Source organism: Sorex araneus, chromosome 5 (assembly GCF_027595985.1).
Source record: "Sorex araneus isolate mSorAra2 chromosome 5, mSorAra2.pri, whole genome shotgun sequence".
In the NCBI taxonomy this organism is placed as follows: domain Eukaryota; kingdom Metazoa; phylum Chordata; class Mammalia; order Eulipotyphla; family Soricidae; genus Sorex; species Sorex araneus.
In genome coordinates, this window is record NC_073306.1 from 27,922,056 (window position 1) to 27,994,144 (window position 72,089).

The following is a 72,089-nucleotide window of genomic DNA, read 5'->3' on the forward strand; positions in this document are numbered from 1 at the left end:
CAAGCGGAGTGTCCTTTGGGAGCTCCATTCCTACTTTCTGGAGGAATCTCTGTATTGTTTTCCATAGACATTAAACCAGATGACATTCCCATCACCAGTGGACTTGGGTTCCTTTCTCCCTACATTCCCACCTACACAGGTTGTTTATCATTTTTTGTTTTGTTTTGTTTTGGCCACACCCAGCAGTGCTTCAGGGCTTACTGGTACACAAGAATTACTTCTGGAGAGGCTCAGGGGACCATAAATAATGTTGGCATTGAACCCAGGTTGGTCACGTGCAATGCAAACACCTTAACTGTCTCTGGCCCATTTCCAGTGTTTATATATAATGTGTACATATATGTCATTTTCACTGTGTGCAAGATATATCATTGTGATTTGATTGCTATTTCCCTGATGATAAATGATAAGCACTTTTTTTTCTGCCTACTGACCACCCAAACATATTCTTCTAGGAAATGTCTGCTCCTGTCCTCTCCCCATTTTTTTGATGGAGTTGTTGTTTTTTTTCATTGCTATTGAGCTGTGTATTGAGTATTATCCCTTTATCTGATGAATTGTGTGGAAATATTTTCTCCCATTCAGAAGTGTGTCTTTTAAATTTTATTTTGCTGTGTACTTTTAAATTTGATGTGGGCCCATCTGTTTATTTTTATTTCTATTATTTTCCCTACTGGAATCAAATCACCGAAGAATCCCCTGAGGTCCGTATATTGGAGACTTCTGCCTATGTCCTCAATGTATTTGATGTATTCTGGTGTCATGGGTTTGAGATGGTTTTTAGAATGCCCTCCCCCCCACCCCAGTTACAGAAGCAGAAATACTGCTTGGCTGTCAGTCTTCAAGGAGATCAAGCTTACTGCTGGGGAGTCTCCCCTCTCTGCCCAGGTTAGAGGTGGGGCTGATGCACCCAGAAGGTCAACTCACTCCCCAGAAAGCCTCACAGATGAGTCTGTTGGCTCGACCCATCAGAGCTTGCTCTGGGTGCAGAGAGGCAACTGTCTCCTTTCTAGAGCTGGTGACTCCCTCCTTAGCTTGACTCTCCTCCAGTTTTTTAAAATTTTTTCTTTGTGTTTTTGGGTCACACCCAGCTGTGTTCAGGGATTGCTCCTGGTTCTTTGGTTAGGGATCCTTGAGGTGTTCAAGGAAACATGGAGCACATGGGGTATGCGAGATTGAACCCAGGTTAGCCACATGCAAGGGAAGTGCCCCTCCTGCTATACTGTTGCCCCAGCCCCCTCTCCTCCAGTTTTTCATCCCCATGGTACACACAGTGCCTAAGGCCTAGAGTCTGAGGATCTGCAACCTCTGGGGCCACTTCCAGCACAAAGACTTGTAGCTGCTCCATTCCTTGGCCAAGAAAATGGGCTCTGTCTCGTCTTCCCTGCATGACGGTGGGGGCAAGATGGGAATGTTAGTGGGGCACAAGGCACTTTGGGCGGGGCTCAGCCTAGATGTCACCATCTCCCAGCTGCCCTGAGGTAGGGGCTTTCTTTAGGTACCTGAGCCTACTCTGCCCTCATCCATGTCCAGGTCACTATATTCCGTCCCCATCCTCCTCCTCTTCCCACACTTGTCACATGCCCTCCAATCCCATCGGTGTTGCTTTAACATTGATTTCTTTATTCCAGCTTCAGGCCAACAGCTCCACAAAGGCCTGAAGGGGTCACTTCCTTTTCGGGGTTCTCGGCTCCCAGCACAGGGCTGTGCTCAGGGCGGCAAAGAGGCAAGAAGTGAGGGACTGAGCCTCAGTCTCTGTCCACCTGTCTGTTCCCACTCTACAACCACACACTGGCTCAGACACAGACACCTCCTCACACAGTCTCGTTCTGTGATTGATCTTAGATTCCTGGCAGGGAGCCTCCGTAGCTGTCCCTACAGCCAGCTGGCCTTCACTTAGGGAGGCCATTCCGTGCCCTCTGCCTGCTGGTGGCCTTGGCTGCCCTCTGGTGGCTGCGCTAGTTAGCAACAAGCTTTTCAACCTGGTCTCAGAGCAGGTAGGCTGTGCTAGCCCCTCAGGGTCCTTCCTGTGGGCCTCCGTAGCTCTCCCGTGACACCAGGGGCCAAACATCTTCACTTTCTCTCTGGGAGCACAAGGCCTTCTTCCCGGAGACAATGTTTCAGAGGACAAGGACAGCAGTGTTTCCAGACCCATGTTCCCTGGAGAGTGTGTGATTATGTATGTTTGTGTGTGTGTGTGTGTGTGTGTGTGTGTGTGTGTGTGTGTGTGTAGGGGGCATCACCCTGAGCAAGACAGGAAGGAGTGTGGACAGTGCCTCCACCTTCTGACTTCGGGGGCCTGGGACCCCGGTTTGAACCTGTATTTCCCTCCAGCCCCGGGCCCTTTGCTGACCCTCCTAAGGGACAGAGGAGCTAGCAAATGGCACAGAGAGTGGAATGGCAGGTGCCAGCAGTCCAGCAGGAGAGTATAGGTGGCATATCCAGGGTTGGACATATGGACCTCAGGAGCCTGGGGGACATTTGCAGGGATGGGCTTTGGGGCACATAGGGAGGAAGCGCCACTGAGCACTGGCTCATTACATCAGACTGTGCGTTGAATGCCCGTTGGGAGGCTGAGAGCAAATAATCATTTTGCTCGATTTGCTAATATTGCACTGTGGACTGTGAACCCTTGGGGAGACTACATCTATCCCAGACTCTGTTAGAACATATTGACCCTGGTGCTCTCTGGCCCTGTCTGGCTGGTTATGCTGGGCCCGTGTGTCACTGGGTCTGTATTGTTCTGCTTTGTCTGATTTTGCGAGTGGACTCCTGAGCAGTTTCAACTGCAGGGTAGGGGTGGTGAGCACAGAGGCGGGTAAAGGAGAAGGAGAGATGGAAGAAGCCAAGAGAAGAATTTTCTAGGCTTCTGGATCTAAGGGGCTAGAACAGAAGGGAAGGAGTATCACCAGGGAAGTGCAGAGATGGAGGAGGTTGGGACAGCAGGGCACGGGCTTCTGGACAGTGCCTGATGGTCCCTGAGGGTGACCTTCAATTTCTCAAGGAGAAAATGCAGACTCAGATAGGAAGGTGAGCTGTCAAAGCCACAGGTCAGTGCGTGGCCCAGGGGCCTGGTCTGTGGACTTTTCAGTCGTTGTTAGTTCTGCCTCTGGTGAGTGTGTGTATGTATGCATGTGCCATGAAAATGGGCCTGGAGGAATAGGACAATACTTCTGCCTACATGGGGAGATGCCTCCGGGAAGGGGGATGCCCCAGAGCAGACCCAGGAGGAACAGCCGCGCTGCTTTGTTCCCTATCCATCCCTTGCCCTACCAAGACCACCCCTTTAAGTGAAAGAATGAGCCTCTTAGTATTACTTCTTTTGTTACTCTTTATATTTTTAGGGAGAGGTTTCTCCCTAGTAATGTCCTGGGGTCCAAGGGATCACTTTTAGTGATGTTTGCTCAATCAGACCACATAGTTCAATACTCAGACTCTGCAGTACTGGGGACCAAAAGTGCTCAGGGGACCAGTAGGGCCATAGCCAGTGGTTCTGGGTTGCTGTATGGTACCAAAGGTTGAGTTTGGTGTATTCACCTTAATCCATAGCTTCCCAGCTCAATTCTCTCTCTTTGGGATTTTTGATCTACACCTGGTGGTGCTCAGGGCTTACTTTGGCTTTGAATTCTGGGGTCATTCCTGCTGGGCTCAGGTGATCAAATATGGTGTTAGGAATCAAATCCAGGTCAGGTGTGTGCAAGGCAAATGCCTTACCCCATTCCCAACTCCCCATCCCCCACACCACCTTTAAAAACACACACACAACACAGCTCTGGTGATCCAGATGCTCCTACCTGCTTCTATATAGGAGCAGAGAAGTTCCCTTTTCTGGGAATTTCTCCTTATCCCTCAGGTTCCCAGACAGCTGCCCAGTGAGTTCTCAGTTCACTTTGGTCCTGGCGCTTCTTTCTGAATTCTGGCCACATGAGCAGGTGCATCACGGTGCCTGGGAGTCAGGCATGAGGCCAGAGCACAGCAGGGACCAATAAAATATTTGGGCCTGGTTGACTCTGGATGTCTCCACTCTGCACAGACATTCCTATGAAGCACCCACTTCCCTCTCGGCACCTTCAGCGCCCTACCCCCAGCACCCAAAGGCCTCTTACCTGGCCCACCTGCACGGCAGGCTCCAATGGAAGTCTGGGCCTTAACCCACCTGAGGACCCTGCTCAGTGGGTGGTACTGCCCTCAGCACCCTGCCAGCAGCCCAGCTCACCCGAATCCTCTCGCATATCACCTTAGTGTTGACCTCCTATCTGTGGTGGGGTGAGGGGCACACCCTGCACTCTCCTGGTTTCACTCTTGCTCTGTGCAAACCATCCACCACATGCCCCCCAAGACCCTTCCCAAGCACAGAGGCGCCCAGGACCCGGCCACACTCACCTGCCCCATGGCCTGCCCTGCGCAGCTGGGTGCAACTGTGAGAAGGGGCTGGAGGTTTCCGGGACAGAATCCTACCTTGCACAATTTAGATATAATGCTGGGCTTGTTAGTTCCCAAGGAACTCCTTGGGGAAATAATATAGAAAACATAGCTTTGAGCAAAATAGCTTCGAACTGAAAAACTAGGGGTAAAATGCAGCCCATTTTAGAGGTTGTTGAAGAGGAAGGAGTACCAGGGCCGATGACGCAACCTCTGAAGACTGACTGTCCAGTCTCCTTGGCCTTTCAGCTTAGCCTGCAATGTAATAAATAGCCACTAGATGACAACACCTGAGCCCCTTGGCATTGCGGCTACCCCTACCTCTCCAATCTTAGTCTCCAGTCCTTTGCACACTTTCCTCCCAGTTAAAATTTTTTTTAATTTAAAATTAAAAACATTTGTTGAAGTTCTGTAGGTTGCATTACTATTAATAACAGTATATAATGCACGTAATTCCAATACTACACCCATCACCAGTGTATCCCCTCCTCCACCTCTCAAGGACCCCAGCATCCCTCCCTCCTAATCCTCCAGCCCCCCAAACTCAACTGTGTGGATCAGTTCTCCTATTATGTTGCCTTTGACCTTTTGTTTCTACCTCGCTGAATCTCATAAGTCCCCCACTTGAGAGAGATCATTTTGTATAGATCCCTTCCCTTCTGACTCACCAATCTCTATTCCCATCCATGTTACTGCACATTGCACACTTCTGTTCTTTCTTAGGTTTGCATAATATTTCATGGTGTGTATAAACCACAGCTTCTTGATCTGTTTCTTTGTCTCTGGACATTTGGGTTGTTTTCTGGCTATTGTACTATATGGCTGTTTGTATAATCCTGACACAACTTTTTTGTTACTCTTCTCTCCTCAGCCCTCTCTTGCCTCCCCCACTGTTTCATGCTTCAGAGTCTATGGTATTAATGTTTAGCGCTTATGTTTTCCACTTCTGTAAGCTTTATCCTCCATGAGGCCTCTCTGACCCTATTTTTCATTCTTCCCCACCAGCTGGCTGTGCTCTACAGAGCATGTAACACCCCAGGCACCTGGCCAACTGCCTGCATGGAGCAAGGGTTAAGTGTTGAAAGAGTGCATATGTCAGCAGACCCAGCTCAGACACGTCAATCAGCTGGGTCACCTTAGATAAGACACGTAAACTCTCTTCCTCCTAAATGGGTATTGAACAATGGATCGACCCGGTATCTGCGGTGAGTTTAGTCTGACGCCCTGCTTGGCTGCAAACTCAGGACCACTGTGCTCAGCCACTCTCATCACTCACCTGCTCCAGCTGAGGGCCTTAGACAAGGTTTTGCTTTCACTTTTTTTCTTTATCAGGCAGCATCCGGGATTAATCTGTGAGCTGGCTGAGATGTGCCCTACTGGAGAGAGAGTTTCAGCTCCCCATCTCTGATGCCCCACCATGCCCCACCATGCCTCCTGGTTTCAGTTCCTGATGTACCAGGCAGGAATACAGCAGAAGGTCTGTCCCCATGGACCTCTGCTCTTTGGCACAGTCGCTGGATGATCCAGGTCACTGTGCCTCCCTGGGACCAGCACTCAGGAGAGGATGACCTCTCCAGAATCTAGGAACATTACTAGGGTTCTGGTAAGGTGCTTGCTCATTCCCTGATGGTTTCTCTCTGGTTCGAGTCTGTTTATGTGTAATTGGTAATACCATAGTGTCAACAGCGAGGGAAGGAGGATTCCAATTTTCTGAGGCCAAACACTTTGTAAAAGTTCACTGACAAAGTATCATCATCATCAGCATCATCATCATCATCATCAACATCATCATCATCATCATCATCCCGTTGATTGTCAAATTTCTCTAGTGGTCTCAGTAATGTCTCCATTCATCCTAGCCTGAGATTTTAAAAGCCTCTCTTTACTCGTCCTTCCCAACGATGCTGCATTGGAGGCTCTTTCAGGGTCAGGGGGAATGAGACCCAGCATTGTTACTGGTTTTGGAATATGAATACACTATGGGGAGTTTTCGAGGCTCTCCTATGGGGGCAGGAAGCTCTCGGTAGCTAGCCAGCTTCTCCCAGAGGGAGAACTAGGCTATAAGATGTCTTCCGGGAGCTTGGTTTTAAGTCTCTGGATGTGGGCCATTGGTGGGATTACACGGCACTGAGGGCAGTCCCTGGATGTGACTGTCTAACTACTGGAAGATGGGATATCTGGGAGGAAGAGGCCCAATCCTGATCCGAGCAGGCTTGGAGGTCTCAGCCCTGGGTCCCACACGCCTGGGTTCCTCTGCCAGTACCTTCATGCATGAGGCTTGTCTGAACATGTGGAGAGGGGCCTTGAACATGGCTGTGGCTAGGCTCCAGAGGTCTTCGGCATCAGCAGCGCTGCTCAGGGCGGGGAGGGAAGCTGGAGTCCATCCCCTCTGAGGGGCCCCAGGGAAGACAACCAGGCGCAAGGGCAAGAGACTCACTGACAAAGCATAGGGCTTTATTTTTGCTCCATGCCTGCTCCTGTTCTTGATCCTTTCTCTCTATTGCACATTGTAACTTGAATCATATGGCAGAGCTCACACAGTTCCTGAGATCATCTCTTTCCCTATGCTGTGACAGGCGAGGCCACGAGAGGACCTTTATGGGAGATGCAGTGGTGTGACTGTGTTGAGAGACCTGGTTGGAAGGGAGGTGTTTTGTTTTTCAATTTAATTTAATTTTTAAAAATTGTGTCACAGGGCCGGAGGATAGCACAGCGGGTAGGGCGTTTGCCTTGCACACGGCTGACCTGGGTTCGATCCCCGGCATCCCATATGGTCCCCCAAGCACTGCCAGGAGCAATTCCTGAGTGCAAAGCCAGGAGTAACCCCTGAGCATTGCTGGGTGTGACCCAAAAAGCAAAAAAAAAAAAATTGTGTCACAGTGAGATACAGTTACAAAATTGTTCATGATTGGGTTTCATTCATATAATGTTCCAACACCAGTCTCTTCACCAGTGTACATATCCCACCACCAGTGTCCCTAGTTTCCCTCTTCGCGCTTTTCTTTTCTCTCCCTCCTCGCTCCTTTCTCTCTCTTTCCTTTTGGGCATTATGGTTTGCAATACAATTACTGAAAGATTATCATGTATATCCCTTTACTTTCTTTCAACACTCAGTTCTTGTCCAGATCATTTCTAACCATTATTGTCATACTGGTCCTTCTCTATTCCAATTTTGGAATTGAGAACCCCTAGTTTGGAACCCCTAGTTCCCCTCCACCTGCCACACTAGTGGCAAGAAAAGCAAGGTATTTGGATTCTAGGACTGGCCTGCCCTCCCTCACATTTTGCGCATATATATGTGTGTGTGTGTGTGTGTGTGTGTGTGTGTATGTGTGTGTGTGTGTTCATGTGTGTATTTGTGGGGGTCAAATGCAGTGCTGAAATTTGAACCAGTGTTGCAGCCACAACTTCATGCTAAACAAATGCATGCATTTGCACTATCTCTCCAGCACTAATATTTGTTTCTTAAAGACAACAACCTCCATGGCAGAAAGCTCCATCTTCAGGATTTGTGTCTTAGCTAGATGGTTAATTTATGGAGTCTTAGGCAGGAGAAACCCAAGACAACAGGCAGTATTGACAGGCAGCTCTGATGGTTGGATCTGCAAAGGACAAATATTCTGGCCATCGGAGATGGCTTAGTTGGTATTGTCAAAAGCTGCTTTCAGGCAAGAGTTGGGGGACCAGAAAAGAGGGTATGGAGCAGCACTGCATGGGTTACAGGAGTTTATGTGTGTGTATGTGTGTTGTGTGCCTGTGTGTGTCTGTGTGTTTGTGTTTGGTCTGTGTGTGTAATAAAGCCCTCAGGCCAGGGAGATAACTCAAGGGACTGAGTGAATGTTTAGCCTGTGGGAACCCTAGGTTTCATCCCTGGCATCACATGGTCTCTGAGAACTTCCAGGAATACTTGCTGAGCACAGAATAATCTATGGGTACCACCAGGTGTAGTCTGAAAATTAACCAACAAACCAACCAACCAACAAACCAACCAACCAACCAGAACCCCAAGTCCTCATGCATGGCAGTTTGTGTTCTACCACTGCATTATATCACCTGTCCTGTGTGTTCACCATAACGTGTCACCTGGACCTGCTCTGGTGTGGGAAGTCGTGCTTTGTCATATGTTAATTCAGTTTCCAGTATGTGGTAGACCTTTATAGTCATTGATTTTTATCTATTGTTTCTCTCATCTTTCATTTTCTCTAGCCATTTTTTTCCCTACTAAATTTGGATTTTGTTTGCATTTTCTTTTCTGATTTCTTACATTATATAGTAAGGGTATTAACTAATCTTTCCCTCCCTCCTTCTCTTCTTCCCTCCTTCCCTCCTTTTCTTCTTCCCTCCTTCCCTTCTTCCCCTCCTTCCCTCCTTCTTTTCTTCTTCTTCTTCTTCTTCTTCTTCTTCTTCTTCTTCTTCTTCTTCTTCTTCTTCTTCTTCTTCTTCTTCTTCTTCTTCCTCTTCCTCTTCCTCTTCCTCTTCCTCTTCTTCTTCTTCTTCCTCTTCCTCTTCCTCTTCTTCTTCTTCTTCTTCTTCTTCTTCTTCTTCTTCTTCTTCTTCTTCTTCTTCTTCTTCTTCTTCTTCTTCTTCTTCTTCTTCTTCTTCTTCCTCCACCTCCTCCTCCTCCTCCTCCACCTTTTTTTTTGTTTTTTTTTTACATGCATAAATGGAAATTCTGGGCTATATGGTGGTCCTATATGTTTTCGTAGGGCTTCACCAGTTAAAATTTCACTAATAGTGATAAGGATTTCATTTTGTTTACATGCTCACCAATGCTTACTATCTTTGCTTTGCTTGTTTAAAATTTAGGTTGTGGGCTAGAGTGCTAGTACAGCAGGTAGGGTGTTGCCTCATATGCAACAGACCTGGCTTTGATCCCTGGCACCCCACATAGTTCTCTGATCCCCACCAGGAGTAATTTCTGGGTGCAGAGGAGGAGTTATCCCTGAACATTGCCAGGTGTGGTCCAACAACAACAACAACAACAACAAAAACAACAAAACATAAGATTGCTTTTTTGCAATTGAACTGTAAGAATACTTTATGTAATTTGTATATTTAACCTTTATCTGATAGTTTGTAAGTGTTTTCTCCCACTTTATAGGTTGAGTTTTCACTTTTTTGTTGCTTCCTGTGCTGTACAAAAGCTGGAAATCATTGAGACATTCTTGTTCAGGCTTCACAAGAGGATTTAGCACTCAGGAAACATATCAATTATCTTATAATGTCCTAAATAAGTGTTTTAAAAATCCACGACAAAAAAGTAAGAAATGATAACAAGGTTCACACATTTCTAAAAATGGAAAGGTGACATGATAACAGACACCATACAGTTTTTAAAAAACAGAACAGTGGGAGAAATTACAAATGAAAGTTGCAATCAGGTAACCAAAAAACCTCATATGAGTCAAAAAGAAAAAGACAGGGTAGGAGTGATATTACAGCTGGTAGAGCATTTGCCTTGCATGTGGTCCACCTGGGTCTGATCCCTGGCACTCCATAAGGCTCACCCTGAGTACAGAGCCGGGAGTAAGCCCTGAGAACTGCCAGGTGGGCTGTCCCCACACCCCCTGCAACAAAATAGACAATGAACTCCATAGGGAAAAAATGATATACAGGGGCTGGAGCGATAGCACAGTGGTTAGGGTGTTTGCCTTGCAAGCGGCCGACATGGGTTCGATTCCCAGCATCCCATATGGTCCCCTGAGCATCACCAGGGGTGATTCCTGAGTGCAGAGCCAGGAGTGACCCCTGTGCATTGCTGGGTGTGACCCAAAAAAGCAAAAATATGATATACAGATCACAGATGACAAAACAAAAATAAAGTAAGTACTTTGTATAGAACAACTTAGATGACAAATACTAGAAAAGTAATAAATAAATTATATTACATAACATATTAGAGAATGGTAAAGCCATGGTTAGTAATGAGATGTATCTTTATTAAGTGATGAGGCAAGAACAATATGAAGTGACATGTCTATAAGAATACATACCTATAAGAATATGTACATTTGAGAAAGTCTGAAAGAATACACACCAAACTTCCGTTTTTAGGAAAAACAGCTAGATCAATCAGGGGAGGAAGCTATGGGTTATGTGAAGTGAGACTTTTACTTTTTTATTTCATATACTTTAAATTTTAATTAGTTTATAAAAAAATTGGGGGAGTTTTTGGCCACATTAGGCAGTTGCTCAGAGTTTACGCTTGGTTCTGTGCTCAGGGATCACTCCTGGTGATGTTTAGAAGAACATATGTAGTGCTGGGGATTGAACCAGGTGAACCACATGTAAGGCAAGTGCCCTATTCACTGGACTATCTCTCTGGCTCTGTATATTTATCTTCCTGTTCTGGGTCACACCCTGAAGTGCTCGGGATCTACTTGCTGTTTTTTGTTGTTATTTTGGGGCTACACCCAGTGATGCTCAGGGGTTACTCATGGCTATATACTCAAGGGTGCTGGGGGGACCATATGGGATGCTGAGGATTGAACCTGATTCAGCCACATGGGAGGCAAGTGCCTTACCCACTGTATTATCTCTCTGGCCCAAAGTACTCCCTGCTTTGTGCTCCAGTGTTGCTCTCAGTGCTAAAGAAGCCGTGTGGTGCCGTATTGAACCCAGACCTGCATGTACAGCTTGTGCTCCAACATGTTGGCCCTCTACATGCATTTTTTTTGTATTCTTTGATAGTAAGCATATTTTACCTGTTACTTATATAAAATGAAAACTACCATAGAAAAAAGGTCAGGAATGTAACTTAGAGGTATAGCATATGTCTTGCATGTCCAAGGCTTAATATATATGGTAATATATGCATATACACACTATACACACATATATAGATGTATATATATATGTGTCCTAAAAGAAAATATATGGCCTACAAAAACTTCTTGGTAGGAGTAATAGCAACCAGGATCTTCTCAGACAGAACTTTTCAGAGATCTGGAATCTCTCTTAACCTTTTCCAGAACAGATTTAGGTGAGCTTGGATCTTATCTGGGATAGCGTTTGCTCCATTGAGAATCCACCCATCTGCTCATCCCACCGTACCTTGATTCTTCTCATTAGACGTAATTTCACTTTGAAGCAACAACAAAAAGATTCAATCATTAGAGTATCCTGGCCTCTAACAGTTGGGAAGCTTCTGCAGATGCAAGTGGACCCCATTTTGAGGCTTGAGGATGATCTGGGGCAAAACGACAAGCGGTCTGGTGAGGTCTGGAGTCAATCTGAAGCGGAGCAGAATCAAGGCAACAGCCACCTTCAATGTCATCATGGCAAGGTGCTGCCCGATGCAGCTCCTGCAGATGTGGGGCGAGGGGAGGGGAGAAAGGCTTGAGAACTGGGAAGACTTTCCTTTCTTGAGATAATAGAGTAACACAGTGGATGGTAGAGCAGTATTTTCTTTTCTTTTCTTTTTTTGGCCAGGCCCAGCAGTGCTCAGGGCTTACTCCTGGCTCTGTGCTCAGGGACCACTCCTAATGGGCTTGGGGGACAATATATGGGATGCTAGGAATTGAACCCAGGTTGTCGGAATGTAGGGTAAGTGCTCTCTCTGCTATACCATTGCTCTGGCCCCTAAAGCAGTATTTTCACACTAAATGCCATAAAATTGTTGAACTGTAGAGTTATTTTGTGTCTGTAGTTGTGTCCTGCAATACATGAGCAGGAGGCTGCAAGTTCACATCCTCCCTAAATAGGGGGGCAGTTGTAGTTTCTTTTAGAATTGCGTTGCCTAATGAACCTAATGTAAAACATGCTGACCACGATTGGCAAGACTGCAGTGGTGCATGCATAACTGTTAAGAAAATAGAACTTAAAATTTCTCTTGTAAAAAGAAAATAAAAGAAGGTAAACACCAGTATTAATTAATTATATGGAGAATCATTTCATAGTGTGTGTACATCACTGTATCTCAAATCACCACAATTTTTCTTTAAGCATATTAAAATTTTAAATGTAAATTATACCTCACTAAAGTTGAAATTTGGGGGAAAAACTGTCTTTACTGTGTTGGGGGGCTGCATTGATCTTCAGTTTGCATGGGGGAGTGGCTCTGAGATTTGGGTACATTAGAAGTGATTAGTTTTGGTGAGACTAGTGGGACCTTCCAGTGTTTAAAGAGGCACCAAGACCTACGCTTGGGTGGATTCGAAAGAATACAGGAAACGCGACTGCCGCGTTTCCCCGGGCAACGGCGGAGGTGGCATGGAGGGGACCTGCGAGCCTCCAGCAACGCCGGATCTGGAGGACAGGGTTTGGAGCTGAGGCCAGGACGGGCATCGCCATCAAGGACGGACGCGACCAGGTCCCGCCGCAGGTACACTTGCCGGAGTGCAAACCCCACTGACCTTCACCGGTGCGCGTGTGCTCGCCCTCATTCATTATTATTATTATTTTTTTTTTGAGGAGGAGCACACCCAGGGATGCTCAAGAGTCAGTGCAGAGCCAGGAGTAAACCCTGAGCACCGTTGGGTGTGGCTCCCAAATAATAAAAATATATTTTAGAAACAGTGATTTCATGCTTAACACCTGGAGCACCACCACCAGTGACCAGTTTCCTAAAAAATACCAGTTCTAGGTTAAAAAAAATAAAAGGAAGACAGGGTGTCCAGGGAGAATCTATAGAACAAAGGGGCTAGTGGGAACAACTGTTTGGTATATTCAACAGTTTCAGTTTTCAATTTGTCCTTACCTAGGTCCCCCTGAGAAAGGTAAGAAGGAGTGGGAATGTCTCTGATCAGAATTCTCTGGAGAGAACCTCAAGGGGTTAAAGACCTGAAACGAGAGAAACCCCATGCCCATTAACACATTTCTGAAGTTCCTGCTTAGGAACTTGATCCACAGAAATCTACTGTGAGCCACATAAGTACTTTCAAGTGTTCTGTAGCAACAATTTGAAGAGGTAAAATTAATTTTAATAGAACTTACTTAATAGAAAACTATTATCAGTTCTAATGCACTCAATACAAACAATTATAAGAGAAATATTTTGTTTCTTCAAATGTTTCTTTCAAAATGTTTCTTCAAAATCCAATATGTATTTTGCATTTCCAGCATATCTTCATTCAGACAAGCCACATTTCAAGTGTTCAATAACCAGATGTGGGAAATAACTAGCATACCGGCCTGTGTCACTCCCAATAGGCAGATCCTGTCTGGCATCTAATTGATGAATCTATCTCCAGACTAAGTAAGGGAAAAGTAAGTGTGTGTGTGTGTTTGTGTGTACATGCACACATACACACACACTCACACACAGAGTAACACCATAATAGCAGTAACATTTTCAGTTTGGAGGTAAGAATACACCCAGACACGCTGCCCAACCTCTTGTTACATGTCACAGATTTTAAATCCTAGCAGCTTACGTAAAGGGAAGTATTCAGATAGTTTTGCATGCCCAGAGTTTCAAGAAAATTGAATCAGGAGTTCACACATCTTGGCCTCTCAGATCCTCTGTCCCTTCCCTTCTCTTGGGGCAGAAGCTGACTTCTGTAGTTTCCTATTTGGCTTGGCCAATAAAAGGCATGGACTGCAGATCTGGAGAGAGGGAGAGGGCATTGGGGAATTTATTTCCTGAACCCTTTCATCCCAGGCTGTGCCAGATTGGTTGCATGGTCCACTGAGGATCACAGTCCTCTTGGGTGACCTTTCCAGCAGTAATCTCCCTGTTTTGTGAGTCTTTCTCTGTGTCCCATAAGGCCTAAGAATGGTAAACACAAGCGGTTATTTGCACTATTTTGCTTTATTCTAAACCCTACATAGACCTCCATACATAGTTCCTTTAGGAAGCCTCCATCTTGCCAAAATCTTTATCAAAATCATCCATATGCCTATATTTTTCTATTACCTCCTTTAGATGTCTTTGAAAAAAAGTCCCTTCCGCCTCTTCCTTTCAGTATTGTTGTTGCTTTCCCACATACCTGGTGATGGTGTTTGCACAGTTTTAGCTCGCTGTGGGTGGCACATTAGGTTGCTATGCTTTGCACACTTGGCCATGATGCTCCTTGAGTTTGCACTCCTTGGGCTGCAGATCTTGCAACATGCTTTCTGGGGTATACCCTCAGTTGAGGTATATAAGTTACATGGTGCTCACAGACATACTTACCAGAGGTTTCCTGGAGCTAGCTCTCATACAACCTTTTTTCCCCTTTTAATTGCAGTAACTCATTGGGGGTTGTAACTCTTTTTTTTTGTAGTGCTCACACATACCTGATTTTGTGCAGCCAGAATTGCTTGCAGCACTGAGAGTAGAGGGCTGCCAGGCTCAAAAAGCAAATCAAGGATTGTGCATTACATATGTAAGACACAGGGGATATGAACTTGTGACCATACGCTTGCAAAGGAGGTGTTCTAAGCCACTGCACTATTCCCCTCGGTCTCCTGCCAGAATGGATTGTTATATCTGGCAAAAGAGAGTTTGAGTTGCTTCAATGCCTACATTGACAGCCCACTCCTGGCTAAGTAAATGCTAGATAAAACTTGCAAGATATATGACTGAAGTATAGACAGTGACAATTTAGAACAGACTGCGTGGCATTGTGCTACTCTGGTCAATCAAGGCAAAGGTGAGGTAGAAGTAAAGGGAAAAGAAAATTTTTGCTCCATGAACAGTTTCACACTTTTGGTCACAGGATTTAGTTTTGCTGGCTTTGTGTAATTTGCTGAACTGTTTAGACTCTTTCACACAGATGTAACAAGAGAGAATTGCACAACACTAATTCTCTGATGGGCTTACATCTAAGACAGTTGTACCTTTGGATCATCCCAGATGGCAGGATTGTGGTGAAGACCCCAAATACTGAGAACCACAGTTATTCCTGAAAAAGGAAAAAAAATGAGACTGGATGAAAAAGAGAAAATTTTGTGCTACTTCTACATGGCTCTTCAGTATTTTCTTTTTTAAAAAAAAATTTCAAGTTTTTAAATTAGGCACTGTCTTTTAAAAAGCTGTCCTTAATAGAGTTTCAGGTAGATAAGTGCAATCCTACTACTAGCATCATCATCCCTTTTTCACTGAACCCAGTTTCCCTCCCACCCCTTTGCCTACTTCTTAATAGGAACAATTTAAGTTTTATTATTCTAATTTGGGTTGCATGGTTACAGTACTGTTGGCTCTGGTGGTTTTGGTGTTTTGGGTATTTAAAATTTAAAATTTATTTTTAAATTTTGGGTCATACTATACTTGGTGGTGTTTAGGGCAACTCATGGTATATTGCTTAGCAAACCAGGTAGTGCTGGGGATCAAACTCAGATTGCCGGCATGCAAAGCATGCAAAGATAGCCCTTTGGTTATCTCCCTGAGGGAAATAAGCTGGCAAAGCTCAGTGTGCTGTAGCTGACAGAAGATGAGGTGTAGAGGCATCTTAGTTTTCAAAGCAATGATTTTGGTAACACATGGGATTTTATTAGGGAGCTATCGGCACTATGCTTGCATTTTTTTCTACCTTCTTCCTTAGATGTCTCTTAATTCAACACAATACACCCACTATATACAGCTAGTTTTCATAAGATGAGAACTGAGAATTATTGTGTTTAAGATAGAATTATCATGTAGCTCTAGGTGGGGAGTAGCTGCAAATATTTGTGTGGTTCGGGAATTAAAAAAAAGGATAGGAAAATTCAAGGATTTTTGGTTGGCAGGGATAATTCTGGTAAACTAATTTTTGATCTGTTAAAAAAAGTCAAAGGAAGTGGCAGACTATTGATATTTGCTACTAGCGGTCTTATTGGCTAGTTTCCAGGGGCAAGAATTACTGGAAATCAGAGTCAGAAGATGAAGAGGGTCTCAGGTGACTACTCCGCCATCCACTTACTCTTCTCTAAACCCAGGGTTTCTCTGAAGAGCCTTGGACTCCAGGTGCAGACTTCATGGGAGTTCTAGCTCTACACTTTGGGGGTCCCAAGTGGGGTTTTGGCTGCACCAAAAAATATTTGAAATTGCTTTAAAACTGTATAAGTTTTGTATAAGTTTTGAAGTACTAAGTTTCCACTAAGAGAAAATCTCAAAGGGATGGGTAGAATTCAAGAATGTATTGGGAAGTCCTCTCTACACTGCAAAGTGCCGTCCATGCTTAAGGGTGATATTTAGGTGATCAAGTCAACATCTATGTTGTGTCCTTCTAAAAGAAGACCCTAATTCTGACTTGCTATAAAGTCTCACCTGGGTGTTAAAATCAGCTCATCTTAGAAACTATATCCCACAGGGAAAGAAACCCAGGAGTTGGATTCTGGAGATTGGGGCTTTGGGAATTGTCTATGCCTGCAAGAAAGTCTCTCAACTTTGATCAGAGCATGGCCACTGACATGTTTGCAGGTTCCTGCCTTAGGGAGTGGACCTTCAGATGATCTTTTGCCTTCTTCAAGAATGGAGAACCCTACTGGTGTTGGATATGGTGGCCCCAAGACTCCCAAGTCTCTAGGAAATGCTTAAGAAGAGAAAGCAGTGACCTGCAGGCAAGGAGCGTCCATCAGGGAAGGTAATGGGCTTGCTGAGTTCTCTGGAAACAGACGGGACTGGAGGGGCCAGTCGGAGACTCTCCTGGATACACATTGTGGTGTACGACAGCTCACTCAACTGGTCCCTGTGAGGATAAGGGAGGGCCAGAGGGAACTCAGTTTCCAAAGCCAGTTCAGAAGGATGATGTTTATCTTTTCTTATTTGATGTTTATTCTTGGTACATCTTATCCTCAGGTTAAGCTCTTTTGCCAGTTGATTTCCATTTGAGAATGTTAATGAGACTCTTTGCCTCTAGATCACCTGAGGTCCAGAGGAAGAAGAACCAAAGAGTTTACAATGTCCTCATTATAAAGTGAGGGGCTAAACTGGGAAGCACCTTTGGCTAAGGATTCACTGAGGGGGGTTCTGAAAACCACTTTTGAAATCTTGAGTCCATGATATAAATCAAGAATATGTAAAGAAAGGATAGGAATGGAAGAGGAGAGGCTTAAGACTTTGGTGAGGAGAAAAATAATCCTCTAAAGAGATTTGTTGGAATGCCAGAGTGCCATGGAGAATGGGGCATTTGCCTTCATCTTAAGCTAAGAAGGGCTTCAAGATCACCTGACATGCACCCTATAGATTTTATGGAGCACAAGACTATGAGGAAGACTCATGTCTTTCAGAAATCAGAGGAGAAGAGCAGGGCTGAGCCAAGAATGTGCAGCATGTCCTCAGGGCCAGGGGGCAGTGGAAGACAAGCTCCTGAGTCTGTTTGAATGACCCTGACCCAGGCATGACCACTGCAAAGCTCCTAGAGGGAATCACCAAGCAACCCAAGATACACCCAAGGACACTAAAAGGCTGCACTGACTGGCCAGGCAGTTTCCACAGCCAGATCACGAACCTCTTTCTTTTCATCTTCTCTTCCTCCCAGGATCTTTTCTGGAAGGGCCAGACACTGCAGCTATTGAGTGAGGAGGAGCCGGTGAGTAAGAAGACACCAGCACTTGCCTCTTCTCTGTCTCCTCTGCTTGTTTCCAACCCAGAGAAATATTGTGCCCAAAGGAAAGGACATACTACAAATGATTAAGAAGTGTGTGTGTATGTGTGTGTGTGTGTGCATGCGTGCGTGCTTGCTTGCTCAAGAGTGCTACTCCCTGGAAGTGTTTGGGGTGGGGGTGCTATAAGGGGTTCTGGGGATTGAATCAGGGTCACTAGATGCAAGGCAAATGTCATATCCTCTATACTATCTTTGGTGCTGGAAACTGATTTTTTTTTTTTTGCTTTTTGGGTCACACCTGGCGATGCACAGGGGTTATTCCTGGCTCTGCACTCAGGAATCACCCCTGGCCGTGCTCAGGGGACCATATGGGATGCTGGGATTTGAACCCGGGTCGGCCGTGTGCAAGGCAAATGCCCTACCCGCTGTGCTATCTCTCCAGCCCCTGGAAACTGATGTTTTTAATACTATGCTGAATTAGTTTTATTACTGAACTGAGACACTTCTTGTGTTAAAATATATGGAAACTCATGAGAGTCACTCAAGATTTCACCGGAGAGCTGAAAAGAATTTGTCCCCTATGGCATATGTGAAGCAGCTGCAGGAGTAAGGGGGAGAATTAGGAGGTATGTATTTGTATTTTTGCTAGTCAGTTTGGATCAATAAAATGGTTGCATATATTTCATCTTGATTATGTTTGCTCCTTCAGTTAATTAGTTTTGAATGCAGGTTTTGGCCTTTTGATGGTGTGAAATTTTGATTCTGAATTCTTTCTTCTTGGAGCCAGAAAATAGAGAGCAATTTGGTGTATCCTGCCCCTTTGCATATTTAAGAAAAAGAAGAGAGGGGTTTTTATCCCATGGCAAAAATAGACTTCGAGAAACTAATGAAGAAGGCATACATGTAATTAGATGGAAATGTAAGGCCATATGACAATATATGTATATATTTTCATATATATTAATATAAAAACTGGTTTTACTTTCTGTGACATTGTTGCCGTTTCACTCATTCAACCCCCCACCTCCAGCAATTAATGGATCCTTAGGACTTTGTTCTCTCTCTCTCTCTCTCAGTCTCTTTTCGAAGAAGAAACTTAGTGGTGCTCACTGCTTATTCCAGGCTCTACACTCAGAAATTAATCCTGGAAGTGCTGTGGGGACCATATGGGGTTTCTGGGAGATCAAACAGAAATTGATTGTGTACAGGGAAAACATCCTACCCATTGTACTAGTACTCTGGTTCTAGAATTTTGTTCTCTTGCCTGATATTTTACTTAACATTTTCATATTTCACATTTGCCAAATAAAGAAAGGAGGAACCAAAGTTTGAGTTGCATGTTTATCTCCCCCAATTAAGGTTAAAATATCAGTTAATCCAGGAGGTAGTAAGCAGTATTTTCAAATTAAATGAATACAAAATGATTAATCAACTCTGAGTTTTGTACTAGATATTAGATCTTTAATTTTTTGGGGGGTCCTTCTAAGTGGTGCTTAGAAGATCCTGGGGCCTCACTGTCAATTCTCAGCCAACTGGGTTGGTTGGTGGTTCAGTGCAAGGTGCTGCCTATCCCATGGTGTTGCAAATACCAAGGACACACTAGAGATTGTCTGACCAATGCTTGGGGAGCTATGCGGTGCTGGGGAGGAACCCTATCATGTGCCTTCACTGCTATATTACTTCCAGTGCTTAGACCTTTAATTTATCAGAGAAAATGTCACATTTTCTTATAAAAAGTGAGGTTACATTTGTAAAGGAGGTTACAAATGTTCCTTTACAAATGTTCCGAGATAACCTTTCTATTTGAAAAATTGTCTTTTCTCCTATGGGACTGGGTTACCTTCTATCTTTCAGTCCCTTGGACCTGCAAATTAATGATATATGAAATACCCTGATAAGGTAAAGTGTGGCTTATGTCACAGATGTTTGCAAAATGCATATCCAAGGGACAACTCCATAATCTGGGCTTCATAAAACAGTAAGAGATACCCAGTGCTAATAAACGGAGTTGGAACTTTCCACTTGGAAAACTCCTACTCGCTTTATATGAGGTGGTTAAAGTGTCAAAGGAGGGCCTTGTGAGTCCCCCTATGAGGCTGGGAGTCTGCCACCCAAGTCTACATTGGCCACGTCTCACCACCCTTACTGTTACTGCCAAAGGGTCTATCTCTTGTACTAGAGCTAACACACGTAAGGCACACATGGTCACATCCAATCTTGATGTGTTTAACTGCCTCAGTATTAAAATTATCCTCAGTCTGCATTTGCTTAACTCAGCAACAGACTCTCATTTAGTGTTATGTTCAAAGTACAAAGTCAATTCTCAAAAATGAAATTAATAGCTATTCACAAAAGTTTTTGAGGTTTAAATGATTTAGATACTCATTCAAAGGAGATTCTCAAAGGATAGTCCCACTTATGCCTACCATTCAAGCCCTGCAAGCAAGTCTAAGGGTCTAGCTCCCACCTCCCAGACACTAGAACCTGATTAAAAGAAACAACTAGGGGCTGGAGCAATAGCACAGCGGGTAGGGCATTTGCCTTGCACGCGGCCGACCCGGGTTCGATTCCCAGCATCCCATATGGTCCCCTGAGCACCGCCAGGAGTGATTCCTGAGTGCAGAGCCAGGAGTAACCCCTGTGCATCACCAGGTGTGACCCAAAAAGCAAATAAATAAATAAATAAATAAAAGAAACAACTAGGAGATGAATCACTGGTTAGAAACTAGATGGAGCAAGGAAATAATGGATGAATAAGGTTCATTTGCAAAATAAAGGAGATAATTTTAGGCTTGCCAGAAAAGAACAGAATGTTGCCTCTCCCACATACATATATCCTGAAGCACTATGGTCCAGATACCAGGAGAGAGAAAAAAAATCACAGGAGACCCATAATGAAATATTTAGGGATGCAGGTCTCACCAGGTGATGGAAGACCCATTCCCCAGGATGATCCTGATTTCTTCTCGGCATCTCTCCTGATGCTCAGGATTCAGAGCCAGGTGGTAGAGGAGCAAAGAGATGCCCCCTGCTGTGGTGTCATGCCCTGACAGCAGGAATGTGTTCACTTCAGACAGCAGGTCAGCATCTGGACAGCACTCGACGTTCTCAGCCTAGGATGTACAGCAGATATATTTAATGCACTGTCAGTTTGCAGATGATTGGAGGCCCCAATCAAAATGGTTGTAGGAAAAATATTTAAGGAAAAATGATCTTTAAGACAATCGCCATTATTAGATTAGCAGAAAATTTAGTTTTACCTGACTCTATTTGATGAGTTTACAGAATTGTTTACCTCAAGTTATGTGAATACAACCCATCAATCGAAATATTATTGAATTGAGTTGACCAATTTTGCTTTAGTCTCCCCTCTTATCCACCACACACCCACACTTAAACTTATACATGTCGAGACTCACAAGTTAGTGTGATTTACCTGAATGGAAAGGAGAATATCTAAGAAATCCTGGCATTTCCTCTTCTGAGTGTTATCCTGATTCTTCTCATCCTTAAGGGATTTCTTTCTATCCTGGAATACCTTTTCTGAGGTAGAATAATTATCCATTATTAGAATGATAGCAAAGTCAAAGCAAACTATAGATCAAGCCAGGGCTTCAAATTTTGTCTAATTTCCTGAAGTTTGAGTGGATAAAATATAGTTAAATAAATTTAATTTTTGTTTGTTTGGTTTTGGACCACATCTGTCTGTGTTCAGGGTTTACTAGTGGCTCTGCACTCAGGGATCACTTGGGGAACCATATAGGGTTTTGCGGATAAAACCTGGGTTGGCTGTGTGCAAGGCAAGTGCCCTACTCATTGTTTCTCCCCTAATTAAATTTAATTTTTGCAGAAATTTTAAATTTCCCATCACTTGACAATCTTTGCTTAAATCATTAGACTAACACAACAGACTAAAATATACAAAATATTACTAGAGAGGCAGCACAATTAAGGTGTTTCAGAGCTAGTTAGAACTATCAATCATGCTTTTTTTCCTCAGTCTCTCATTTTCATGGAAAAGTTATCAAATGAGAAAGAGAGAACTTGAAAACAGATTAAGAAAGGTCACTGCCAATGAAACAGAGTTGAATATTCTGTCACAGACTCCCAAATATATGATCACTTAATCTTTGATAAAGGAGCACGAAACGTGAAGTGGAACAAGGAAAACCTCTTCAACAAGTGGTGCTGGGAAAACTGGACAGCTACCTGCAAAAATAAACTATGACCTCTGTCATAGACCTCTGTCTATGGCACAAAAGTCATATTAAAGTGGATTAAAGACCTTAATATCAGACCTAAATCCATAAGGTACATGGAGGAAAATGTAGGCAGAACCCTCCATGACATTGAAGCTAAAAGCATCTTTAAGAATGAAACACCACTGACCAAGCAGGTGGAAACAAACATAAACAAATGGAACTACACTAAACTAAGAAGCTTCTCTACCTCAAAAGAAACAGTGACCCAAACACAGAGAGATCCCACAGAATGGGAAAGAATATTTACCCAATACCCATCTGATAAGGGGTTAATATCCAAGATATACAAGACACTAGTAGAATTGTACAAGACAAAACCTCCAACCCCATCAAAAAATGAGGAAAAGAAATGAAAAGAAGCTTCTTCAAGAAAGAAATACAAATGGCCAAAAGGCACATGAAAAAATGATCTACATCACTAATCACCAGGGAGATGCAAATCAAAACAGCAATGAAACATCATCTCACACCACAGAGACTAGGCACACATCAAAAAGATCAAGAACAACCAAGATGTGGGGAGAAAAGGACTCTCACTCATTGTTGGTGGGAATGCTGACTGGTCCAGCCTTTTTGGAAAACAATATGGGCATTCCTTAAAAAACTAGAAAATGAGGCCCAGAGATGAACCAAGAGCCGCGGCACGAGAAGCAGAGCCTCCGCGCCTACTGACTGTGATCCTGAGGTCTCCTAACCCATTTTGGCACCAGAGCAGATACTTGCAGCCATCCATTTTGACTGTGAACTGAGCTAAAATATTAGAAACCCAAAACCGCGTGGCCGCTATTGCGGCCGCGCAGACTCAAAGTCTTCACTTTTACCAAGGAAGAGAAATTATTAGATGATGCTTATTCAGCAGGCCTGATTGTTGGGGAAAATTTCCAATCAACAATAGTGAGTTCTGTATGGAAATATGAAATGTACTCAATATATAGAGAGAATAATGGGAATATCATCAGCTACTTAGATGGGGGGTGGGGTGGGAGGGGGGTGTATTGGGGTTCTTGGTGGTGGAACGGGTGCACTGGTGAAGGGATGGTGGTTTAATCAGTATTTGACTGTGACTTAAACCTGAAAGCTTTGTATTTTTTTTTCTTGTTTTCACGGTGGTTCAATAAAATATTTCTTTAAAAAAAAAAAACTAGAAAATGAGCTTCCATATAACCCTGCAATACCACTTCTGGGAATATATCCCGAGGGTGCAAAAAAGCACAGTAGAAATGACATCTGAACCTGTATGTTCATTGAAGCACTGTTTAAAATAGCCAGGATCTGGAAACAAACGAAGTACCCAAGAACAGATGACTGGTTAAAGAAACTTTGGTACATCTACACAATGGAATACTATGTAGCTGTTAGGAAAGATGAAGTCATGAAATTTGCTTATAAGTGGATGGTTATGGAGAGTTATTATCCTAAGTGAAATGAGTCATAAAGAGAGAGACAGACATAGAATGACTACACTCATTTGTGGAATATGAAATAACATAATATGAGACTGGCACCTAAGGACAGTAGACACAAGGGCCATGAATTGTGCTCCATAGTTGGAAGCCTGTCTCATGGGGAAAGGGAGAAGGCAGCTGGAATAGAGAAGGATCACTAAGTCAATGATGGTTGGAGGGATTGTTTGGAATGGGAGATGTGTGCTGAAAGTAGATAAAACACCAAATGTGATACCCTCTCAGTATCTATATTGCAAACCATAATGTCCCAAAGTAGAGATTATGGGGGAAATTGTCTACCATATAGACAGGGGGAGAGTTAGGATGGGGGTGTATGCTAGGGACATTGATATACTTGGGACATTGGTATACTAGGGACATTTCTACCACATTGGTGGTAGAAAACGTGCACTGGTAGAGGGATGGGTGTTCAATTATTGTATGACTAAGACTCAAACATAAAAGCTTTGTAACTGTATCTCACGATGACTCAATAATAAAAAAAGAACTAAAAAAAACCCAAAAGCATTGAAACAATATTTAAAACTGTAATCCAAGAAAACGTTCAGGAAATAGGAAAAACTTTAATCTACATACTCAAAAGCATATCCCTTGCCTTAAAATGTTGGAGCAGACTAGTTTTAATGTATATCTTACTAAATTTTATCTACATTAAAATGAGAAAAAAATTCCCCAGGATGGTAGAGGAAAAGACCAAATGATTTTAAGGGCAGCAAAATTAGACAGGCAACATATTTTTCAAGGACAATAAAGAAATCAAGGCAACTATAGAGCATTTTAAAGTAACTCAACTAAACAAAGTGTGAAATATATGTATTTATATATAAATATATCACTGTCGCATTGTCGTCCCACTCTTTATAGATTTGTTCGAGCGGGCACCAGTAAGGTCTCCATTGTGACTTGTTGTTACTGTTTTTGGCATATCGAGTACACCACAGGTAGTTTTCCAGGCTCTGCCATGTGGACAGAATACTCTCAGTAGCTTGCCAGGCTCTCGGAGAGGGACAGAGAAATTGAACCCGGGTTGGCTGTGTGCAAGGCAAATGCCATACCCACTGCATATAAATATAATACACAGAAAATTTGTCTTTCAAGAATCAATTCTAGTCTACTATAAAAAAGACAGTTATAAACATGTGGGAGGTCAGGAGATATGATTGTTGTTGAAATTTATCCAACAAAGAGAACACTGGAAAAACATCATTAAAAGAAAGGAGGTGAAAAAAAAGAAAAGAGGTGAAAAAAAAAGAAAGGAGGTGGATGTTTCATGAATTTGCCTTTGCATCTTTGTTAAATAAGGATAAAGACAGGAACACACAAATAATGCACAAACATTTTGTTTGTGAAATTAATGTATTATGGTAGAAATAATGTTTGTTTATCTGAGAAGTGAAGTAAAGGGGCCATAGAGTTAAGTACAGCAGGCAGGACGGTTGCTTGCCTTGCACATGGGTGGCCTGAGTTTGATCCCTGGCATCCCATATGATCGTCTGAGTCTTGCCAGGAGTGATCCCTGAATACAGAGCCAGGAGTAAGTCATGAGCACCTCTGAGTGTGAGTCCCCCTTCACCCCCTCTCACAAAAAAATTAAAAGTGAAATAAATGCAACTGAAAATTAGAGGAGGAGGGAGGGAGAGAGGGAATGATTTAGAATAAGTCACTAGCAGTTACCTCTAGTCTGCCTTTCCACACCTTTACTCCCTCCCTATATTTCCACACTCTTTGGTAAACTGAGTTTTATAATTCAAGGCTTTATCATCACAAAGGTTTTATCTGTTCTCTTGTTTTGTTTTTCTATCAACCACAGATAAATGAGATTATCTGGTATTTGTTCTTCCTCTGATTCATTTTACTTAATTTGATTATAAATACCATACCATAGGTTTCAAAATACCTTAAATTTATTTCAACCTGCATATTGTTTTGTTTTACTTTGATTTTGGAGCCACATCTGGTGGCACTCAGGGCTTACTTCTGGCTCTGCTCTCAGGCATCAGTCCTGGCAGTGCTTGGGGGATCATAGGGATTCCAGGGATTGAACCTGGGTCTGGTTGGTTTCATACTTGGCAATTTCTCTAGCCACTGTCAACTTGTGTGTTTGATAAAATGATTTTTAAACTGAGTTTCTTTTACTTTAAATAATTGTGTTAAGAGCGCTTAACCTAGAGATGGGTGACAACCTAGAGGTGAGGGTCTTGCATGTTTTTGTGGTGATAAGGTTCAGTCCCCAGGAAATACCTGTATACTGATGCAGCACGGTGCTTATCTCCTGTAAGCAGTGACCCTCTGGGCTGAATTTGAAAATTATGTCAGGGTGAGGTAAGAAACTGTACAAAGGGTAAAAGATGATTTTGCTGGCTTCAAATGTGGCTTTTACATAAGGATCCTGGGTGCTAGAAAAGAAAAGAAGGATAATATGTCAATAGTTGATTTAGATAAAGGGAAACAAGTCTGTTTTCTGTCTTCCTTCCCCCTGCTGACCTATTTATCTGGCAGTTGGTCTCCTGACTGAAAGCACATTTCATGAGCATGTCCAGGGTCATCAGGCTGATGTGCTCAAAGACTTCCACAGTTGTGTCCTGAGTGCTACACAGTTTCTCCCACTTATCCTGGATCAGAAGATCAAGATAAAAAATATCACCATCATTAAGCTGCCTTCATCTGAAGATGACTCAGTCTTGATCTGACCTGGTAGAAGTCAAAGAACTCACACATAACTAAGCCAAGTGCTTCTTTGGTTTGAAGTAGGGATAGATGCACTAAATTGGGTGAAAAAGAACACACTGGGTGCCTGGCAAGGTGCTTAGTGAAGTATCTTAGACCTTCCACTACTTCCATGACTCTTGCTGTAAAACAGCACAGAAGTCCAGTAAAGCAGACCATCTCTGATAGAAAGATCTTAATTACAAGAGGTCTACTCAAACACTAGCTCCATCTTCAGCCCTGAATTTCTAGAGCCTTATCCCATTATTCTCAGCCATCATAACCATACTTAAACTTGGAACATTAAAAAATGGTTTTGATTTAGAACTGGGGGCCTGAGAAACTGTGAACAGAAGTTGTTTCTGGGAGCTGGCTGACAGTCAGACACTGTGAGTACCCATTTGATTTGTACCCAAAAGTTTACTTATCATACCCTTGCAAGGTGCTTGATGGCTATTGGGAGAAGAACATTTTTAAAAATGTGACCACCTGCTTGGGTCATGAGCTGGAGTGGGGGATGTGGGCAATCAGAGACTTCTCATTACCCTTTCCTGGGATTGTGTGTGCCTGGAGGTTGCTCCAAGGAAACAACTTCAAGAAAAAGTGTCCTGTGAAATGTGTTGTTCAGAACAGCTGGGCCTCATAGGAGCCCGAAGAGAGTTATAGCCTCTATAAAATTTTGGACATGAGCCTGAAGACAGAGGTTTGCTTGTTCATTAAAACTGCTACCTGCTAATCTTTCTTTGGGCTCTTCCTACCCTCTGGTATAGAGGCTAATTTCAGCTTATTCCTGGGAAATGTGGATTGTGCCCCAGAAAATGGGGAGCTAGTTAATAGCCCAAAGAAACAGGCCTTGGAGTAGAGACATTGGAGGGGGGAATCTCACAGAGACCACTGATATTCAGAGAGATCTGAAAAGTTTCTTTTTTAAAAAAAAATTAAAAAATTTGGCTCCACTGAGATTCGACCCGGGTGGCCACACTTTTGTGCGGCCACTTTGCTGCTGATTGACCAAGATCCGGAGGCCAGCTAGACTACTTTTGGTCCAAGCAAGTGCTTGCGGCCATGTCTCTAGACTGTGAAATAAGCCATAGCCCCACGCTGGCTGAGGAAAGGAAATATTCTTCTTTCTCGTTTTTTTTTTCCCTTTTCTGGGAGAAGCGGCGTGGCATCCACCATATTATGAGGACTACTAAGCAAGTATGAACTTGGTGGCGTGGGAAGGAGAGAAAAAAATGTGTTATGAACTTGAAACAGCAGGACGCTTGGGCAGTCTCGGGCCGGGGCCGATACTGGCTCACACTCCGCCGAGATTCGACCCGGGTGGCCACGCTTTTGTGTGGCTGCTTTGCTGCTGATCGACCAAGATCTGGAGGCCAGCTAGACTACTTTTGGTCCCAGCAAGTGCTTGCAGCCATGTCTCTAGATGTGAACTAAGCTATTGCCCCATGCTGCCCCAGGAAGGGAAATGATGCAATTTCTAACATAAATCTCCCTGGACTTAATTACTAAAATACAGAAATCCTAAACCGCACAGCCGTTACTGTGGCCGCACGACTGCACATCTCTTCATTCTCAGCAATGGAAAACTAATTATCAAATGCTTCCTTCTCAGTAGGGCTTTTTTTTGGGGGGGGGGATACTCCATCAACAATAGTGAGTTTTGTGTTGAAATATGGAATGTAATCAAGGTAAAGAGAAAATAAAGTGAAATTTATCAGTTACGCAGGTGGGGGTGGGGAGGTGGGGGTGGGAGGTATACTGGGGTTTTTGGTGGTGGAATATGGGCATTGGTGAAGGGATGGGTGTTTGAGCATTGTATAACTGAGACATAAGCCTGAGAACTTTGTAACTTTCCACATGGTGATTCAATAAAATAAAAAAAAACTAAACATAAGATATACAAATAAAAGATATAGAGAATTAAAGAAAAGAAATAGCATTGTTACAAAAATGCTCCTCAATATTACAAATAAAAAGTTTCTATTTCACCAATTCTTTTTCAAAATTTAAAAAAATAATTTTTTTTAATTAATTCACTGTGAGATACAGTAACAGAAATTTCACAGAAATTTTATGTTTGAACTTCGATCATATGATCATCCAACATCCATCCCTTCACCAGTGTACATTTTCCACCACCAAAATCCCCAGTATTTCCCTTCCCCCACTTTCCATACCTCCCACTGCTTGTGTGGCAGATAATTTGCAAGTAATTCTTCTCTACTTTAGTTAATTTCAATATTTCAAGACCAGTCCTACCTCCCCTTATATCTGCCGAAAATACAATTGCTAGACAATGTGTTTTGTATTGCTTGTTATGGATAAGAATTCTAAGATTTTAATAATTAGGGTCTGAAGAAGTTGCTGCCGCAGGTTGCTCGTGTCTGAGATTCCTGTGTGTGTCTCTGGATCGTGGCCACGTGGGAGCTGGTGCTTCTTGCCGGCTTCTAGAAAATGGTGACCGCTGGAGCTCTTTAGAGGGCAGGCAGTGGGATGGTGCCTGCCCCCGTCTGGAGTGGCCCAGCGGAGAAGGCCTATTGCAAAGTCCCGGGCCATCTCTGCTGCAAGTTGCTCAGGTCCGAGATTTCTGTGTGTGTCTCTTGAAAAGTTTCTTAAGTTCCCTGGTTTTGGAAAAAAGTCACTAGCAGGAAGAATCCAAGCTGACCCCTGACCCTCGAGTGGGGAAGGCAGGTGTTTGTGGGTTACAATATGAGAAGGTGACCTTGTGCAAAATCCTGACAGCTTTATTGTGTTTGTCTTAAGAAAATACACTAGTAGCCTGGGGTGGGTGGGGATCACAAATAGCTAAAGCATCGGGCTAGCCGCTGCTGCAGAGTTTGGCTGGCTGAGCATCCATGCCTGGCTAGTGAATAGCTAAGGTTTCAGTTAGAAAATTAGAAAATTGATAATGCTGGGGAAAAGATAGAAAGCAGCTTTTCTTGAAAGTTAGAGGGAATCAGTAGTAAACCCATTTGGACCCAGGATTTTGTTTCTGGGGAGACTTTGGTAACCATTTACGTTTCCTCATTATAAATTGGTTTATTCAAGGTGTTCAATTTCCTCCTGACTCAGTCAATTAGGCCCATCTTTTTGATTTCTTTCTTCAAATCCAGTGTCTTCCTATTGGTTTTTAGCCTGGTTGATCTATCTAGTAGTGAGAGAGGAGTGGTAAAAATTTCCTGCTACTATTGTGTTGCTATTTATATTCTCTGTCAGGTCTATAAAGAATTACTTTATAAATTTAGGTATTTCATTATGGTTTGCAATACAGATATTGAAAGGCTATCATGAATATCTTTTTACCTACTTTCAACACCCAATTCTTGTCCAGAGTGATCATTTCTAATTATTGTTGTCATACTGCTCCCTTCTCTGTCCTAACTATATTTTGCTCCCCACACACATGTGGAAAACTTCCAACCATTGACCAGTCCTCCTCATCCCTGATTTTCTTGGCAGTAGATATTAGTCTCACACTATTTTTTTCATATCCCACTTTTTGGAATGTCTGTATTGTTTTCCAAAAAGGCTGGCTAGTTGGTATTCCCATCAACAATGAATGAGAGTCCCTTTCTTCTCACACCCATGCCAGTACAGGTTGTTGTTCTTTTTTTTTTTTTTTTTTTTTGGTTTTTGGGTCACACCTGGCGATGCACAGGGGTTACTCCTGGCTCTGCACTCAGGAATCACCCCCGGCGGTGCTCAGGGGACCATATGGGATGCTGGGATTTGAACCCGGGTCGGCCGCGTGCAAGGCAAACGCCCTACCCGCTGTGCTATCACTCCAGCCCCCAGGTTGTTGTTCTTTTGGATGTGTGCCGGTTCCTGTAGTGTGAGATGATATCTTGTTTTGATTTACATCTCCCTGATGATTAGTGATGCAGAGCATTTCTTATGTCCCTTTCGGCCATTTGAATTCTTCTTTGAGGAAGTTTCTGTTCATTTCTTCTCCCCATATTTTTAAGGATTTGGATTTTTCTTGTAAAGTTCTACTAGTGCCTTATAGATCTTTGGTATTAATCCCTTATCAAATGGGTATTGGGTAAATAATTTTTCCAATTCTGTGGGCTTGGTCACCATTTCTTTTGAGGTGCATAATCACAAAAGGGTGTGGTGGTGGTGTTGGTGCTAATGTGTGTGTGTGTATGTCTGTGAGAGAAAGAGAGAGAGAGAGACAGAGAGAAAGACACAGAGAGAGAGACAGAGAGAGACAGAGACAGAGACAGAGAGAGACAAAGACAGATGTAGAGACAGAGACATGTCTGCCATAGAGGTAAGGAGAATTGTGGGAGGGAAACTGGGGACATTTGTGGTGGGAAATGTACACTGGTGAAAGTATGGATGTTGAAGCATTATATAACTGGAACCCAATCATGGACTTCTTTGTAACTGTGTGTCTTACTGTGATTCAATTAAAACATTTAAAAAATGTTTAGGTAGATCTACATTAGTGTATATACATTTATATAATATATAATGTATATAGTATATACATTAGTGTATATACTATACACTACATTAGTGTATATACATTTATGAGTGTAAAGTCTTTGATATATAGGCCTCTTGATCATTAAGTGTTGACTCTTACAACTCTTTTAAATTTGAAGTCTCTGTTCTCTAATATAAGCATGACTTGTTACAGTATTTTTCAAGTGATTTTTTTGCATTGTAAGATTGTTTTCTGTCTTTTATTTTGAACCTGTGTTTATGATGACTGTCTAGTTGTGCTTCTTGTAGGCAGCAGAAAGTTGCATTCAGTTTTCTGACCCAAGCTACCTTCTGCTCTTGATTGGTGAGTTCAAGACATTGACATCACCATCATTTTGTAGAAGTTATAAATATTTGTGATATTTGTCTTGTTTTTAAAGAAGAAAATGTACTCATTCTTGAAAAGCTGGTTTTACAGATGTGAATTTCTTAAGCTTTTGTTTGCCCATAAATCTTTGTGTCATTCCTTTCAAATTGAAATGACATCTAGCTCCATAGAACATGCTTGTTGGAATATTTATTTCATTCGGCTTGTTTACTATGTACACAGGCTGTTTTAAAAAGTCATTTGACTTACAACCAATAAATACATCACTTTTTCTTCAAGAGAGGTTACACAATGGGCCATCAAGTGCTTCTTTGAGGTTATTTGCACAGCCCTCTCTTAGACTTTGCTGGAGCATCTGTGTAAAATAAAGGAATGGGCTGTGAATGCAGAAAAATCTCATGATACAGGAACTGTGATAAAGTTAGGTAGTAATTTGGGTGGGAAAGTGCTCATTGTCCCAAGAGTTGTTTGATAAGGTTCAAGTGAATCCAACCTGTAAGAATGTTAAAGAAAAGCCAGATTTTTAGGGATTTTATGTAGGGTTTTTTTGGAACCACACCTGGTGTTGTTTAGAGCTTACTTCTGGTTTTGAGTTCAAGGATTCTGGCAGATTTGGGACAGCATATATGGTGTCAGGGGTTGAATTTGGGCTAGTACTTGCAAGGCAACTGTACTATCGCTCTGGCTCCTGGAATATGCACTTTTAAAAATCTACCATCTGGCACAGAATCTCTATCCTTATTGCCATCTGGTAAAAAAAAAAGGCATATGTGGAACAGAGATGAGAGAGGCAAAACATCTTGGAGAAAGCAAACACACTAGTGAAGTAGATGGAAACTCTGGACATCTCTCTGATGAGCTAACATTTGAGTGAGACCTTCCTGTGACTGGAAGGTGCGGATCAGACACTGGCAGAGACAACACGAGGGGATAATGTTCCTCAGCCTTGGGGCTCAGGTCTGTGAGTGGACAGAAACACCCTATAATCTCAAGGAGAAATAGTTTCCGGAACTACTGCTCTCCCAGAGGGATATTCCAGGAAGGAACAAGTTGTTTTTCTGATTTTGTGGATACTCAAATTGTGTCTCAGCATAAGGTATATCCTGGAGAATGTTTCATGTGTACCTGTGAAGAATGTCTTTTGGCTTTTTAAGAGTGAGGGTCATGGATTGTCTTCCAATTCTTCAATCAGGGCTCTAGTTTCTTACTAATGCTCTTTCTGGTTGGCCTTTCTATTCAATGATGAAAGTGGGATATCAAAGTCTTACACTACTATTGTTTTGTCATTGATTAATCTATTAGCAGTTGTTTTACACAGTTTGTTGTCCCTTTATTTGACACATCTATGTTGGCAAGAGTTAAATCCTCTTGGTCTATCAATACCTTGATTAGGATGTAATATTCATCTCTATCCATTTTCTCCTTTAGCTTGAATGGCATTTGGCCTGATGTAAGTATGGCTAGTCCTGTTTTTAAAAATCTACCATCAGAGGCCAGAGTGATAATATAGTGGGTAGTGTGTTTGCCTTGCATGCAGCCTACCTGGATTTGATTCCCGTCATCCCATATGGTCTCTTCTGTGCATAGCTAGGAATAACCCTGACCATCAATGGGTGTGGCCCAAAAAGCCAAAAAAAAAATTCTACCATTAGCCTGTATGATTGTTGGCCATCCTTTTACTATGAGTTGGTGTTTATTGTGAGAATTCAAGTGTATCTCCTGTAAGCAGCAGTTTTTTTTCCTGATCTTTCCTGCAACTCCTTACCTATTTATTTGAAAGTTCAATCTACTGATATTTAGAGAATTATAGACATAAAATTTTGCCATTCAACATTGAAAAAAATAGATCACTCAAAATTTCTTGCAGAGATGGTTTAGGAGCAACAAATGTTTTCAGCTGTTTGAGAATATTTTCATAATTTCCTCAAATATGAATGATAACCTTTCAGGGGAGAGGATTCTTGGTTGGAGGTTTTTTTCCTTCAGTTCTTTGAATATATCATTGCATTTTCTTCTTGCTTATAGAATTTGAGAGATCAGATGTGAATTTTATGTTCTTTCCCATATGAGTGAGATCTTGCTTCTCTCTCACCATTTCAAGTGGTCCATCCCTCTCTTTGGTTCTTGATGTTTTGATTACAATGTTTCTCAGTCTTGTCATGTTTGTGCTTATTTAGTTGATACTGTTTGGGCCTCCTGGATCAGTGCACCAGTCTCCCTACTCACAATAGGGAAATTCTCTGATACTATCTCTTCTACTAACTGTTCTTCCCCCTTCTCTTCTTCTAGAAATCCTATGATTGGCAAGTAGTTCCTCTTACAATGTCTATTATAAATACTAAATTGTCAGTTGAAGTCTTTTACCAGAACCCTGGTACTGTATATATTAGGCCCCTTTGTTTCTGCCTGAATGATATTATTGTTTTCTATCAGTTATCCTCCTTCTCTTTCTCTTATTTGATCAACCAGCAATGATCAGAGCTTATTACAGGTGCTGCATTCAGGGATCATTCCTGGCAGAACTTGGAGGACCATGAGGTGTACTAGAGATCGAAATCAGGTGGCCATGTGCAAGGCAAGCATCCTACCCATTGTATTATTTCTCCATCCCCTGAATCTCTTTTCTAATAATTTCTTCAGTAAACTTTGAGAGGATCGTTGCTTTAAGGTCATACTTAGGCAGCATAAAAATTTCTGATGTTTCAAGGAGTTATTTTTTTTAATGTAGGCCTTCTGCTATTTATTCAACCACTTAGTAAGCTGACTGAAGCGAGCATGAACTCCACATTACCTTAAAAAATTTTTAATTGAATATCTGTGAGATAAACCATTACAAAGCTGTTCATAATTTGGTTTCAGTCATTTAATGATCCAGCACCCTTCCCTCCACCATTGTACATTTCCCACCACCAATGTTCCTTGTTTCCCTCTCGTCATCCCCCAACACTTCAACCCCACCCCAGCCTCCTTCTATAAGAGGCAATTTTCAAGGAGTAACTTGATTCTTCTGTCCTCATTCATTGATACCACTGAATTTATTTGTTGTTTTAATTATTCCCGGTGCATTATAGGTGCTAAGGGTAGAGTTTTAAGTTCCAGGTGATCTGAGCAGTGACAGGGTGTTCCTGTTCTCAATATCAAGCCAGAGCTTGTAACTCTAGTCTTTGCTGGTAGTCACAGCTTCCATGTGAAGATTTCTTGGCAGGACCAGTGGAGGAAACTCTAGATGTAGTTCTCTATTGAGGCAGGATTTGGAACCAGCCACAGTGTTTTTGTAGACTTAGTGGTGGGGTTTGAGTTGACTTTTAAGATTCTTGATATGGTCAGTTAAATGAGGAATGTTTAACTGGGATGCAGAAGACCAGGAATACACTGAAATAAATGGCAAGGTCATATAAGGGAGGGGATGGGTGGATGACAAACATGAAGGAACAAACTGAACTGTATCAGTCAGTGGTCTGGACTCAGCATTTGCCTAGTGATGAGTCATGTTCTCTGGCTGAAGAGATTAGCCCTATGGCTTAGACAATGGCAGGGTAGATGATTCTGTTTAGGACCTTATGGGCATTTGGATTTGACTGCAAGAGTCTTGGCAATCCTTGACATCCTGGCTTATGTGGCAGCAATACTCTGGCAGTTGGGAAGCTTCAGAGAAGACTGTGAAGCAAATACGGTAGATTGAATGTATAGGAAAGCAGTCACTGCAGTGCCTGGTGCAATGCAGAAATAGCACATGGATTTTAAACAATAACCAAGGCAACTAAAAGGAGTCAGGACACCCACTGTAGTCCACAATCTCTGAGGGGAATTGATGGTATTGGCACTCTTCCTCTCTGTGACAGTTTTAAATATGCTGTGGTCTGTGTGGATACTACATTTGGCTTAACTCAAGCTTTCCCCTGTCCACAGGCAAACTAATCTGTCATCATCTGGGGATTTGAGAGACTAATGTCCATTTGCAGATAATATCTTCACTAGAGAGGGATGAGTGGAGGTGAAGAAACATTTTACAGGTAATTATTTATAAGAATGGGCAAAAGGGGGGCTGGAGCGATAGCACAGCGGGTAGGGCATTTGCCTTGCATGCGGTCGACCTAGGTTCGATTCCCAGCATCCCATATGGTCCCCTGAGCACTGCCAGGAGTGATTCCTGAGTGCAGAGCCAGGAGTAACCCCTGTGCATCACCAGGTGTGACCCAAAAAGCAAAAAAACAAAAAAACAAGAATGGGCAAAAGAACATGGCATTGAATGGAGATATACCAACAGAGTTGGCAGAAAGAAAATTAGAATATTAGAGCAGTATACAAAAATATCCTGCTCTAGTGGACTAAAGTATTGTCCTAGGCTAATTTATTTGCACAAGAAGCCAGTAGGGCCAACTGACTTCATGTTCCAGACTGGGTGGGGGGTGTCTATGCTCAAGTATTCTACACCGAAAGGTAGAGAAGTAGAGGGAAAGAGCCACTACCCCAACCCTCACCATGGATTGATGTGCTGTAATACAAAGAACATCAAGCTCTTTCCTGCTGGGAAAAGCATGATCTATGGAATATGAGTGAGATGTCCCAGTAGAATGGGTTAGTTACTTTGAAACCCTTGGGGTGGGGGGAGAGTCAATGTCCACTGGGATCCAGTTGTCCTGCTGCAAACTGGGCCTGCATGATGCCTAGAATGAAACATGCCCCATTGAAAAAGGAAAGATGGGGGTCCTGAACTGGCAATTCCCACTTCCAGTATATCACTATGTGCCTGACAGTGCTGTGTGTATGATCAGACAGGCACTCTTTTCACAGAAGGCCTTACTAAATTCACTAAATAAGCCTTAAATGAGGGCCAGAAAATCCTAGTAATTACTGAACACTGAAATGTCTCTAGGGATAAAAGCTATTTTCCTAGAGAAGATGGGTCTTGGGAGTACCTTATTACTGCAAGGATGTGCCTGTGCCATTATTTAAATAGAAAATTGTGTTTACACAGATTGGGTCTGTTAATATATCATCTCTGTTAAGTCACATTAAGACAGAGTCAATGCTCCCAGTAATCTGCTAGCCTGGGGATTGTAAGTCCAAGTTCAGATCATGGGACATTTTCTGTGAAAGATGCCATTGATTTGGAGGAATCTTTCTCTAAACTTGTGTTTTCTCTTTCAAGTACCTGTACCATAGCTGTGGTATCAGCCTTAGTGCATACAGATAGCCACCAAATGAGCCATTTCTGGTCTGGATAATCCCTTTGCTGACAGCTTAGGATGTGGTGCAGAAGAGGGGAGTATGTGGGATCATAAGAGCTAGCCACGAGGGATAGGATATTGGGAAGGAATTTGAAGACTATGTCCATCTGTTTCATGAATTAGCAGAATTTCAGCAGAGGCATCTCACCTCCTTCCCCTTGAATGTGTGGGCCCAGAAGCCGCACCAAGGATACAGTTTTGAGAGAATGTGACTGTGTTCTGTGATGTTGAGTCCAGTTATCCTTTCTAAGTAAGACTTTAACACTTGGCAGGGAGTTGGAGGTATGTGTGTGAAGAATTAATCTTGTGACTACAAAGCAAAGGGAAGAAAAGTGCCTGCCATAGAGGCAGAGAATGTATGAGCGGGAGGGAAACTGGTGACATAGGTGGTAGAAAATGTGCACCGATAAAGGGATGGGTATTGGAATATCATATGACTGAAACTGTATCTCACTGTGATTCAATTAAAAACTTAATTAATTTTAAAGAACCTCATAAATTCTTTGCTCACTCAAACTGATACTACCTCTCTTGGGTGTTTTTTTTTTCCTGTGATTTCTCTTTGCCCTCTGGTGAAGGCTTAGTTTCTGCTCACACCTGGGGAGCACCTAGGTTGTGCCTCAACAATGACCACTAGGCAAGTCCATTCTACATATCAAATCTTTGCTCATGCTAACTCACTCTGCATAGAATTTCTAAAAACATATTGGTCATATATTCAAGCCCAACTCAGATGTCATGAAAATGACAGTCTTCTCTGAATCTGAAACGGTCAGCTATTTCTGGTTTCCTTACTAGCCATAGTCTGATTCTTTCCACTTGGAACTTTTGTACTGATGTTTGACCTCAAAATATATCTTAGGCAGAGAGCCAGATCTTCATCTTTTGGGTGGGAGGTATTAGGTTACACTGTGCTCAGGGCATACTCCTGGCAGTGTTCAGGGAATCACATAGGGTGCTGGAAGCCAAATCTAGGTTGGGTGCATACAAGACAAAAAAGAAAGAATTTAAACAAATAATAAAAAGGACCTCCATCATTTCTATTTTCTTTTAAAAAAACCACCCAAAGAACCATAGTAAAGTCATACACAGATACTTACTGTACATAGTTTCCAGAAATCACATAGCACTGACTCTTACCACCCACTAAATGTGTCATACATTCCCTACTAGAAGCATTTAATTTTTTCATGTGTGGTTCCAAGGTTCAAACCCAGGTATCCAGCATGCAAGGCAAGAAGCCACCTCTATACCACCTGCCACTGAACCACCTCCTTAGTCTTTCTTGTCAGAAGTATTTTACAATAAACCAGAGAGTCTTGTGTCTTTCTTACCAACATTGTGTTCACAGAATGGACCATCACTTCCATATAAGACTTCAAGATGTTCAAATCAAATGCAGGAGTTAGTAGACAACGGTGCTGGAACCACTTAGGTCCATTGAGACTCACCAGTCCTTTCCCTTGAGAAATAAAGGTAGAAAACTTCATGCCATTTTGTTAGATGAGAGGAGAAAGGAGAAGCAAGGAACACAGAACTCTGAGTGACAGGGACACATCAGCAGCCATCAAAGTAGTGCTCAGATATCAAATTGGAAATGAGTTTTGATGCTTGAATATAATTAAAATTGTGAGAAAGACCCTAAATTTTGAAAGTTGATGAGAGTCTGAAACTTTTATTTTTTTCATTTTGGGTCACACCCGGTGATGCACAGAGGTTACTCCTGGCTCATGCACTCAGGAATTACTCCTGGTGATGCTAGGGGAACCATATGGGATGCTGGGAATCAAACCTGGGTCAGCTATGCTATAGCTCCAGCCCAGAGTATGAAGCATGTGTAATGATCAAGTTAATAATTTAACCTGTCTGAGAATTGGTTTTCTTGGTGACAAAGTCTGATAAAAACGTCTGGGGTGGGAGAGATAATACAGAGGGCAGGGGGTTGGCCTTGCATGCAACTGACCCGGGTTTGATTCCTGGCATCCCATATGGCCCCCTGAGTCTGCCAGGAGTGATTCCTGAGGAGATTCCTGAGGACGGAGGCAAGAATAAGCCCTGAGCATTTCTGGGTATGGCCCCTCCCCCCACAAGCCCAAATAAACAAATATCTACTTAACTATGTTGCTTTTCAGATTAAACAAAGATACAGACATACAATGCCTAGCCTGGTCTCTAGCTCTTATTAGAAAAACAACAAATATTCACCTCCTCTTTGCTCCAACCTATAAGCTATGGTGTGAACACAAACTTCATATGTACCCACACAAGAGCACCCACTCTACTCCTGGATCACCCTCCTCCTTGCTACTTACGTATGATACAACATAGAAGCAATATTTTGTTACCAAGCAGATCATTATAGATTTAACATTAGAAGGACCTTAACCTTTACTAATATGTAATGGCATTCATTTATCTAGTGTTTACAAGATAGGCTTATGAGACATGTTCTCTGCTGAAACAATGCCAGCAGTTAGAGTAAGCGCTGAAAGCACTGCAATGTAGCACTGTCATCCCATTGTTCATCGATTTGCTCAAGCCTGCACCAGTCATGTCTCCATTGTGAGACTTGTTGTTAAGTGCTGAAAATATAAATTAAATATCATTTAACTCTCATAATAGCCTTGAGATATAACTCTCATCCTAATTTTCAAAAATGAAGAAATGGGACTTATAGAGATTTCATGGTTTCCCAAGACCACAAATTCAACTATCCATTGGGAGGCAGGATTGAAATGCAAGCATTTTTGGATCCAAACCTTTTAATTTGAGTTCATCATTATCTAACATAAAGATAATTACATTACTAAGAGGCTGCATTTATATGTTCAGGACATAACAGCAAAATGTACTATGAAGCAATATTTTACATTTGGAAATAGAGAAACTCCAAAAAGAAAAATAAGAGATACAAACAACAAAAGAAGAAAGTATTTTAATAAATAATATCAGTGGTAGGTGAGCCTGCAGTTTAGTCAGAGCTTTAGGACTAAATCTGTTTAGGACAGATTTACACATTCCTGCCTTGAAAATAAGACTTTGGGAGAGAGAAACAGATGAGGAAGTTTTCTGGGAAGTTGGACTCTGTGAACCTCTAGCTTGTGGTTTAGATCTGTCACACTCTGAACACTTTTGTTTGTTTGTTTGTTTTGGCTACACCTGGAGATGCTCAGGGGTTACTCTAGGCTCTGCACTCAGGGATTATTCCTCTCAGTGCTCAGGTGACCATATGGGATGCCAGGGATCAAAGCTGGATTGGCAACATGCAAGGGAAGCTCCTTACCTGCTGTACTATTTCGCCGGCCCTGAGTGCTTTTGAATTCTAATTTCAGTTTCTTTGGCTGCTCTACTATGAAAAGAGGCTTCCCATGGGAGAGTGGGTTACCATCGGCACATACATACCTAGACATGGCATCAAGAACTTGTAGAGGGACTTGGACTTGGGATCTGCAGAGAGTCAAGCAGAAGAAAGAAAAGATGGTATTACATTGATGAAGGGTCTCTTCATTTGTTTGGAGTGATAGCACAGCGGTAGGGCATTCGCCTTTCACGCAGCCGACCCATGTTCGATTCCTCCGCCCCTCTCGGAGAGCCCGGCAAGCTACCAAGAGTATCGCGCCCGCATGGCAGAGCCTGGCAAGCTACCCGTGGCATATTGGATATGCCAAAAACAGTAACAATAAGTCTCACATTGAGAGACGTTACTGGTGCCCGCTTGAACAGATCGATGGACAACGAGATGACAGTGACAGTGACAGTGAATCATAGATAAATCACTAAAGGGAGTTCTGAGCTCATTCCCTCCAGCTCTTGGCAGGCCCAGGAAAACCACGAGTAACCAGAGAACAGCCATTCCCCAGAGGAGATTGGCACACAAATGCAGAATCCTCCCTGGTTTTAACTTCCTCCAACCAAAATGAAGATTGCTCAAAGATTACAAAGTTTACAGAACAGTGGGTAATAGAGACATTTTTGAAAGGCAAATTAACTATCAATTAGAGCAGGGGCCAGTAGACACCAGAGAGTGAATTACAAATGTCTTGGGGGCTAGGGGACATTTTATTTGTTGTAGCTGTTGCGGACTGTGTTTTTTTTTTTTTTAAGCATACTAAGCAGTGTTCAGGGTGCTGGGGGGCCACTCCTAGTGATACGCCAGTGGGTCAGTCAGAGCTGCTTGGAACCTGTGGTGCCAGTAACATCAGGGCCACCCACAAGGTACCTAGAGCCTCCATCTTCTTGATCTTATGGGGAAGTTTTCGTGAATTCTAGTGTGGAGGTGCTCTGATCTGGAAAGAGAGAGTATGAGATGGATCAGAGCTTGGAAACTAGAAAACGTTAGGACTTGAACAAAAAACCTTTTTTCTTTTTTTTTGTGATGGGGGAGTTGAGCCATACTTTGCAGTGTCCAGGGACTAATCCTGGCTTTATGCTCAGGGGTTACTTTTGGTCGTACTCAGGAGACTGTATGTGGAGCCAGAGGTCAAACCAGGGTTGGTTACATGCAAGAATAATCCTGCAAAGACTATTTTCTAATGAAAGGTTTTTACCAGAAACCTTTGGCACAGGGGCAAAAGATTAGAACATCAGACCTTAGGTTTACAAAGTTCAGGAAATGCAAATTAGATATTTCAATGGGTTGCAAGAAATAGTTAGGCAGAAAATCTTGGGAAATGAATTGATTTGGGGCATTATGTGACTTGAGCAGCAAAAGTGAACATAGGTAATAAATACACACAAAACAAAAAAAATTTGGACCACAATTGGTAGATCAGCCATCAAACCTTCAGGTTTACATTCTGAACCAGCAGAGGCTGAGCTCTTGAATATCTGAAGACTTAAGCTCAACAAAGCAACTGGACATGGCTATTATGGTTAACCCCGAAGTCACAATATAGGTGAAAAAGCCCTGTTGATATGGGGGTGCCAATGATACACTGACCTAATGATCACAGGTTTAAAACAAAATAAGAATAGAAGTGAGAGGTAGTCAAGAGTGGCATGAAACTACTTCATACTTTTTCCATTGTCTCTTACAGGCCTAATACTAATCTTTGCTTTAGAATTACCTAAGGCTTATGTCCATCACTCTAAGAGGAGAATTAAGTTTCTGAGATTTATCCCTTTTCTTACCTGTTCTGCTCAGAAATGTCTTTGCATAGTCTGGGTCATAGATATAGAAAAATGCTTGAAAAGGTCCAACCCAGCAAGGAAAGGCACAAGGGTATGTTTCAACAAACTCCTCCAGTTTCTCCATTTTACCCTCTTGAAGTAACTGTGGAGGGGAAAAAAAGTGTGATGTTTGATTGAAGATAGACACAGTTCAGTGCAACAAATTGAGAATCTAGAAAAAAAAACCCTTTATGGTAATAGTCAACCGATTTTGACAGAGGTACTGTGAGATTTTATATCTACCTAACCTCTACTCTCTCTCTTCCTCTCTCTCTCTCTCCCTCTCTCTATCTTGTAACATATGTTTTGACCCCAAATTCTTGGCACAGATCTTCCAAATTTCTTGTAACCTTCTTTTTTTTTTTAAACTTCTTTTTTTTTTTTTTTGCTTTTTTTTTGGGTCACACCCGGCAATGCACAGGGGTCATTCCTGGCTCATGAACTCAGGAATTACCCTTGGCGGTGCTCAGGGGACTATATGGGATGCTGGGATTCGAACCCGGGTCGGCCGCGTGCAAGGCAAACGCCCTACCCGCTGTGCTATCACTCCAGCCCCTCTTGTAACCTTCTTTTCCTAAGTGATGGGATCACTAATAGCATGATCTGTTCTAATGTTTGATTTTTTTTTTTGCTTTTTGGGTCACACCCAGCAATGCACAGGGGTTACTCCTGGCTTTGCCCCTCTAATGTTTGATCTTTCATGCAGTTTCTAACACAAAGACTTCTTGAAATACCACAATTTCCAAGTGATAGCAGTGTTTTTTGCTTTTGTAACTCCTGGTGGGTTCCTGGGTTGGGCATGGATCACTAGAAAAATCAAGTCAGAAGAGAAGCTTAGAACTTTCAGCCCCACTTCCCTCCCTTTCCATAGAGGTGTGAGAGACTGGAAAAGGACTTAATGAGCCACCTTGCCTGCATGATGAAGCTTTCATGTGAGCCCCTAAAGTATGAAGGTTGAACATAAATGGGGTTGCCCAGGTAATCCCAGCAACATAGGTCATGAGCTGCATCCTTTTACATTGCATTGAGCCACTGACCCAGTTAGCCTGTGAGCATTGTTAGCTGATGATCTTGAGACAGACATAGCGGGCAGGGTGGGATGTGGGGCTGGGAACAATAGTCATAAATTTGCCAAACCTGGGTAAGGTATGGATATATAAGTCACAAAGCTAACACAATGACCTTACTCTAATACATTAGGTCTAATGACCTTATTCAAGATACATTATATAAAAACTATCCATATTTGGAACCACCTCTGTCCCATGTAAACTAACTTATGTCCATGATCCAGAGACTCAAATAAATCTCAAAAAAGATCAACAACCTGCAGAAGAGTCTTTAGTCACCTGCACAGGCTGAGATGTCTGGGGAACTCTGGAGGGAAGTGAATCCATCCAGTGTCCACCCAAAGAAAGCTTCAGCAGCAGAAAACTCCCACACTTTACAATCACCACCATGCCCCTGGCCAGAATCCACTGTCTCAGGAGAAGCCTCTCTCAGAAATTAATCTGCTAAAAAATTCAGATATGTGGGTTTTGTGAATGAAATCTCCAGGCTTTCACTGAGTCGGGATGGGCTACCTCCCCTTATTACCCTGTATTCTGGAAACCCTGGCACCATGCACACATGTAGGGAGCCATTTTACAGAGCTTGGCTCTTATCTTCTAGTCAAGTGGAGGCTGCTTGGGATTCCTGTAACAAAGACACCACTGCTGATCTTATCATTTCGCTATTTGTCTCTCACTAGCCAACCCCCATGCCTGATCTGCATTTTACTACTGTTCCTATGGGGGTCCAAGCATGCATACTATACCACCTCCTTCCAGCAGAGAGGTATAAGTATTGTAACTGCAGTAGAATAAACTCTCTCTTTCTCTCCTCCTCCTTCTGGCTCTGCATCTGTTCATTTGGCTGCATCCCCTCCTTAGCCCCACGAAGGGTCCTCCCTGCTGGACAGGATGGGACCCCCCTACCCCACACACACACCAAAGCTGCTACACAGTCGAAAATTTAACTCCAGCTGTAAAACCCCAGTAAGAATTCCGGACTTCCTGGAGCTTCCTCAAACTTCCTCAAACTATACAACACTGATAAACTAGTAATATAGCACACCAGATTGGATGGGATGTAAAGTAGAAGGCAACCAATCTTGATTAACAAAATTTGAACACTTAACCTGTAACATTTTACTAATTTCTCATACAAGAACTTAAGGGGTCCATGGTGACATACAATAATTTTCACTAGCTTTCTTCTAAGAAAATATATTTTTGCTCAATCTGTTAACAAATTATTGGTAACAAGCAATATGAAATAAGTTATTGAAGGCCTGTTATGGGGGTAGGCTTAGGGGTGGTTAGGATAATTGGAGACAATGGTGGAGAAAAGACGTAATGGTGGTAGGATTCGTGTTGGAATATTGAATGCCCATAACAAATCATCTTGAACAACTTACTAAACCACAGTGTTTATATAAAGTGTAAGAGAGGGGCTGGAGTGATAGCACAGTGGGTAGGGCGTTTGCCTTGCACATGGCCAACCCAGGTTCGATTCCCAGCATCCCATATGGTCCCCTGAGCACTGCCAGGGATAATTCCTGAGTGCAGAGCCAGGAGTGAGCCCTGTGCATCGCTGGGTGTGACCCAAAAAGCAAATAAATAAATAAATAAACAAATAAATAAAGTGTAAGGGGAAAAATGCACATATGTAGGCATTACATATTCCACATAACTGCTCCTAATAACACCTTTAAAGTAATTCTGTGTTAACATATAAACTCCAAAATATATTAACACAGAATTACTTTAAAAGTGTTATTAGGAGCAGTTAGGCAAGAAAAAGATATTAAGGGCATCCAGACAGGAAAGGAAGAAATCAAGCTCTCACTATTTGAAGATGATATATTATATTTAGAAAACTCTAAAGCCTCTACCAAGAAACTCTTAGAAACTATTGACTTGTATAGTAAAGTCGTAGACTTTAAAATCAGTACCCAAAAGTCCATGGCTTTCCTATATGCAAACAATGAGAGAGAGGAAAGTGACATGAAAAAATAAATCCCATTCACAGTCATGTCTCTGAGAATCAAGTACCTCGGAGTCAGCTTTACTAAGGAGGTAAAGAACCTGTACAAAGAAAACTACAAAACGCTACTTCACAAAATAAAAGAAGACACGAGGAGATGGAAATATATCCCCTGCTCGTGGATTGGGAGAATTAACATTGTCAAAATGACAATACTCTTCAAAACCCTGTACACATTCAATGCGATCCCCATAAGAATACCTATGACATTCTTCAAAAAACTGTATCAAACACTCCTGAAATTCATATGGAACAACAAACCCCCACGAATAGCTAAAGGAATTCTTGGGAAAAAGAAGATGGGAGGCATCACCTTTCCCAACCTCAAACTCTACTACAAAGCAGTAATAATTTAAAATAGCATGGTACTGGAACAAAGGCAGAGCTGCAGACCAATGGAAAAGGGTTGAATATCCTTACACAGATCCTCAAATATACAATCATCTAATCTTTGATAAGGGAGCAAGAGATATGAAGTGGAGCAAGGAAAGCCTCTTTAACAAATGGTGCTGGCAAAACTGAAGAGCAACAGGCAAAAATGAGCTCAGATCTTCCTCAAACTTCCTCAAACTCTACAACACTGATCAGACCTTTACCTAATACCATGCACAAAAGTCAGATCAAAATGGATTAAAGACCTCAACATCAGACCAGAATCCATTAGGTATATTGAAGACAAGGTCAGAAAAACCCTCCACGATATTGAAGCTAAAGGCATCTTCAAAGATGACACCCCACTGACTAAGTAAGTGAAAACAGAGAAGAACAAATAGGACTATCTTAAACTAAGAAGCTTCTGCACCTCAAAGGATACAGTGACCAGAATACAAAGACAATCTACAGAGTGGGAAAGGATATTCACCCAATACCTATCTGAAAAGGGATTGATATCAAGGATATACAAGGTACTGATTGAACTCTACAAGAAGAAAATACCCAATCTCATAAGAAAATGGGGCGAAGAAATGAACAGAAACAGAAACTTTCTCAAATAAGAAATTCAAATGACCAAAAAGCACATGAAAAAATGCTCTTCATCATTAATCATCAGGGAGATGCAGATTAAAACAACAATGAGATCATCTCACACCACAGAGACTGGCCCACATCCAAAAGAACAAAAGCAACCGGTGTTGGCGTTGGTGTGGAGAGAGAGGGACTCTTCTTCACTGCTGGTGGAAATGCTGACTGGTCCAGCACTCTTGGAAAACAGTATGGACACTCCTCAAAAAAGTAGAAATTGAGCTCCCATTTGACCCAGCAATACCACTTCTGGGAATATATTCCGGAGATACAATAAAATAGAGACAACCGCTGGACTAGAGCTGTTACCAACTGGATTCCACGCGATGTCAAAAAACTGTGTGGCCACCCACCAATGAGAGGGTCAGACTTCTTCATCAAAACCCTGAATGAACTGTTTGAGGCTCTTCCTGTTCCTGGAGTGAGCAGATATCATTGGGCTACACTAGCACGCGACAGGGACAAATGGAGATGTTACTGGCGCCCTCTCGAGCAAATCGAAGATCAACGGGATGACAAGTGATACAAGTGATAAAAAAATATATAGTAGAAATGACATCTGCACTTGTATGTTCATTGCAGCACTGTTTGACAAGTGACACAAGTGATACAGAAAAATATAATAGAAATGACATCTGCACTTGTTTGTTCATTGCAGCACAGCCAGAATTTGGAAAAAACCTGAGTGCCTGAAAACAGATGACTGGTTAAAGAAATTTTGGTACATCTACACAATGGAATACTATGCGGTTGTTAGAAATGATGAAGTCATGAAATTTGCATATAAGTGGATCTACATGGAGAGCATCATTTTAAGTGAAATGAGTCAGAAAGAGGAGACAGATATAGAAAGATTGCACTCATTTGTGGAATATAAAGAAACAGAATGGAAGACTTACACCCAAGAACAGTAGAGGTGAATACCAGGAGGATTGCTCCATGGCTTGGAAGCCGGCCTCACATGCAGGGGGAAAAGGCAGTTCAGATTGAGAAGGGAATACCAAGTATGGGGTGCTTGGAGGAGGGCCTGCTCGGGAGGGGAGATGCATGTGGAAAGTAGACTACAAACCAAATGATAGCAATTCAATACCTCTATTGCAAAGCACAACACCCATAAAGAGAGACAGAATAAAGGGAATGCCCTGCAACAGAGGCGGGCTGGGGTAGTGGGGGATGGGGTGGGAGTGGTGGGAGGGATACCGGGATTATTGGTGGTGGAGAATGGGCACTGAGGAAGGGATGGGTACTCGATCATTGTATGACTGAAATGTAAGCACGAAAGTTTGTAAGTCTGTAACTACCCCACGATGATTCATAAAAAAATACAATTAAAAAAACCCATGTTATTAGGGGCTGGAGCGATAGCACAGCAGGTAGGGCATTTGCCTTGCATGCGGCCAACCCGGGTTTGATTCCCAGCATCCCATATGGTGCCCCGAGCACTGCCAGGAGTAACTCTTGAGTGCATGAGCCAGGAGTAACCCCCAAGCATAGCTGGGTGTGACCCAAAAAGCAAAAAAAAATGTTATTAATGTTAGGTGAGACATGATTGTTACCATAATGAGATCCAAGTATATAATAAAATAGAATGTAATATACTTTAGATTCTAGAGTCCAAAATGTATATATGTAAATGAGAATAGGCATTTATATATTGTATTAAATGGTTTTAATTTTCTTATTTACATAGGTCAAAATTAAATAGTCATCACTAATTGGCCCTTCCTGATTTAAGTTCTGGTTATTCTATTTGCCAGTTCTTAAAGTGTTGTTGGAATAAGCAATACAAAGTAAATTTGTTGGGGCTGGAGCGATAGCACCGTGGGTAGGCGTTTGCCTTGTATGTGGTCGACCTGGGTTCGATTCCCAGCATCCCATATGGTCCCTTGAGCACCGCCAGGAATAATTCCTGAGTACAGAGCCAGGATTAACCCCTGTGCATCACTGGGTGTGAACCAAAAAGGAAAAAAAAGTAAATTTGTTATGTGCTAAAGGGGACAGGTTGGGATTTGGAGGAAAACTGGGGATATTGATGGAGAGAAGGTCACACTGGTGGTGTTGGAACACTTCATGCTTGAAGCAACTATATAATGAACAACTTTGAAAGTCATGGTGTTTCTGAAAAAATCAATTAAAAAGAATGTCCACATTTGTGGTGGGAAATGTGGTGGAGAAATGGGTATCAGATCATTCTATGATTGAAACCCAATTATGAATAACTTTGTAGCTGTGATCTTATGGTGATTCAATTTAAAAATAATACCAAAAGGCAACTATAAAGATTTTTAAGGGCAGGACTAATCTTGGCTTCCTGAGTCATCTCAGGTAAGTCGGGTTTCCAGGCTGAGTGTGGACCAAGTCCCTGTCCTGCTATGAGGCCCAGCACCTTATCCCCACCCAACATCCTCTAGTATATAAATGGTTCAGCTTCACAGTTCCAAAACTAATTTCAAAGAGATGTTAAACTGCTGAAACATTCTGGTTCCACAGCTCCTGGAGTGTGGAGGCCCACACAACACCTCATAATTTCACAGTACCGAGAGCTCAGTAGGAGTGCAGTAAACTAAATGTGAAAGTTGTGTACAAACCCACTAGGTTCAATGAGAGCAAGTAACACAGATGGCTCAACTAGCACTAAACAGCTCAGCAAATCCCCAGACAATGACTTTAGTAACACCATTGTGAGATCTATGTTGTAACAAGCAATATAAAGTAAATTATTTTGTGCCTGCTAAGGAAGCAGGCTTAAGGGGTGGGTGGGAAACAGGAGATATACTTGAAGGGAAGGTCATGGTAGTGGTGGAATTGATGTTGGAACATTGACTACCCGAAACAACTGTATATGGACAACTTGGTAAATCATAAATATCTAATGAAAACTAAAAAATAGATTTTTAAAATCATTAGAGATACAAAGGTACCCCTAGTAGAGTATTCTTAGATTTCTCAGCAGCAAATATTCAGGTCACGAAAGAGTGGAATGACATCCAAAATAAAAGATAATATATGCTGTCCAAGTATACTCTATCCAACAAAGTTGTACTCTAAATATGAAGAAGTATAAGTCTTCCTAGAAAAATAAAAGCTAAGTTTTATTACCACAAAACCTGGCTTACAAGAAATGTCCAAGGAACTCTTTATAGAATTAGAAACATTGCAACTTTATTTCAGAAGAGTGTGTTAAACACTTAGAGTTTACAAGTTGAAGATAAAGACGATTGAAAATAATTATAGCTACCTCAATTTATTAACTAATTTGCAGCATAATTGGGAATAATTTATGACAACAAAAACATTACAGGGAAGGGGCTAGAGAGATAGTATGGTGGGTAAGGCACTTGCCTTTTGTGGGGCTGGCCTGGGTTCGATCCCCATCATCCCATATGATCCCCTGAGCACAGCCAGGAGTGATTCCTGAGTGCAGAGCTAGGAGTTACCCTAGAGTATCACCAGATGTGACCCCAAAACAAAACAAAATTACAGGAGAGGAGGAACATGATGGATTCTTTGACTGCTCCATACAGGCAAATGATGGTAAGATTCTATCAACAAAATAAGAGCTTTTATGTATGAGATGTTTTATATAAACCTCATGGGAACCCAGAATAAGAATCTAGAGCAGAAACACAGAACATAAATACGAGGAAAAGAACTAGGAAAAACATTGTAAAAACCACCAAACTAAAATGGGATGCAGAAGGACAAGGGAAAAGAAGTGACAGAGACAGAGAGCAACAGGGCACAAGATAAAGTGGCAGTATAAGTCCTCACATGGTGTAGAAATTGATTAAATTTTCCAATTGAAAGCCACACTGTAGCCAGTGGGTTAGAATCACTGTCACTGTCATCCCGGTGCTAATTGATTTGCTCAAGCAGGCACCAGTAACGTCTCCAAGTGAGACTTGTTACTGATTTAATATGCCATGGGTAACTTGCCAGGCTCTGCCGTGTGGGCGAGATACTCTCAGTAGCTTGCCAGGCTCTCTGAAAGGGACGAAGGAATCAAACCCGGGTCGGCCGCATGCAAGGCAAATGCCCTACCCGCTGTGCTATAATGAGTGAAGTGAAATAATAGATTTTATTTTATTATTATTATTTTTTAAAAGAGTATTTTATTTATTTTATTTATTTATTTTTGCTTTTTAGGTCATACCCAGCGATGCTCAGGGTTTACTCCTGGCTTTGCACTCAGGAATTACTCCTGGGAGTGCTTGGGGGACCATATGGGATGCCGGGGTCTGCAGCATGCAAGGCAAATGCCCTACCCGCTGTGCTATTGTTCCGGCCCCGAAATAACAAGACCAAGGTCAGGATGTCTCTCATGTCCCATAGCAATTAACTCGCATATATGAGACCCTGAGTTTGATCCTTAGAACAGCTAAACAAATAAGTAAATAAAAACAATGCCACTTATATGAGGACATTAGTAGACTTCTGTTGTTTTGTTTTGGGACCACGCTCCTATAGCTCTTGGGGTTCTCTCCAGTGGTACTCAGGTACTGAACCTAGGGCTCCTACATTCCAAGCATGCACACAGCCCTTTGAGCGATGTCCCTGACTTAGTAGATGTTTATTAAAAACTCAATGTTATGGGAAGGAAAGAACTAGATATAGAATTGTCTCTCATATATGGGACTTAAAAGTATAGAGCATCTATATAAAAGAAAAAAAAAGTACAGAGCAAGTACCAAAAAAAGGCCAAGGCAACACAATGGGAGAACTGATTTACACAATTTAATTAATGGACATTAGAACTAAAAAAATAAATAGGCAGAGTAAAAGACTTTATGGAACTGAGGAAATGGCTTACATAGTTAGGCCGCATGCTTATTATGTGAAAAGCCCTGTATTTGATTTCTGGCACTGCATGCCTGCTACCCTCTTGAGAATGACAGGGTGTAGCCCCTGTGTACTGCTGGGCCCAAATACTATACTTTCAGGCAGACACAAACAGGCTAGGCATGGCCATGACTGTGACCCTGTGCCCCCTGAGCATTTCTGCAAATGACCCCTATTTTTAAAAATGAGCAGAAGACTTAGCATGGCCCTACTCAAACACAGTCCATGATTATGTAACTATAGAAATTGTGCATAAGTTTAGAATATTTTATAGAAATTTGACATTTTGAAATTTTACCTTTTTTGAAAATGAAAGTGAAAGTCTACTACAGATTCTGGGTAAAATCCCATTTATTTCTTCACTACTGGTAGTTTAAGAAGCATTGTTTTAACACACCATTTAAGCTTCATATTGTGTGATAAACAGAGTAAGTGAAAGTTGAAGAAGGATAAGTTGAGGGAAAAGTTCACTCAGTTAAATTTTAAAAAATCACTATAGAACAACGACTCAAAAGTCAGTGAGGCTAGCACAAGTGCACTTTTGATCCAGATCTCCTTCTTCTCCTCATACAACTCCCCTATAAGTTCTACAACACATCAGAGCATTCTTTTCAAGAGAAATTAAACCAGGGGGACTCTGGACTTGAAGAAAGCATGCATCATTGGGGTCAGTGGAGAGAGATGTGGTGAAAGAGGAGGGGAAAGTGAGAGTGTAAGTGACATGCTATTGGAGTCCTTCCTCTTTTCTCTTCTCTGTTCCTACACGGCCCATGGTCACTTGGCAGCTTCCTCTACAGGAGAAAGACAGACTCTTCTCTAGGAGACTGGAAACCATACAGATGCTGATAGTTTGAGTTCTCCAACAGACTTGTTTTCAGGGAGAACCCTTGACATGTACTCTTCAATGTAAAGTGACAGTTGAAGGCCATCTGACATTTGAGAATCAACCCGACGTGGCAAAAATAAAACAAAGCAAACTATAGTAACTTGTCTCCAAAATGGCTCACTGATCTCCACTGAGCTCCACGCTCTCCTCCCACACTGTGTAAGGACTTGTCAGTGTGACTAACTACAAACAGCAAGAACAATGCTAGGAGAGTTCCAAGACTCAGTTACAAAAGACAGCAGCTCTCATCTTAGATTCTTTTTCCCTGTTCTGTCTCTCTTTTGTCAAACTCTGTAGCAAGCTGCCATGATTGGAGGATCAGCTCTTCCAGCTTGCCTGGGACTGAACCAGAACGCAGGATTTTTAGAACTAAAATCAGGTAACAAGGGATTTGAATTTTATTAGAAAACTAGCTTTGGTCAATTGGAGCAAGACTTTAAGATTCAGAGACCTAAAAATCCCGTGCACATTAAAATGTTGTGTCTTACTATTCTTGGGAACTTAACACTAGGTAAGCAAAGCCAGGCTAACTATCCAAATGATAATAGACCCAGTGTAGGGGAACCAAGGCCTCCAAGGTGATAACCAGTCTTTCCTATGATCTGGCAAGTGGATGTGGATGCATCAGTGAACCAAGCCAAAGTCATTTGAGTTTGGCTCATAAGAGCAAAACCCCCTAGCCTAGTCCAGCTCAAATTCCTAACTTTGACATGAGGAAAATCAGTTAGTTGTTGTCTTAAGCCACTCATTTTTAGTGCGATTTTTAGTGTATCACCAGACTAAATAAAAAATAAGACATAGCTCTTGGAAATTAATTTTGATGGCTAATGTTTTGGAAATTTCATTTTATTCCCCATTCATTTTCTTTTGTGTGCCAGCAATCACACACCGTTTTTTTTTTTTTTTTTTTTCTTTTTGGGTCACACCTGGCAATGCACAGGGGTTACTCCTGGCTCTGCACTCAGGAATTACTCCTGGCGGTGCTCAGGGGACCATATGGGATGCTGGGATTTGAACCCGGGTAGGCCACGTGCAAGGCAAACACCCTACCCGCTGTGCTATCTCTCCAGCCCCCACACACCGTTTTTTTAAACAGTGCCAGAGATGCCTAACAGCAAAGCTTCCAGGTATGCACTAGTAACTATCAAGGATTGAACTCAAGCCTCACGGACCTTAGACTTATAAGGCAGACACTTTTGGTGATGGAGCCATCCTCAAGACTGATGGACAATGGTTTCAACAAAAATATTTTTAGGAGAGATTGTAGGAAAATGATATCAGAAAGCAAAGATTTCTTAAATCCATGAAGATCTAGAACTCCTATTTAACAAAAAGAGGTTCCAGAGAGATGAGAAGTGAGAGGGCTATAATGGAAGAATCAAAGAAGCCATAGTATTCACTGTTAAGTGTGCTCAATCCTTAACTTTTCATCCTTATCACTTTTTTGGCTAGCATAACCTGCATCTGTATTTATTAACCCATGAGTTCTGCATTGTCACTGAAATCTGCTTTGTTGCCTAAATTATTAGAAAGATAAAAATGCTAAGGATGTTAAGTCAATTATTGGAAGAGCAAATATTTCCAGACCACAAAGTAAAAGAATTGTTCTGTGAAAACTATAAAACATTGCTGAAGGAAAATTAAAACAAAGACATAAGCAGATGGAAAAATATTTCATTTTCATGAAATCAAAAACTTAGGGCTGTTATATCAATACTAGCTAAAGAAATCTACAAATTCAATGTAATTCCCACCAAAATCCTCATGATTTTTTATTTGGAAAAGTAGAGAAATTTATCTTAAAATTTATATGGAATGTTAAGGAAATTTGAATAGTAAAGTTAATCTTCACTTAGAGGACAAAGGTGGGAAGAGTCACATTTTCTGATTACAAAACTTACTATCTGCAATAATCAAATAAGCATGAATCTAACATAAAGAGATTCATGTTAAGAGAAAGAAAGGAGAGAGAAAGACAGAGACAGAGACAGAGAGAGAAAGAAAGAAAGAAAAATAGTGCCTGCCATAGAGGCAGGTGTGGGGTGGGGAATGGGAGAGAAGCAGGATATTGGTAGTGAGAAATGTCACTGGTGAGGAGATGGGTGTTGGAACATTATATGACTGAAACCCAATCATGAAGAACTTTGTAACTGTGTATCTCATCATGATTCAACTTATTTTAAAAAAAAGGAAAAGAAAGGGGCTGGGGTTATAGCACAACAGGTAGGGCATTTGACTTGCACACAGCTGACTTGGGTTCGATTCCCAGCATCCCATAAGGCCCCTGAGCACTGCCAGGAGTAATTCCTAAGTGCAGAACGAGGAGTAACCCCTGTGCATCGCCGGGTGTGACCCAAAAAGCAAAAAAAAAAAAAAAAAAGAAAGAAAAAGAATAGAATAAAAAGCCTACAATAAACTCTTTAACATATAGTCTAATGATTTTCTTTTGCTTTTTGGGTCACAATTTGACCCCCAAAAAAATCACCTAATGATTTTTTTTTATAAGGTGGCAAGATCATTTCATGTAAAAAGGTCAGACTTCAACACATTGTGATGAGAAATCTGGTTGTTTATAAGTGACAGAAAGAAGTTGAATCTTTACCTGACACCATTATGAGAATTCACTCAAAATACATCAAAAACTCAAGAGTAGGACCTAAAACTAAGACTCTTAGAAAAATAACATAGAAAAAAAGCTTAATGCCATTAGATCTGATAACGATGTCTTAGATGTGATAGTTAAAGGTATAGGAGAAAGAAAAATAAGCAAATTGGTACTTAAAAAATTCTAAAAATATGTGTGAAAATATAGTTTTAACAGAATAAAAGGAGTCACAGCGTAGAAAAAATATTTACAAATTCTATATCTAATAAGGGATAATATGTAGAATATCAGGAGAACTAAAGCTCAACAATCAAAACCCAACAACCCAACTCAAAAATTAGGAATAGACATTTCTCCAAAGATGACTTACAAATTACATTGAGCACATGACAAGATTTTCACCATTAATGAGTACTGGAGGGAAAATCTACTAAGAATGGGTAATGATAATAATAAAGAAAAGCATAAAATAACAAGTGTTAGCAAGGATATGGAGAAATTAGAATCATTATGCACTTCTGATAGGAATGTAAATGGTATAACAAAGAACAACATGGCATTTCCTAAAAAAAACAAAACAAAACAAAAATGGAATTACCATATGGTACTGCAATTCTATTTCTGGGTATCTCCAAAAGAATTGAAAGAAAATTTCAAAGAAATGTTTGTGCACTTGTATTCATGCAGTAGCATTTTTGACAGCTAAAATATAGAAGAAACCTAAGTGTTCATTGATAGTGAAATGGATAAATAAAATATGGAATGAGCATAAAATGGACTATTATTTTAAAAGGAAGAAAATTCTGATACATGCTACAACATGAGTTAACCTTGAGGATATTATCCTAGGTGGAATAAGTCAATCAATATTAAATCTGTTTTAAAAGATGAGCAGAGTTATAGGGATGGATGGTGCTGCTGCTGCTGCATTTACAACAATGCAAATATAATATCTCTTAGCTATACACTTGAAAAATAGTTAATATGTTAAGGTTTGTGTGTATTTTACCATAATTTTAAAAATTGGGAAAATCAAGGTAGAGGCTGGAGAGATAGTATTGAGGTTAAGGTGCATGCTTTTCATGCCAGAAGATTTCAATTTGATCCTCGGCACCATATGGCCTCCAGATACTGCTAGGTGTGACCCTAGAGGTTCCCAAGCAGCATTGCATCTACTGTCCCTGCATTGAACTCCTGACCAGGTTACTCGAAATTGTCAGAAAGGTTTCTGGAACTGCTGAGCACCACTGCCAGGGCCTCCTCTCAAAAAGGAAAAGCCTTAGCAAGGTATCAGAATTTGTAATATTCATTCTGAAATCTGGAAGAAAATAGAACAATAAATGTCTTCAAAATTTCCAAAGAATAATTTAATTTTCAGGAAAACTATCATTCTTGTCTGAAGTTATAATATATGCATTTGCAGTCATTTGAGAACTCTAACAATTCACCTGACATCCATTTATTTATTTTCAGGAAGTCACCCATAAAACATGATAAAGTGAAGTATCCATCCAAAAAGAACCTCGAGGGCCAAAAACTCCAACACTTTACAATCACTGCCATGGTCCCGGCCAGACTCCACTGCCTCAGAACAAGGCTCACTTAGAAATTAATCTGCTGAAAAAATCAGGTATGCAAGTTTTGTGACTGAAATCAGGTTTTCGCTGACTTGGGATGGGCTACCCACCCCCCATCTCCCTGTACTTCTGGAAGCTCCAGCAGTCACACATACACCCCAAAGCTGCCACCCAGTCAAGAATTTACCTCCATTTGTACCACCTCATTAAAAATTCTGGACTTTCTGGAGTTTCCTCAAACTTCCTCAAACTCTGATAAACCAAACACTGGTTTATCAGTGTTTATCAAACACTGATAAACCAGCAGTAGGACACCAGATTGAATGGGGTGTGAAGTAGAAGGTAATCAATCTTTGGTTAGAAGGTAACTAAAATATCAACATAGAAGGCTTAACCTGTAACAACTTCTTAGTAATCTTTTATACAAGGATTTAATGGGTCCATGGTGAGATGCAACAATTTTCACTAACTTTCTTCTAAGAAAATATTGTCTTGATCATTCCGTTAGCAAATTGCTGATAACAAATAATATAAATTAAATTATTGAGGGACAGGTAAGGGGTGGTTAGGAAAATTGGAGACAATGGTGGAGAGAAGGTGTAATGGTGATGGAATTGGTGTTGGAATACTGAACGCCTATAAAAAATCATCATGAGAAACATTGTAAACCACAGTGTTTATATAAAGTATGAGGGGAAAATTTACATATGTAGGCATTACATATCCATGTAAACTCCAAAATATATTAACACAGAATTGCTTTAAAAGTGTTATTAATATCAGGTGATACATGATTATTACATAACAATATCAAGTATAAAATAAAATTAAATGTAATATACTTTATATTCTAGATTCCAAAACGTATATATGTAAATGAGAATAGACATTTTATATTGTATTAAATGGCTTTAATTTTCTTACTTACATAGGTCAAAATCATATAGTCATCACTACTACCTTCACTGATTTTATTTTCTGATTATTCTATTTGTCAGTTCTTAAAGTTTTGTTGGAATAAGCAATACAAAGTAAATTTGTTATGTGCCAAAGGGGGCAGGCTGGGATTGGGAGGGAACTGGGGATATTGATGAAGGGAAGATCACATTAGTGGTGTTGGAACACTAAATGCTTGAAGCAATTGTATAATGAACTATTATAAATGAACTTTGTAAATCATGGCTTTTAAAATAAAAATTAATAAACAACTATCAAGTGAAGGAGGAAATAAAGAAAGCAGGATGGGACTGGAGAGATGGTACAGGAATTAGAACACTTGCCTTGCATGCAATGGAGTCAGATTAAATCCCCAGAACCCACATAGCTTTCTGAGCACTGCCAGGAGTGATCTCTTAGCACAAAGTCAAGAGTAAGCCCTGAGGAGTGCCAGGTGTGCCCCCATATATATTACTTGTGTCACTTGTTATCTAATTGCTCCTCAATTTGCTTGAGCGGGGCCCCAGTAACATCTCCATTCATCCCTGTCATGTGCTAGTGTAGCCCAGTGGTATCTGCTCACTCTAGGAACACATGCCACCCGCACAGCAGAGCCTGGCAAGCTACCCATGGTATATTTGATACACCAAAAACAGTAACAAAATAGACCTCATTCCCCTGGAAGAGCCCCCAATATGGGGGGAGGGTTTAATCCCCAAACATAACCCTCAAAAAATAAAAGAAGAGAAAAGATGTGTCCAGGAGGTAGGCAATATGTATGATACAGAACAATAAAACTTCTGAGAGTGCTGAAAGGAAGTAAAGGGATATACATGATGACTTGTCAGTAACCGTACTGCAAACCATAATGCCCAGAAGGGGGGAGAGAGAGAGAGTGAGAGAGAGAGAGTGAGAGAGAAAGGGAGAGAGTGAGAGAGGGGGAGGGAGAGGGGGAGAGAGAGGGGGGGAGAGAGAGGGGAAGAGAGAGGAGAGAGAGAGGGGGAGAGAGAGAAAGAAGTGCCTACCGTTGGGGCAGGGGTGGAGCATGGGGTTGGTAGTGGGAGAGAGACTGGGTGCTTTGATGGTGGGAAATGTACATCGATAAAAGGATGAATACTGGAACATTCTATGACTGGAACTCAATAATGAACAACTTTGTAACTATATTTCATGATGATTCAATAAAAAAAATTAAAAAGGAACAATAATTCTGTGTACCAAGCATATTTAGAGAGCAAACAATGCAGACTGAAATAGGAGAAATACCTACAGAAAAGCAGATGGACAGATGGACTGTTTTGTACACTTCAATATTTGCAAATATTATTGAGATGTGTTTGGCAAACCTATTGGAGTATTGGGGGAGGAAGTGGTGGATATAGAAAAATAAGCATATGAGAAAAGGAAAAAGTTAATACTTGGAGAGGAGCAAAAGCTCTATAAGTAAAGGAACAAAATCAGCCTCATAGGTAAGTCATGACATTTACACAAACAAGATAATGTAAAACTTTCCTACTTAAATAAAGATACAGGGGCCAGAGCGATAGCACAGCGGGTAGGGTGTTTGCCTTGCACGAGGCAGACCCCGGCTCGATCCCCGGCATCCCATATGGTCCCCCAAGCACTGCCAGGAGTAATTCCTGAGTGCAAAAGCCAGGAGTAACCCTCGAGCATTGCTGGGTGTGACCCAAAAAGCAAAAAAAAAAAAAAAAAGGATACAAATACAATTATATTGGCACAGGGAAAAAAATGGCGTGATTATTCATCCTGCTAAATATGATGCTTAACAGGTGGATCTAACACGAATAAGGGCGAGACAACCTGCCCAAGGGTGGGCGCAAGCCCCAAGGTGGGTGTGGCCTCCCGCCTCTTAGGGCGCCGCCCAAACACCAAAGGAGCAAAACAAAATGATTCAATTAGCAAATGCAGTGTAGTAATATTTTACAAGAAAGGCTTTAACTAAACAATATGAAAGGGCAGAGGGTGGGGCAGGAGAGACGACTTAAAGTAGGGGTGGTGAAAACTGTTGTGTCTATTTTTTGCATATCTTCTGCAATTAATATGTGTTACATAGTACATCATACTCTTGTTTTCCAGCCATACACGAGGAAGTGTATGAATTTGAAATGCAATGCAAAAACTCATGCAAGAAATGAGCAAAGCAATGAGACACACCCTAGTTCCATCAGCTTTGCTGTTCTGCATTCAAATTTTTAAAAGCCCCTCCCAGCTCCGCAGCGTCCTCTGGAGCGGCTGCAGGGAGTCCCCTTTCCCCTGGACGCTGTGAGGGAAGAGGTAGAGAGCAGTGACAAGATGCTGCGACCCCGGGGCGGTGCGGGACCGAGGGATGGGAGGAAGGGAAGGAAATAGCCCCGTTTCCCCGCAGTCTCCAGCATCAGCCCTTTCTCTACCTTCTGGTGGCCGTAGAACCAGTGGGTGGGGGGCGCGGGGAAGGGCCGCAGATCGCGCAGCAATCGCTGCCTCCGTAGGTAGAGCTTGATGGCCTGCAGCAGCCCCAGGGCCAGGCAGAACACGAAGGCCAGGTAGAAGGACCGCGTCCAGCGTGTCTCCAGCCAGGAGGACTCCATGGCAGCGCGCAGCTCTGACGGCCCGAAGCATCCACCCGCCGCGGAGGGCCGAGTCGGAGCCTCGCGCAAGGGGCGGATCACGCAGCCCACCGCGCCCCTGGGTCCTCAGGGAAGCTCCCAGACTCCCCGGGCAGAAGCGCAGGGAGGGGCTGCGGGGGAAGAGCCGGCGCAGGCTGGGCCAGAGTTCCCGGATTTGATGGAGCGATGTGCATCTTCATTCAGGCAGTGTTACACCCTCCTTCCTATCCTGGGAGGTCCGGATTTAGGGTTTGAAATAATGCCAAGGCAAAAGGCACTGTCTTTATCCGTTACCACAGATAAATAGCACACACTGTAATCAGAAAGACTTTCTTTCCCAACCAAATTTCTCAAAACCTACAGGGAAGCTGGGATGAGGCTGAGATATGACAGTGGGTAAGCCCTGCTCATGGCTGACCCAGGCTCTAACCCCAGCATCCTGTATGGTCCTCCGAGGCCCCAGGTATGATCTCTGAGCACAGAGCCAGGAGTAAACTCTGAGCACCGTGGGGTGTGGCCCTTCAAACAAAAACAAATAAACAACCTCCACTTCTCTCCTCCCCCCACCCCCAAATAAAATAGCCCACAGAGGCCTAGGGCTAATGTGGGTGAGCTTGATGATTATACTTATCCAGTCTACCCTGTTCAGTGGTGTGTTGGGAAATGCTTTACAATACTGCTACTCTGATCTCTAGTGTTAGTTGGTTTCCACAACATCCTGTTTTAACCTCCAAGAGAAGACACTGGATACTGAAATAGCAGGAACAGCAAAGTAGTAGATAGCGGACTGTCCCCACCATACCAGGACAATAAGGGCCCCTATGTAATTTGTAAACCTCATTATAAAGTGAACATGTGGGGTCCAGGTTGAAATTTTATTAACAATTTATAGGGGGTGACAGCATTAGACCAAGGACACTGGGCTCTCTGAGAGCAGGACCACGAGAGGCTGACTACTCAGCAACCACAAGCCAGAAAGTTAGTCCTGGATAAAAGACAGGTAAAAAGCCTCAAGAGAATAGACTATAGTAAGAGGTAGTAAGGTAATTAGAAAATAAATAATTTTTCCTTATATCTATCCGGTATAATGGCTGGAACTTTGTTATAAGTATTGCTTACACTTCAATTATTCAGTCCTCTGTGTTCATACGGGTACATGTCAGGTGTTAAGTTTATTGCCCTGAATGATGAATCTAGTGACATCTGCATGTCCTTGTCACTGTCCTCTTGTGTCAGCATCCCAGCTTCTGAGTCAGATCTAATTTGGTGTTCTATCCATGGTTAAGATAGAATCCAGTGCATTTGGCAAAATCTTTATCTGAAGAAGTCTGAAGCCACAGTCATCTCCAATCTAATATTCCAATGTGAACAAGAGTATATTACTAGGGACAATGTTGTGAAGAAAGGGCACATGGGATTCGCAGTAACACATACCAGCATTACTCTTGGCTAGATTCATACCTCTCTAACACTCCATGAAACCCTCCAGAGTTACCCCAATAAGCTGATTAAAGAATGACACACAGGAACTTTCAAGTAGTTACTACAATGTAAGTTACTACAATTTTGTTTTTATTTTATTTTGGTTTTGGAGACAGTATCCGTTATTGCTCAAGGCCTACTCCAGACTGGTGAGGCATTCCTGACAAACACCAAACGAGGCTCTCCTGCATTCGGCCCTTGGAGTTATCTCTCCAGCTCAAAAGTATGACTTGAGATCTGTATCTGACAGATACAGTCTTTCAACTGTTGAGAGTTTCATTCTCTTGACATCCAGTTTTTCAACTGGAGAGTCCATGTCTCCAAACAAGGTTTTCAACAAACTGGTCTCCCAGAGTTGGTTCTAGGTATTGGTTTCTCCCAGGATTAAGTTCCCTCCAGGCATCTGCTCACCGAATTATTGCTACCAGGAAAGTGCAGGGGAAAACTAGGGGTTCTAGTCCTGAGTCAGATCTTAATTTTATTTTATTTTGAATTTTGTTTTAAATTTTGTTGACTTTTTTCAAATTTTAAAGTATGTCTTAATTCTTTCTCTATGTGTCCAGTCCTGGACTAGGAAAGGGTACTCAACTCAAAACACCATTCCTGCTCCCCAAAAAATGAGATTGAGACCAGCAAGGCTTTGTTCATTCTTCTCTCGTCACTCACTCATTCATGAGCAGATTGTTGGCTGCTACTGTGTCTGGAACTTCTTGGGCTCTGGACAATAATGGGTTCTGAATGGCGGTTGGATCTAGAGAGGAAGAGGTGCAGAGGCAGAGAGGTGAGGACAGGCTGTCACTGGACTGAGCCTTGAAATTGTGTCAGAAGTGGAAGGAAGAATACTGCTCTTGTCAACATGAGCTGAGCAAAAAAAAAATGGACCTGATGAGGGAAGGGGTGAGTGAGGCAACAAAACAGGAGGGATGGATACCCACGGAGATGGTAGGACATGTCCCCCTGTGTTGGAGGGCCTTGGAGGGTCTGAGCTAGCTGTGTTTCACTGTAGAGGTAGGGAAGGCAGGGGACAGAGAAGCCCTGGTAAGGATAGGAAGGAAAGCAGGGGCACTTCTCAGGAGTGGAAGACACAGAAACTGGTTAAGTCAGTGCATCGGGAGACAGTTGTTTGAACAATTAATGGAACTTACAGTGCAGCTGGTTGAGGGTCGGTGTCTTGAGGCTCCTCCATAGGCTTCCTGTTCTTGTCCAGATTCTTTACTCAAACTCCATCTAGTTTTCTCTATATGATCAGCATCCTTGGGTATTCCCTGATAGTTCAAGCCTGAGTGTGGCACCCTGTACCTTCATAGTGCCTTGTTGTACTCCCCACTGTGAAGTGGCTTGAAAAGACCGAACAGAGTCCTGAGGAATGCTGGGAGACCACCTGACCCTGGGCTTGGAGACTGTTTCCCCTCATTGGCTTTCAGACCTGCTGAGAGAGAAACTTTTAGGCATGACCTGAAGGCGAGTCAGTCCTTCCTGAGGTTGGGAGATGGAGCAGGCCTCAGAGCCTGATTCCAGGCATGTGAGGAGTAGGAGGTACTGGGATAGGAACCACATGAAAAAGGCCCTTAGTATAGGTCACCATCAGCTCTGGATAGATGTCCGATTGTCAAGATCAGCTCTGAGACCATTACATATGTAGTTCTGTCTCCTCACAGGAATTGCATCAGGAAGCAGTTTGCCATGAATGAGATGAAAGTGGCTGTGGTGTTGACCCTGCTCCACTTTGAGCTGGCTCCTGATCCTTCCAATATACCCAATTCCCAGATCCAGAATCGTGTTGAGTTCAGAGACTGGAATCTATATCTACCTCAAGAAACTCCCTTAACAACTTGGGGTCACTGATAGGTGTGAGGGCCTCCTGCCTGCTACTCTGTCTACTGTCACCAGCCCCTATGCCCATTTCTTTCTTTCTTCTTTTTGGTGTGTGTATGGAGTGTGGGGTCTGGAGAGGGAGAGTGGGAGTGCATCTCTGATGCAATGATCAGAAAGCTGAGGGACCACTTCTGGTGACACTCAGCCAACCAAGCCTTAAACTGGATCTTAGGCCTTAGGATGAAGTGCTGTACTATAGGGACCATTTTTAAGTAATCAGGAGCCTCAAGCTACACTAAGTGCAGCTCAAAGGCCTTTCAGGGTATGCCCAATTTTGTCTGGGGACCTGTCTTAAACCAGGGATTGAATGGGTTCAGGCCTAGCTCCTTTACTATATCCCTGCATGCCTCCCCCTTCCTGCTTTCTAACTGCCTGGTACTGATTCCTTACCCTTGCCAGTTCTATTATCTCCCTTCATTCTCTCTGATTCCTGGACTCCCCATCTATTTGTCTGTCTGTTCCTCCCTACACACTTGCACATATGACCATCACCTAACTCTTTTACAATTATTCTTTATTTTAAATGAATCACCATGAGACACAGTTATAGACTAACAAACTTTCGTGCTTACATTTCAGTCATACAATGATCAAGTACCCATCCCTCCACCAGTACCTGTCTCCACTACCAATGTTCCCAATATCCCTCCCATTTCCCCATTCCCCACCCCCTGCCTCTGTGGCAGGCCCATTCCCTTTTACTCTCTCTCTAATTTAGGGTGTTGTGGTCTGCAATGCAAGTATTGAATGACTATCATGTTCGATCTATAGCCTACTTTTGACACTCAGCCCGAGCGGGGCCCTTCAAACACCCTTTACTTGGTGGTTCCTTCTCTACCTGAGTTGCCTTTCCCCCCAGAATGACCATCACCTAACTCTAGATTGCCTGCAAGAACTTCAGCCTACTGTGCTTTCCTGTATTTTTTCCCTTTTGCTCCCATCTGCATTTGTATTGGTGTTCTCCTGTGGCTGTAATAAAGAACATAAAACTTGAGGTTTACATCAATACAAAGTGCTAATCTTACCATTGGGGAATGAGAAATCTAATATTGGATTGGGCAAGATAATGCAGAACTTCTAAGTGAGAATGCCATTGCTTGTTTTTCTCAGGTGGGAAGTGTATTCTAAAATTCTTTTAGTGAGTGTATTGGGTTATTTTCAGGTTTTTCAAGGAAACAGCCTTTTCTTAAATGGAAGTACTTATAGCTGTTAACTTTATCTCTAAATACTCAATCAACATCTAGACTCAACTTAGCAGTAATATAGCTCATCCAAGTTAGTACATAAAAAGCAAAATCCACTGTCCACTGTCATCAACCTGTCATTCATACAGGTTGAATCACACTTAAATCTTAAATCACACTTAATCTTCAAATAAAGATGATAAAATCATGCCTTTGAAAATTGCACCTATCAAAAAGCCAGAAAAAACTCAGAGTTAGCGTTGGGGTTGTGGTGAGAAAGGAACCCTCCTCCACTATTGGTGGAAATGTTGTCTGGTTCAGTCTTCATGGAAAGCAATACGGACATATATCCAAAAACTGGGAATAGAACTACCACACAACCAAGTGATTCCACTTCATAGCATTTATCCCCCAAATACAAAAGTATCAATTAGAAAGGTTACAAGTACATCGGACTGGAGTGATAGCACAATGGGTAGGGCATTTACCTTGCACGTGGCCGACCCAGGTTCGATTCCTCCATCCCTCTCGGAGAGCCCAACAAGCTACCAAGAGTATCTCGCCCACACAGCAGAGCCTGGCAAGCTACTCATGGCGTATTAGATATGTCAAAAACAGTAATAACAAGTCTCATAATGGAGACGTTACTGGTGCCTGCTTGAACAAATCAATGATCAATGGGATGACAGTGCTACAGTACAAGTAAATCTATAGTTATTGCCACACTTAGTACAATGGCCAAGATACAGAAACAACCCAAATATGGATGAATGGGTCAAGAAATTGTGATACACACATACACACATATATATATACACACACACACATATATATATATGCACACACAATGGAATAATATGCAGTGTTGGTGCCTAGTCAGGTTATAGGATGAATACTCGAAGGCTGACCTGCAAGTGGGCAGAAACTTGGACCCCACTTACACACATGAGTGGGCAAGCAACAAATTGTGAATGTGACTGATCTGGAATGGATTAACATTTTTTCCCTTAGTGGCCTTGACCTTACTCTAAGTATACTGTCAGTATAAAGAAGTAGCCCTCCCCTTCTCACAAATATCATATCTAGCCTCGCTTTGGAATGTAAACACTCTTACTTCATGCTATCCCAGACCTCAGGTGCAAGGAGGATGTGACTTATGAAAGCACAGAGCCTACGTGCTCAATCTTGCATTCCTCCTGGAGACTATAGCCATTAGCTTCAGGGATATGGCAGAACAATGTATGCTTTGGTGTCTTTATGAGATTTTTTTTTGTTTTTTTTTGGTCACACCTGGCGATGCACAGGGGTTACTCCTGGCTCTGCACTCAGGAATTACTCCTGGCGGTGCTCAGGGGACCATATGGGATGCTGGGATTTGAACCCGGGTCGGCTGCGTGCAAGGCAAACGCCCTACCTGCTATGCTATCACTCCAGCCCCTTTATGAGATATTTTTAATCTGTGTCCTAACATTCTTCCATGATGAAGTCATTGAGATGTAATTTATAGAAAATGGAATAAAAGGTGGTCTTTGGCAGTCGCCCTTTGTCATGAGTCTGAGTGATGCCCTGACCCTCCTTGGCATCTTCATTTCTCTCGCGTATCTAATCTCTGCATCTCTGACCAAAAGAATACTTACACAACAATGCAGTTCTAAGAAAGAATGAAATCATACAACAGAATGAAATGATCTCTCTCAGATGCCGGACTTAAAGATACACAGGCAACTAAAAACAATAGCCCAAAGGCAACATACTAGGAGAACTGATCTACACAATTGAATTGAACAGGGTAGTTTGAAAGGGTAAGTGAGGTGGGTACACTTGTGATGGATGTGGTGTTGGAATTATGTGCATGAGAAACCGTTATTAATAGTATTGTAAACCACACAATATTTTTTAAAATTTTTTCTTGAGTCACCATGTGGAAAGTTAAAAGTTTTCAGGTTTAAATCTCAGTTACACAATGCTCGAATACCCATCCCTTTACCAGTGCTCATATTCCACCACCAAGAATCCCAGTATAGCTCCACCCCGCACCCCACACCCCTAACCCCCCCCTTAGCCCCCCCGCCTGTGTAACTAATAAATTTCACTTTACTTTCACTTTGATTGCATACAATATTTCAACAAAACTCACTATTATTGTTTGGAGAGTCTCTCCCCTAAAGTCAGACCTGCTGAAAAGGAAGCATTAGATAATTTGTTTTCCATTGCTGAGGATGAAGAGGTATGAGGTCGAGTGACCACACTTAGCGGCCTCTCAGTTTTGGGTTTCTGTAATTTAGTATTTTAGTAACTAAGTCCAGAGAGAAATCTGCCAGAAGTTGCATCGTTCCCAACTTGTACTTCTCAGTTACATTATATTCCACATCATTTATATGCAAATTTCATGACTTCATGTTTTCTGACAGCTACATAGTATTCCATTGTGTAGATGTACCAGAGTTTCTTTAACCAGTCATCTGTTTTGGGGCACTCTGTTTTTTCCCAGATTCTGGCTATTGTAAACAGTGCTGCAATGAACATAGAAATACATATGCCATCTCTACTATACCGTTTTGCCTCTCCGGGATATATTCCCAGGAGTGGTATTGCTGGATCAAATGGAAGCTCAATTTCTAATTTTTTGAGAATCGTCCATATTGTTTTCCAAAAGGGCTGAACCAGTCGGCATTCCCACCAGCAGTGAAGAAGAGTCCCTTTCTCCCCGCATCCACGCAAACACCGGTTGCTTTTGTTTTTTGGGATGTAAATCACACAATATTAATCAATAAAAAACAAATTCGCTGAAAACAAAAGCATACTGCATATAATTAAAAGTGAGTGAGATAAAGAATGCCAAGCTGCTGAATAGGTTAACCAGTCTCCAGGCTGAGAACTCCGGGGTATTCTCAGAATGAAGGTGGACAGATTCCTAACCTGCCTAAAGGCCAAACAGCTTGATTCACACTAAATATCCTCTGGCATAAGACCATCCTAGCTTCACAACTAATCTCAAGAACACCAAGAATACCAAACTTCCAAAATGTCCCAGGTTTACTGGTCTCCAGACTGATAACTCTAGGGTGTTTCTCAGAATATTGGTGGTCAGATTCCCCACCCTCTGGAAGGCCTCGAAGGCCCTGCCCACACCTGACATTCTCTGGCATAGAAATGGCCCAGCTTCACAACTGAAGCTCATCAAGCTGCCTGGTCACCAAAATTATCCCAGCTTCATAGCTCCTGGAGCACATGACCACGTATACAACTCAACAATACCTTGAAATTTCATAGTTCTGACAGCTAGGAGTAGCACATAATTTTTTTTATTTAATCACTATGAGATACAGTTACAAGTTTTCAGGTTTGAATTTCAATCATACAATGATCCCATCCCTCCATCAGTACACATTCTCCACCACCAATGTCCTCAGTGTACCACCCCTTTCCAAATCTTCTCCTGCCTCCATGGCAGACAATTTCCCCCATACTCTCTTTACTTTGGGGCACTATGGTTTGCAATACAGATACTGAGAGGTTATCACCTTCGGTCCTTTATATACTTTCAGCACACATCTCCCATCCTGAATGATTCCTCCAACTATCATTGCCTTAGTGATCCCTTTTCTATTTCAGCTGCCTTCTACCTCAGCTCATGAGACAGGCTTCCATCTATGGGGCAATATCCCTGGCCCTTGTGTCTCTTGTCTTTGGGTGTCAGTTTCATATTAAGAGCACATCAAATTTGATGGAAAAGCTTTGTAGAGGATGTCCAAGCTCAATGAGAAGAAAGAATAGCACAGAGGGGCTCAACTAGCACCCACCAGCTCAGTAAATCCTCAGACAATGACTTTAGTAACACCATTGTGAGCTATAACAGTCATCACAAATTCACTTTTATTGATCTAGTTTTGGATAATTTTATTTGCCCTTTCTTTATAGCAAGCAATATGAAGTAAATTTGTTTGTCCCTGCTAAAAGGGAGGTCTTGGGGAGTTAGTGGGAAATTGGGGATATTGGTGGAGGGAAGGTCATACTGGTGGTGGGATTGGTGTTGAAACACTGAATGCACAAAACGACTGCATTATGAACAACTTTGTAAATCACAATGTTATAGTAAAGGATTAATTTTTTTTATATTGAACATCCAGAGTTCTGCCACCTGGCTGTTTCCACCAGGGCCCCTCAGAGGAGGGCGGGTTGAGTTTCCCTCCTCACCCCGAGCAGAGCCCTGACAGCTGAGGACCTCCGGAACCCAGCCACAGTCATGCTCAAGGCCACTCTCCACAGGCTTGGACAAGCCTCAAGCATGAGGAACCGGCAGAGGAACCTAGGTGTGTGGGACCTGGGGCTGAGATCTTCAGGCCTGCTCAGATCGAAACTGGGCCTCCTCCACCCAGATCCCCCATTTTACAGTAGCTAGGCAGTCACACCCACAAACTGTCCCCCCTCTCAATCGCTGTGTAATTCCATCAACGGCCAAGATCCAGAGACTATAAAATAAAGCTCCTGGAAGTGTGCAGCCTCGATTCTCCTATAGTCTAGTTCTCTCTCTCAGAGAACTTGGCAAGCTACCAAGAGTATCCTTCCCGCACGGCAGAGCTTGGCAAGCTCCAGTGGTGTATTTGATATGCCAAAAACAGTAACAATGATTGGTCTCATTCTCCTGGCCCTAAAAGAGCCTCCAATGCGGCATTGTTGGGAAGGATGAGTAAAGAGAGGCTGCTAAAAATCTCAGGGCTAGGACGAATGGAGATGTTACTGTGCCCACTGGAGCAAATCGATGATCAACGGGATGACAGTGATACAGTGATAAGTAATTGACTATCCATGAGAAAGCTGTTCATAATTAGTTTTCAGTCATACAATGATCCAAAACCCATCCCTCCATTAGTGTACATTTCCCACCAACAATGTCTCCAATTTCCCTCCCACAATCCTCCAACCCATTCCCCCCCACCAGCCTGCCTTTATGGCAGACACTTTTCTTTTTTCTCTCTCTTCTTTTGTGCATTACGGTTTGCAATACAAGTACTAATTGGTCATCGTATTTGTTCAGGGTGTTCAGTGTTTTTATTGGGAAGGTAAGGCTGGAGTAGTCTTTTTAACTGGATGGCAGCTTTGGGGTATGATTGTGACTTCTGAGGCTTCTGGAAGTACAGGAAGATGGAGGGGATAGGTAGCCCATCCAGACCCAGAGAAGCCTGGAGATTTCAGTCACAAAACCTGCATACCTGAGTTTTCAGCAGATTATAACTCAGTGAGTTCTGTCCCAAAACAGTGGCATCCTGCTGGGCCCTGGTGGTGATTTTGTATTGTGGAAGCAAGCAGCTGCTGGGGAGTCTGCTTGGGTGGGTACCAGGCTTACCCACTGCTCTCAGATTTACTCTGGTCTGTTCAGTCTTGCACAGGTCTGAGATTTACTGTGGCTCTCAATCTCTTTTGAGAGTAATTTATGGGTCTTGGAAGCAAGGCTGACAAATGAGTTTGTATAGCTGAGCCAGAGGTGGTTTGTGGTCTGGCGCCCACATAACTAACTTTTCACAATTTAATTTCTTGGGAAGCTTAGGCCTGAGTTGTTAGGGTCTGGCCAGAGGCACAGAGGCAATTTTTGGGTATTGGGAAGCCTGAAGGCACCATCAGGCTGCTGATGTACTTGCCCCATGGGTTGAGCTGCTCTTGACCTATAGGTTACACACCTCCTAGTAAAGGATTTTTTTAAGTGATAAAACCCTTTCCTGTAGGTGATGAAAAGTTAATAGGTGGTATATATATATTTTCTCCCCAATACCCTATAACCAAATGCTTCCATCTAGTCTAGAAGTTCAATGCGCTATCCATTGTGCCACAGAGCCATTTGTTTTCTCTTTCTAGCAGGAACCGTACCTGTGATTCACAAGGGTCTGATTAATTTCACTTATTATTATTTTTACCTTTTTAATGATTTATTAGGTAGGCTATAAATAATCAGTTTAAATTTTATTATATTAGGGTAGGGCTTGGGCCATACCCAGCAGTATTCAGGGGCTAGTCCTGGCTTTTTAAAAAATATATTATTTTATTGAATCACCGTGAGATAGTTACAAAGTTTCATGTTTGGGTTACAATTTCACAATGATCAAACACCCATCCCTCACCAGTGCACATTCCCCATCACCGATATCCCGGATATAGCCCTCCTTTTCAACTCTCCTCCCTGCCTCCATGGCAGACAATATTCCCCCTACTCTCTCTCTACTTTTGGGCATTATGGCTTGCAACACAGACACTGAGAGGTCATCATGTTTGTTCCATTATCTACTTTCGGCATGCATTTCCCATCCCAACTGGTTCCTCCAGGTCCTGGCTCTTTGCTAAGGAATATGTGATATTGATATTGATCCCAATGGGGATCAAATTGTGATTAGCTGCATGCAGCACAACTGCCGTAACTCCTGTACTTTGTCTTCAGCCCTCAGTTTGTTTTTTAAACTGAGTTTATTTATGGATCTTGGAAGCAAGGCTGACAAATGAGTGTCAGCCTTGCTTGGGTGGGTGTTTGATCATTGTGAAATTGTAACCCAAACATGAAAGTTTGTAACTATCTCACGGTGATTCAATAAAATTTTAAACTTTAAAGTTTAAACTTTATAGTAGTTGGTCTTTTTGGAGTTTTCATATTCATAAGTTCTTAAAACTTGTTTCCAGTGTTCAGAGTTAATGCTATGTAGTTCTAGGTCTGAATGTTGGTAAGCTGTGTAGTTTCAGACATATTGTATAAACTGTTATTGGTTTATGTTGCATATATATGAACCCTTGGGGAACTTCAAAAACTTCTTTTGTGTGTGTTGGGGCCATACCTACAGGTGTTCAGGACTTACTCATGACTCTCTACTCAGGGATCACTGCTGGTGGTGCTCAGGGGACCTTATTTAAATAGTGCTGGAAATCTGAGGTTGGCCATGTGTAAGGCAAGTCTCTCATCAGCTGTACTGTCTCTCCAGCTCCATTTTAAGATTTTATTTAATTTTATTTTCCCTCTTTTATTGCTGCAAAAGTATTCTTTATTTTAAAGATGTGATACGTGATTACTATATATTTTTATTTCCACATGTATGTTCATCCATATATAGAACTATGGTGATTTTTGGAATATAGCATTTTAGCATTGTTTTTGTATGGTGTTTTTGTATCCCTCTCAGAGAGCCCGGTAAGCTACTGAAAGTATCCCACCCGCACGGCAGAGCCTAGCAAGCTACCTGTGGCGTATTCGATATGCCAAAAACAGAAACAACAAGTCTCACAATGGAGACGTTACTGGTACCTGCTCAAGCAAATCAATGAACAACGGAACGACAGTGCTACAGCTACCTTGTAACTGAACTTTTGTGAGGTAAATGAGTAATTATTAATATATATTAACTTAGCTGTATTGGAGTTAAGAGGAGAAAAAAATGATGGATACATATGTGAATATACACAATAGTCATGATAAAAAGCCAAGCCATAATACATTTTTTTCTGTAACAGATCAAATGGTGACAGATAAAATTTATAACCATGTGATCAATTTTGGGGCTGACAAGATAGTACAGCCAGTAGGGCTCTTACCTTGCATACTATTGACCTTGGTTTAACCCCCAGCATCCAATATGGCCCCCAAGGATACCAGAAGTGATTCCTGAGTGCAGAGGCAGGGGTAACTCCTGAGCATTGCCAGGTGTGTGCCCCAAAACAAATAAACAAAACCGCCCAAGCACTTATAATTAACCTTTTCTGTTGCACATTCCATATTATCTTTGCTTTCAGCAAACACCTCAGATACATTTTGGAAAGCTTAATTCATGTCAACACCATGGGATGGTACCAAGGAGGGAAACTGTACTCTTTTTTTTCCCCTATTTTTTTCATTGAATTGAATTTTACTTTATTTCAAACAGCAGTACATTTCCTTTAATATTTCTATTTTTCCCAAATTTGGGGACCCAGAAATTTTATTTTATTTATTTATTTTTTTAATAAATTTTATTGAATCACCATGTGGAGGGTTACATAGTTCTCAGGATTATGTCGGTTATACAATACTCAAACACCCTTCCCTTCACCAGTGCCCATCTTCCATCACCAACCCCCCCAGTTACCTGCCGCCGCCCCCTCCCACCTCCCCAGTCCCCACCCTTGTAAGTGATAAGTTTCACTTCGTTTACGCCTTATCTCGATTACATTCCATGTTTCAACACACAACTCACTACTGTTGTTGGGGTTTCCCCAAAAAAGTAAAACAGTCCTATTGCCAAGGAGGCATTTGATAGTTCTCCATTGCTAAGAATATAGAGATATTAAGTCCCGCTGTTTGTTACATAACTTTTCTTTTTCCCCCTTGCCCCGCGCCACCGAGTTCACGCCTGTTTAGTAATCGCCACGCTGCCTGACAAGGGAAAAAAACCCGAAAAGGATGGTTATTTCCCGTCATCAGCAGGCGTGGGGCTCTGGCTTAGTTGATAG

At 42.1% G+C, this 72,089-nt stretch overlaps 1 protein-coding gene across 1 annotated transcript; it reads right to left on the reverse strand.

The window, feature by feature from the left end:
* Positions 1-9,084: 9,084 nt before the first annotated feature.
* LOC101550807 (cytochrome P450 4X1) lies at positions 9,085-59,190 on the reverse strand. Its single transcript, XM_055138984.1, has 12 exons — positions 58,891-59,190; positions 41,488-41,629; positions 39,760-39,804; positions 37,692-37,819; positions 26,083-26,210; positions 25,840-25,994; positions 21,307-21,413; positions 20,793-20,983; positions 16,879-17,012; positions 15,184-15,248; positions 13,121-13,203; positions 9,085-11,726 (listed from the first exon to the last, which is right to left on the reverse strand). The coding sequence occupies exons 1-12, from the start codon at positions 59,065-59,067 to the stop codon at positions 11,552-11,554; spliced, it is 1,530 nt and encodes a 509-aa protein (XP_054994959.1). The 5' UTR covers positions 59,068-59,190; the 3' UTR covers positions 9,085-11,551.
* Between the last annotated feature and the right edge of the window lie 12,899 nt (positions 59,191-72,089).

What these genes read in the sequence shown, in the direction of transcription:
- LOC101550807 (XM_055138984.1), bottom strand. Translation starts at nt 59,067, where the DNA reads ATGGAGTCCTCCTGGCTGGAGACACGCTGGACGCGGTCCTTCTACCTG. An exon ending in GGTTCTACGGCCACCAGAAG is followed by an intron (nt 41,630 to 58,890) that starts GTAGAGAAAGGG and finishes TCCCCTCCACAG; the next exon opens with TTACTTCAAGAGGGTAAAAT. An exon ending in TGGACGCTCCTTGCCTGCAG is followed by an intron (nt 15,249 to 16,878) that starts GTCACTGCTTTC and finishes TTCCTTTTTCAG; the next exon opens with GAATAACTGTGGTTCTCAGT.